This window comes from Lactuca saligna, chromosome 9 (assembly GCF_052625555.1).
Source record: "Lactuca saligna cultivar CGN05327 chromosome 9, ASM5262555v1, whole genome shotgun sequence".
In the NCBI taxonomy this organism is placed as follows: Eukaryota; Viridiplantae; Streptophyta; class Magnoliopsida; order Asterales; family Asteraceae; genus Lactuca; species Lactuca saligna.
In genome coordinates this window covers 98,239,956-98,312,044 of record NC_136425.1, presented here as the reverse complement: position 1 = coordinate 98,312,044, position 72,089 = coordinate 98,239,956, and the positions used below count along the sequence as shown (strand labels likewise).

Here is a 72,089-nt window from a genome sequence, read left to right as displayed (position 1 = left end):
TGCAAATGTTTAGCACGACTACTCTAAGGCTAATTTGAGATCAAGTGGGAAAAATATGTATAAATCATAAAGTGATGAAATATGATGTGAAATGTAGCAGTTAGACACTAAAGACATCAAAATAGCAAAATCTAGTTTTTATGCCTTTATTTGGGGTTTGATTGTGGCTTGTAAGGAAAATGCAAGTGAGGAACTAGTCGGCACGAAGCTAAGTTGTCACCCTACTTATGCCACACCTGCCATGAGTCGATTCATATGTATAACTACTTGCACTCTCTCCCCACGTATATATAAGACAAGATGAAACAACTGAAAATCCCTAAGAGCGATTCTTATTTGTTATGTGCGTTTCGAAAAGAATTGTATTTAAGGTGTGTCAAGTCTTTCAAGTAAAGATGTTCGTAGATGAGAATGAAAAGATAAAAAAAATGCATGAATTTTAATGCCCTAAGCTAAATGTCATGCAAAAATAAAAAGTGAAACAGAAGAAAATAAAATCTTTTTGGAGTTTTATAAAATAAAAAAAAATAATGCAAATTAAGGCTAAAATGTTATGCAACCTAAGCTAAAATGCATGAGCAAGCAAAAAGAAAAGGGAATGCCCCACCACAAGCTTAGAAATAAGCATTGTCCTCAATGCTTGGGGCGAGGCAAAAGTACCTAAACCGGGGGATTGGGAGGAAGATATGGGTATTGAGGGTAAGGGTAAGGGTAAGGTGGGGGCGGATAAGGGTGAGTGGGTGGAGGGTATGGATATGGAGGAGGAAGTGGGACGTTGTGACAACCTGTAAATTCCTATATGTAAAGACAAGCCAATCAATCAAAAGTCAGACTTGTTTCTACTATCTTTTAGCATAGTTAAGGGTCTATTTGAGTGTTCTAAGCCTAGTACATTCAAGGATTGTGTGTAGGGATGTGTTAGCTAAAGTTCATTGAGTTGCAAAAGAACAAGAAACTCCATCACAAGGAGTTTAGGTCTGTAAACTCTTAGCAGTCGTGAACCCCTCCCCTTATGTATAAATTTCCTTCATTTCTTCATAATTCTTCATATCTTCAAGGTTGAAACTCATTTCTCTCTCAAGTATCATGAAGAACACTTCCATTTTTCTTCAATATTGTAAGTGATTCTTCCATTGTTTCTTGATATCCTTCTTGAATTCAACTCTTTTGGGTTAGATCTTCAAATCATCATCCTTTTTGCCAAGAACACCAAGAACAAATACTTGTTTCTTGGGCCGCAAACACCCTAAAGACCTCCAAAGTGTGAGTATACCTTCTATCATCTAGTTATCCATAAGAAACACTTGATTCCTAACCTTGAAACAAACAATAAGTGCATGATCTTCAAGAGTTTACGGTCGTAAACTCTTCCTTTGGCCGTCAACCCTTCATAAGATCATGATTTTGGTCGTGAACCTTCTTAAAGCCAAGCTTGGGTCGTAAAAACTTCAAGCACTCTTGGTCGTAAACAAACTTTGTGTGGCCATGAACTCCTTTTAATCAATCACATGTGATTGTAACACTTCATTGCAAGTGTTTCCTAGTCCTTAAGGTTGTTTCCCTTTATGTTAGTTGTTCTAGAAACTAATTATATACATATATGTATCAATATACGTCAATTAGGACTCGTTTGTGCCTCGAGACTTCATTCATGGAACTTCTCATCCTTACTCGAATCTTCAATTAAATCACCCACATAAGGTGAGTTCAAACCCCTATAATCAATCTTTTAAATGTTTTAAATGCTTTTAAGGGAGGGGGGGTACAAGTTGAACGCAATGATATTGTGTAAATGTTTATCTGTGATAACCATCACATTAAAGGAATTCTTATGCTTTTATAAGTGATCAAATCAATTCAAAAACTCTTTTTAATTTATGTTACTTAGTTGTTTATAAAACTCTATTTTTAAAGTACAATCATAACTTAGTAGACAATCGTGTCTTTTTTACAAATCAAGGATAGTACAAAACAAACATACTAGTAAACTATAATAGGTATAGTTTAGAGGTTTAGAACATGCCATAACTAGAATACGGATGAACATACAATAACAAGAACAGAAGGAACATACGATAACAAGAAAAAGATAACAATAATGTGAAACCACTACTTCACGGCATAACAATATACTTGTTATATCGTGTTTTGTAACCAGAGTCTCCTGGAGGGAGAGCATGAGTTTGTGTATAGATCTATACGGGATTGACACCCCACACCTTGCTGCTAACTACAGTGAGACTTGAAGGTCTACGGGTGACAAATGCCACATCAGTTTTGGTGCTAGTAGGTCGTCGTGTTAAACCACTAGTCAATCAGTATGGTTATGACCACATCACATTTTAACCTTAATTAACAAACTGGTTTTAAGGTAGTTAGTGCTCCAGTTGTTACATTATACAACATTTGTTGAAGATAATAGAGTTGCGTCTTGGGCCCTTTTGTTTTACAACCGGATTGGGCTTGTCAATCCGTGTTCAGCTAGATTAGCCTTCTTTTTCTTAGAAAAACTGTTAGGGTTTCATTATAAATATATGCATGCATGTATGCGTATTGTAACGGTCGTCACTCTCATTGAATATTGTAAACCCTAAAATCATCTACAGTTGACGTTCTTTATCGAGCTCTTCTGAGGATTGTTTATTGAATCATTCAACACCTTTTGATTCATTAGCTTGTTCTTTATTGTTTATTTAGTCATTTATCTACCTGTTTCATAGATCTAATCAATCTTTAAGTTTGTTTTAAACACATCAATTGGTATCAGAGCAGGAGGCTGTGTAATCCATACACTTCTTTTCTGTGAAAAAGCTTCGATTAGGGTTATTCTGCATTCATTGATATTTATTGAGCCGTCATCTCATAATTGACGTATCTCAATATTTATTATCTCTTCCCTAATTCGATATATTACAAGTCTGATCTTTGAATAGGTTATTCGATCAATTATGGACGAGTCACAATCCAATCCCATCAATATTTCAAACAGTATTGGATCAACAACAAAGATTCCCATCCTGTACACCCATGATTATGAAGTCTGGGCGAATCACTTTGAAGATTATGTCATAGGATCTGAGGACAATGGATACCTCATCTAGGAAGCAATTATCTCTGGACCGTTTTCTCATTCAGCAACTTCAAGGATTATTAAAACTCAAAAGGAGTATAATGATCTCCTGAAAGATGTTAAAGATGTAGCGCAAGATGAAAAAGTTAAATTTCAGTGTAATATCAAAGCGCTAAGATTGATTAGATTTGCTCTTCAATCCGATACCTTTAGGCTGGTAAGTTCATGCACAACTGCTAAAGAGATATGGGACAGGCTACGTGAATCGTACTCTACAGATGAAGATCTTGAACACTCCATTCAAACCTTACTCTTGTCTGAGTTTGGTGAGTTCAAGCAAGGAGCAGAAGAAACAGTGACTCAAACGTTTGATCGCTTCAATCATCTTCTTAGCAAGATGATCAAACATGACATCGAAAGGAAGCTTATTGAACAGAAGGTTACTTTTTTAAATGGACTCAGGTCTGAGTGGAGAGCAATTGTGTCCACAGTCAAAGCACACGAGCAATTCAAATCCTATTCTTTGGCCAAACTGGTGGGTATCTTAAAATCTCAGGAAAAGATTGTGCTGCAGGAGAAGACCATGGTTTCAAGTCTGGGTTCATTAGCACTCCTGTCGAAAAGCAAAGCTGTGATAGAGGACGAAGATCTCAACTTGGATGATTATGATCTCACATCTGAAGACTATGCTATGATGGTGTCAAACCCTAAGAGATTCATCAAGAAGAGATTCCCCACCAATAAGAACCGAAACTGGCAAGGAAGCTATAGCACTGAAAAAGTCAAAGACGAACCGAAAGCTGAAGAAGCAAAGAAGGAACAGAAGGCTGAAGGAGATTCTGGAGTGAGCTGCTATTATTGTGGGGGAAAGAACCACTATGCAAAAGATTGCATCCTCAAAAAGATGGCAGAAAAGAACGAAGAAAATGATGAAGAAGCTGTGTTGATGAAAAAGCTTGATGAGTTAAGGAAGAAGAAATCTGCTGCTAACCCTTCCATGAATGCTTTAATTGTGCAGGGCTCGGTAGCTGATGATGAGTTCGGTGGCGTGGAGGTTTGGTCAACCGACTCTGAAGATGATGAAGTGAGGAAGCCTTCACATGGAAAGGCCTATGTAGCGAAAGAAGAGAGCAGTGGAGGAAGATGCTTGATGGTGTCTGACGTTTCTCAGATGAGAGGATACAACACTAATGGTGGGAATGATGACAAAGAACAGCAGAATCTATGCTTTACCGCCAAACCACTCAGCGAGCAGTTCAGCGAACTTGATGAACTGATCAAGAAGGTACAATCAGTTTTTGTCTCATTTAAAGTCCCACAATGCTCATATGAAAAGGAATTAAAAAGTGTTAATTCAAGAATCTCTCATCTAGATAGTAGTTTAACTCAAACTCGGGTCACCAACTCTAACCTAACTGATCAATTAAGCAGGGTGTCTTCGAAGAGTGAGGAACGGCGGATGTGGATCGAACTGAAGGAGTCAGAGTTAATCAAAATAAAAGATGAAAACATTTATTTGCAAAGAGACAATTTGAAGCTTTTGAAACAGCGAAATGTTTTTTGTCTGATTGCCAAACGTCTTTATACTAATATTACTCAACTTCATTTAAATTGTGAAATAGGGCAAAAGATTCATCGCATGATTTTACCCTTTCTTGAGTTTAAGGAAGATGAAATTGATGCTGATGCATTTACTTGTGAGAGTATTATTTCGTCTGAGGATGTTAATCCAACATATTTATATGGACTGGACAAAATTGAATCTTTCATAAAATCCAAGGACCACAAGAATATGCTCAAAAATCTTTTGGATGAAAATGATAAACTGAAGCTTAGAACCGAAACTATACAAAAATTTGACTCACTGAATGTCAACTTAAGCTCGGAAAATAAAATTGATGTTGAAAATGCATCTGAGCTTAATGAGGACGATAACATGATTGAAATCTCTATAGAGGACACAGTTGATTGCTCAGAATTTGTCAAAAATGAACCCGAGAACCACAAAAATCTCATCTCAGAAAATTCTGTGGAATTCGCTCGGTTGTCCCAACAAAAGTCCCCGATTCTTGTAGAGAAGGCAGTTGTATACCAAAAAGTTAGGACCACTCCGAATCAGGTATACAAAGTCACAGGTGTAACCGAACATCAGACTGCTAAACTAACAGCTATTGTGAACGAAGACAATGCTGATGGTTGTGATGAGTTCTTCTGGTCGGCTCCCATTGACAATACTGATGAAACGGTAGGTCTGTCTGAAAGGACTTCATGGAAAAGCAAAGGCAGATACGTTCCAGAACCTTTAAATAAACCTGATTGCTTCAACGTGGCAAGTTCCAGTGGAACAAAAGATGTCCCTCAAGAGAAAGAAATTCCTGCAAAAGAAGTCGCATCTCCAAGCAAAACAACATCGGTTCAGAGTGGTTCAACCAATGAAAATCAAAAACATAAAGCTAACATCCATCATCGACCGAAGCAGATGAGAAATCAAAAACGGGAAAGGAATCAGAGATACATGAAAAATCTCTCCGAAAGAAAACAGTTTTGGCGATCGCAAAATGCCTATTTCTCACATCAAGATAGGAATTTAAAACCAGCGAACAATCCTGATGGATCGACGGAGAGAAACAACAACCGAACGCAGAGTCTCAGTTCTGAGCAGAACAACAACCGAAAGCAGAGGTTCGGTTCTGAGCAGAACAACAACCAAAAGCATAGGTTCGGCTCAGAGCACAACAACAACCGAACGTATAGATTCGGTTCAGAGAATGATTTCAACCAAAAGCATAGGTTCGGTTCGGGAATTAAAAGAGGTCAAAACTCTAAAGTTGGTCCTTCCGTTAATCAAAAGCAAAAGAGTCACCCAGAATCTTCAATCAAGAAGTCATATCGTTCTAAGTCATCTCATTCTAACTCTTCTAACTATTCAAAATCCTCTGTCTCTTCTCGTCCTAGAGTCCACTCTGTTTCTTCTCAAAAATCTCAGTCATCAGCTGATCAAAAAGGGAAACAGAAGGTTTCAAATACTGAATCAAAATCAATTCCAAAACCATTAAATCCAAATAAAATCAAAGTTTTCACCATCAAAAGAAAAGATGATACAACACTAATAAAAAGAACATATGTTGTTGACATCTCTCTTACTATTCCCGCAAACAACTCACAAGGACCCAAAAAGCTCTGGGTTCCTAAATCTGCTTAATTTTTGCAGGTTATCAGTGACGAGCAGTATGACGAAGAATGGTACATTGATAGTGGCTGCTCGCTTCACATGACAGGGAGGGAGGAAGAACTTAGGGAATTCAGATCTCTTTCCAATGGTGGAAATGTCAAATTTGGGAACAATTCCTTCGGAACAATCAAAGGCTACGGGATGATTACAAACGGTGATTTCTCAATTAGGAAAGTTGCATATGTAGAGGGATTACAACACAATCTCATCAGTGTATCTCAGCTTGTTGGAGGTACTGGTCTCAAAGTCTCATTCGATGATGAAGGTTCGGAAATTATTGAGAAGAAGACGAACAAAGTTATTCTCCAATCAGAGCGCAAAGGTGAAATGTTTCCCCTAAATCTCAAACCAATCAAAGGAAACCCAGCCATCAGTCTGTTATCCAAGGCACCATCTGACGAAAGCTGGTTGTGGCACAGAAGACTCTCTCATCTCAACTTCAAAGATATCAACAAACTTGTCACTGGAAGTCATGTGAGGGGTCTCCCATTGCTCAAATATGATAGAGATCATCTGTGTGCTGCATGTGAAATGGGAAAGCAGAGTCGTCAAAATCATCCATCCATAATAAACACTAAAGTCGTTGAACCACTGGAATTACTTCATATTGATTTATGTGGTCCATCTTCTATAGAAAGCATTGGTGGTAGCAAGTATATTCTTGTTATTGTTGATGACTTTTCACGTTTCACATGGGTGTTCTTTCTGAAGCTTAAATCTGAAGCGACTCACAAGCTAAAAGTGTTCATCAAGCAGATTGAAGTACAGCTGAAGAAGGTCGTTCGCAACATCAGAAGTGACAATGGGTTGGAATTCAAAAATAAAGAATTTGAAGAATTCCTGGAAGAAAAAGGGATCAGTCACAACTTCTCAGCTCCCTACACACCTCAACAAAACGGAATTGTCGAAAGATGAAACCGATCCTTATGTGAAGCTGCCCGAACAATGCTATGTTTTGCTTCCTTACCTTTATATTTTTGGGCTGATGCTATTTCTGCTGCTTGTTTTACACAGAACAGGTCATATCTTAACAAACGCTTCACTCTCACTCCTTATGAGATCATCAACAACAGGAAGCCAAATGTGAAGTTTTTCCATGTGTTCGGTTCCAGATGCTTCATTTTCAATTCCAAAGAACACCGCAACAAGTTTGATGTCAAAGCTGACGAAGGGATATTTCTGGGTTATTCTCTTACTTCCAAAGCATACAGAGTGTTAAACAAGAGTTCAAGGAAGATCGAAGAAACTTACTACGTGACTTTTGATGATAGCTATGTTAAGAAGCTAAAGGCCAACGAAGACACAGCTGGAGAAATCTTTCCTCAAATTGGCCAAGTCACAGCCTCGGTCGCTAATCTATTCGAGAAATTCATGGAGCTTTTTGATGAACCAGAGAAGGCCACTCTTTCTGAAGCCAGTGCAGCAGACAACAGGGTAGATAACTTGAAGCAACTTATTGACGATGCTGCAAGAAGAATGAATGAAGAATAATCAAGTTCACAAGACCCTCCCCAACACAATGCAACAGTAGAGGGGGAGGATCCACCTGCATCCCAGCCAAGTTCACAAGTTGAGGGGGAGCCAAGGTCTCAACCTCCAACCGAGAGTGCTTCACCAACCGAGAGTGCTTCACCAACCGAGAGTGTCTCACCAACCGAAAATGCCCCACCAACCATAGGTTCATCAACACCCGAACAATCATCACCTCAAGAAACAACTATAGCTCAAGATTCACAAGACATTCCTGCAAGATCACATGTCAAGGGGGAGCATGCTGATATGTCATACAACTTCGACAGTCTGTCCGAACCAGAAGAAATGATAAATGTTGAATTGGATCCATCCTTTGATCCAAACTTCCCTCCTCTCACCAAATGGACCAGAAATCATCCTATTTCTCAAGTTTTCGGTGATATCTCAGAAACAGTTCTGACTCGATCACAACTCAAGGAAAAACAAGCATCCTTGTACTCAAAAGTCGAATTCTGCATGTTTAACTCATTCGTATCCAAAGTTGAACCAAAGACAGTTAAAACTGCTCTTGATCACTCTGATTGGGTTCAAGCAATGCAAGACGAACTGAATGAATTTGAAAGGAACAAGGTCTGGCATCTTATTCCAACTCCTCCACATGCCTCGGTTGTTGGTCTCAAATGGGTCTTTAAGAACAAACTCGACAAGGAAGGGAATGTTATCAGAAACAAAGCTTGTCTGGTCGTCAAAGGATACTGTCAGGAGGAAGGCATTGACTATGAAGAGACTTTCGCTCCGGTAGCTAGGCTGGAATCAGTGAGAATATTTCTTGCTTATGCTGCTCACAAAAACTTTGAAGTCTTTCAAATGGACGTCAAGTGTGCCTTTCTCAATGGAGATCTCGAAGAGACTGTGTATGTGGAGCAACCTCCTGGATTCGTGAATGAAAAGCATCCTGATCACTGTTACATTTTGGATAAAGCCGTGTATGGTCTGAAACAAGCACCGAGGGCCTGGTATGAAACGTTGACTAAATTTTTAAAGATGTCCAAATTCAAACAAGGTTCGGTTGACCCAACCTTCTTTCGCAAAAAGGAAGGTAACCACCTTATGATAGTTCAAATTTACGTCGATGATATCATCTTTGGCTCCACGAATCCAAGCCTAACAGCTGAATTCAGAAAGTTGATGGAGACTAAATTTGAAATGAGCTCAATGGGTCCCATTAACTTTTTTCTTGGTTTAAATATCAGACAGGGACCTAAAGGTATCTTTATCAACCAGGAAGCTTACACAAAGAATCTCTTAGCAAAATTTGGCATGATGGGAGATTCAAAGGTCAAAGTCCCAATGGCATTCGGCACTAAGCTCACTCCATCCCTGGACAAACCAGTTGTTGATCTTACACTTTATCGTCAAATGATAGGCTCTCTAATGTATCTTACTGCTAGCAGACCTGACATAATGTTTTCTGTTTGTTACTGTGCTCGGTTTCAGGAAAATCCAAGGGAACCTCATATGCTTGCAGTGAAAAACATATTCCGTTATCTCAAGCGAACTACCTCTTTAGGTCTATGGTACCCTTCTAACTCAGGCTTCTTCCTTCAAGCCTACTCAGATGCAGACCTTGGTGGTTGTGGTCTCGACAGGAAAAGCACCACTGGCGGTTGCCAATTCCTCGATGGGAAGTTGGTTAGCTGGCAGTCAAAGAAACAAACCTGTGTGTCTCCGTCTACTGCTGAAGCAGAATACATTGCCGCTGCTTCCTGTACCTCTCAAGTGATTTGGATCCAGAGTCAACTCCGAGACTATGGACTCAATATGAAAAAGATCCCATTATATTGTGACTCTGAAAGTGCAATTAGGATCTGTCATAACCCAGTGCAACATTCCAAGACCAAGCACATCGCACTGAGGTATCACTTCATCAAAGATCACGTGGAAGACGGAAACGTTGAAGTACACTTTGTTAGAACCACTGATCAATTGGCCGATGTCTTTACCAAAGCTCTTCCTGAAACGACTTTCAACAAAATTCTACAAGGCTTGGGTATGATGGTTGGAGAGTCGGTCCCAAATCCTCAAATCTCCATCTAAGAATCAAGAACCGAAAGAGACAGACCGCTCGGTTGCTCTCTGCTCTGGAGATTTAAAGGAACCGAAGCAAACAGACCGATCGGTCTCTCTCTGCTCAGGACATTTAAAGGAACCGAAGCAAACAGACCGCTCGGTCTCTCTCTGCTCTGGAGATTTAAAGGAACCGAAGCAAACAGACCGCTCGGTCTCTCTCTGCTCTAATGATTTACTGAACCGAACTAGACAGACCGCTCGGTTCATCTCTGTTCTGAAATTGTCACCGAAATACACAGATCGCTTGGTCTATCTCTGCTTCATCATTTTTTTATGTTGTACAATTTTATCTTTCTGTTTTATTTATTTTTCAGAAAATCCCAAAATTACAAAAACATTTTATCTTTCTGTTTTTATTTATTTTTCAGAAAAATCCCAAAATTACAAAAACATTTTATCTTTCTGTTTTTATTTATTTTTCAGAAAAATCCCAAAATTACAAAAACATTTTATCTTTCTGTTTTTATTTATTTTTCAGAAAAATCCCAAAATTACAAAAACATTTTATTCTTCTGTTTTGTTCCGTTTTCTTACTTACTTCCACTACTTGCAAGTCCTGGTCGGTGTACGTTTTGCACAGGTGAATACAAGCATCACCTTCTGTAGTGTTTACCCAGGTATGTTTTATCTTTCTCAGACTAGTTAGACGTCCTTAGAAGCATGCTGTTGTATGTTGTCGCAAGCCTCTATGACCTCGAGCACGCCTTAATGATTCGATCAATACCTATCGTCTCTTCCCAATCAGGCTATTCTCTCACACTCGGTCTAGAGCTACCTTACTCTACTCATTTGATACATGAGTTGCTCTGCTTTGTCCCACTTCTTTAGCAGAAGGTACGTTCGGTCTCTTAACCACCTCCTCAAATTCTACATTTACCTTCGATTCCCCAAAGTAACCCTTGATGCTTTCGGTCTTTACCACTGAGGCTTATGGTTACACAACCTCTGTGTTTATGATCTTGGATTCGATTACCACGTTCTAAGTGAAACCCAAAATCCAATACCTGCAATGAATTGACGGTGAGTGATATACTCAAGATATTACTTGGAAATCTCATTTTTTTTTTGTGTGATCTTTTATGAAATCGTCTCCACCTAAGACATTTCTTCCCAAAGAGGTCCAGTTTATTTTTCTTTGAGATTTCTGTCTATCCCATGCTTGTCACGCGATAATTCCCACCTACCTGTTCAACAGATCACATCGGTCTCACAGGTATCTCTGCCAACACTCAGTTTTATGTTAAGACTTGATGTTCGGTTAGAGGTCAGCCACCCTTCAGCCCATGATCAAAAGATGCCTTTCATTGTTTATTAATAGACAACTGATCGTATTTCCCAGGAAACCACATAAGCACTTCAAGTCTCTCTTGGCTTTGAAGGAAGCGATTCTTGCCCGGAATCTTCCGCTTTCTGTCTTCTTAATAGACAACACTCACATCCCAAACACCTTTGATTTATTTCTTTATCTTTCACACTCTTATGCACGAAAATTAATTTTTTCCAACATTCTGATTGCTGTTTGGTATATGGTTTTAAGTTTCAGTTGTAACCAAACAAGGGCACAAGGAATTTCAAACGGTACAAAAATGATTTGGACGCGTGCAATTGATTCGTTTCACACCCACGTGTGCTGACGTATTCCTGGGATACACCATAACTTCCAATCGCGCTTTTTCAGGCGACGTTTTGGTTTCCTCATCATCACGATTTTCTCTCTCCAGTGAACGGTATAAATAAGGGGTGATCGTGTTCTTTGGCATTTACCTCCCACGAATTCTCTCTCTCTGAAAAGTTTCCACTGTTCATCTTCTTCCACAACTCAACAATGGCGACTTCTTCTTCTGCACAAGATCAAACTGCATCTTCATCTTTGCTCTCCATCAAACCTAATCAAAATATGATTATAGAGATGACCCCGTTCTTATATGATTCATACATGCTACACGTGGTGGAATGCCTAAAATATTCCCCATTGCTGTTGGCACTCACGCAGGTGGAAGCCATTCCAATGTCCCTGCTCTCTCAAGTCTACACTACGGTAAACTACGACAAACACAAAGATCGCATCTACTTCACCATCCACGACAAGAAAACCTCTGTGTCCAAAACAAGGTTTTGCTCTCTTCTAGGGCTTGCAGTTGATTCTTCCGTCATCTCACCGGATTTTATCACCACTACTCAACTCTTCTCAATGATGTACGAAATGGGGTATACGGATGTTCTTACTACTATCGCGAAGGTCAAGAAATCTTGTCTTCTGTCTCAGTGGAGCGGATTGCTTACCCTTTTGATCAAGGGTTTAGCGGAGAGGTGTGGTGGTTCTGACACCATGAGTAAAGGGTTTCTCACCATCCTGTATGGTCTTTACAACGGCATCAATCTAGATTATGGCTCCATAATCTGGTCTCAAGTCGTTCAAAGTCTCAACACAACTACACGGTACTCTGAGATATCATGTGGCCGTTTCTGGACGCTTATTACAAAAAAGGCCATGGATTCCCTTGAAATCCCGGTGATGAAGGATGCTCTTATGGCTTCAATTGCCTCTTACCACACCAAGAAGATCATCGTCTCTGATCCAAGTAAGTTTCTCCATTATGGATTGATCCCTGAATCCATGTATAGGTGTGTCACGCCTCACAGCAAAATCATGGCTGACTATAGCACCAAAACACCCTTGCCTCCAAGGGTTCTATCCGATGAACAGAGAGCTACACTAGACGCCCTTGATCAACCTGCCAACCGTGGGAAGAGGGCCAGCAAAAAGGAGAAACCAGAGAAGAAAGAATCTGAACCGAAAAAGGAGAGAAAGCGAAGATCCTCCAAACGCAAATCTGATGCAGAGGAACCTTCTCAGTCCAAATCCAAGAAGGTCAAGAAGATGGCTAAAAGAGCCAAAGGGTCTCCTTCTCCTAGCTCTGCTCCTAATGACCCATCCGACACAGAGGCTGCTGCTCCTCCAACCGAGACAACCATTGCTCAGTCTCCTCAACAACCATCTTCTCCTGCAGGCACTCATCTTCCCTCTCCACCAGCATCTCCTAAAATTACCAAATCACCCACTCCTCCCACTTCCCCTAAAATTCCTACCCCACCCCAATCACCAACACAGGAGGTCCCACTTTCTGTTCCTATAACCATCCCTCCCACTACAACAGAACCAATCATTCCACTCTCTGTTACTCAACCTTCATCCTCTATTCCCACACCAATTATCACTGAATCAGTTACTATCACCTCTTCCCAACCACCAGTAACAGTCAATGTATCTGATACAGGGGCTACTACTATGGTTGAAACCCCTGTCATCAACATTCCCCCATCTCCTTCTCCATCCTCCAACTCCGGTGCTACCTGGGGCGGTGATGATGAAGAGTACGACTCTCTTTATTATAGCCCATACCGGATTCCCACAGACACTGATGCCGATACCCCTGTTACTAGTCAACAGATTCAAGAAATTCACGACAAACTCGATAGTCTGCTGGCTGATAATAAAGCCTACGGGGGTGTCGTGCTGAAAGCCTTCATTGAGTCTGCGATCAAGACGTACACTGACGCTCTGGATCGTTCAACTGATGCCATCGACAACTCAACTGCTTCATGCTCCAAAGCCACAAAGGAAGTTTCTGAGGTTGTTCACACAACTCAGATCTTTCTTGATTCTCTAAAAGCACATGCTGATTCCAGTGCGGCCAAGTTTCAGACGTCCGTCGACTCTTTCTCGGCTACCCTTCAAGGTGAAACCTCCAAGTTTGAGGCTCTGCGTGCTGACCTCAAAACTGAATCCACCTCCTTTCTCAAATCTTTGGATTCACGTTTTGCTTCTCTAGCAGCAGAGAGCACCCTAAAGGAAGATCTTGTCAAGCATCAGGCAACTATCGAACTACAAAAGATACAACTGGCCCAGGCACAACAAGAAATTTCTTTGCTAAAGACTCAGCGGGCAGTTCTTCAAGGTTATGCTGGTGATGTCAAGAATATGTTGACAAATATTCTTGACACTCATGATCCCTTCCTTACCCTTACTATCAGACAGCATCTCCAGGCTAAACTCCTTCCTGCAATTAACATCTTGAGCGAAATGAAGGGTGTCTCGGAGAAGCTTGTTCTTCCGCGACAAGGGGGAGAGGAAGGTGTATCAAAGACAGAACCGAAGGTTAATGTAGCTTCGGGTTCTGGGAAACAGTTCCTTGTTGAGAGCGAGTCAGATACAGATGAAACTATCACTGAAGCTCTTCAACGGAAGAAAAGGGACAAAGAGCTAGATGAAACTCTTAAAATAGCTCGAGAGGCCGAGGCTAGGGAAAGAAAGATCAAGGAGGATGACGATGCTATACAAGCCAAGAAGACTCTGTTCCCAGAATGGGACAGAGACACACTCATCAATCAAGCGATTGAGTTTCCCTCCATATATTGGTTGGAACCGATTGCATCCTTCGAGTCTGAAAATACCAAAGACTCGCAGTTTGACATGCCAATCACGCGAAAAGCTTTTACATTTCATTGCTTTGATGTCACTACTGATGTCCCTCATCCAAACTTGAAGGTTGACAGAGAGTTAATAGATTTCTATCTGAAGTATGGTCAACCGCAGTACTTGACATGGAGTGCTCAGAAGATAATTAAAGTCAAGGTACTGAAACCGACACAGGCTGGGAAATTTGTGAACGTTAATTTCAAAATCAACAGAGGAACAGCCAACACAGAACATCTCATTTCTCTGGCAGATCTTCCCAGCCTGAATCCGCATGATTGGATTCTGCTATACAACATTCTTCTCTCCAATCATAGAGAGTATGAACCGATTCTTAAACATCTCAAAAGAATGTTGGCTTCCTACATCCATGAGCTCACCACTATGGATCAGGAAATAGCAAAGATTATGAACAAGAAACCGACCGTCAAGCCTACTTCCAAGACAGGAAACGTTCATAAAATGAAGGTAGGGCAAATTGATTCTTCCAATCTGACGGTCATGTTCACAAGAGGCGACAAGCACAAGTTTCTGTTTGCTTTGGTAGACAAACATCTGTTTTCAACAGATTGTCTGGAGCATATTATAAATATCATTCACCGATGCAAGCAGAACTCAACAGCAGACAAGAAGAACTTCACTGATATGCTTCGTTGGTATATCACCTTCAGGCATCACATTTTGGCTATAATACCGAGGATTTTTGAGACGGTAAAGAAGCCTTCTGCTGTTAAAAGAGAATGAAGATTTTGTGCCAAAGACGCAAAGGGGGAGATTGTTGAAGATAATAGAGTTGCGTCTTGGGCCCTTTTTTTTTACAACCAGATTGGGCTTTTCAATCCGTGTTCAGCTAGATTAGCCTTCTTTTTCTTAGAAAAATTGTTAGGGTTTCATTATAAATATATGCATGCATGTATGCGTATTGTAACGGTCGTCACTCTCATTGAATATTGTAAACCCTAAAATCCTCTACAGTTGACGTTCTTTTACTATACACTTTCATTTTCCCATTACATTCGTATAGTGATCTTCTCACATAAAAGGTAATGCAAACTATTTTCTAGTAAAGATAGTCTTAAACTTAGGAAAACTTACATCATTACAAAAGACAAACAGAACAGTCGAGTCTTAGTACACTCAAATAGAAGGGGGCCTATAATGCTAACTTTATGATTCCTTGTGACATCCCCAAAATCACGGCCAGAAAAGACCGATTTTGTTTATGCTTTATAAAAATCAGAGTACTTCATTTTATAAAAAGGTTGCGGAATTTGTTCCCAGAAAAACATGGTAAATACGTTATTAAAACATTTTTGAAGAAACGTATTTATTTCATTTTAAAACGTTTGGGATGTCATCGTTAATACAGGAACATAAGCATAAACAGAACTTACAATTATTCACACTAGTGGTCTACATCTCTTTAAATCTCTCAGTGTAATGTCACTTCATATCAACACATGTGATATAAATAAACTGAGTGGGTCAGGTTGGGAAACCTGGTGAGCACATAGGGATTTCAATCCCATAATGTTATACCATATATATAGTTTAAAATTCACAAAATATACAATTTCACCATACATATATATAAACAACTCTTATCCCACCCCGTCGATCCTCGCAACGAGGCTATCCATACTCTCGGACCTAAGATTAGTCGTTTTACCTACTCCATACTCTCGGATCAGAAATGAACGAATTTACCAAATCCATACTCTCGGACTAGGGACGAATGACTAATCCATACTCTCGGATTAAAGATGAATGATTATACCTAATCCATACTCTCGGACTAGGGACAATAGCTAATCCATACTCTCGGATTAACGACGAATGATTATGCCTAATCCATATTCTCGGACTAGGGACAATGACTATGTCTAATCCATACTCCCGGATAAGTGACATATACTAACTTCTATTCTCTGAGTTTTACTCACTTGTACTCGTAAGAATATACTACCCAATATTCCTCATTTTTAATTTAGGTCTACTCTTTATCCTAAATTATCAAATATAATCAGGTATGTTCTTTAACACGAATTTCAAGCAACATCAATTAACTCGCACATAAACATATAATTAATACTTCAATCAATACTTGTATTAAAATCATGTTCATGAAAGGGACTATGCACTCACCTGAGAAGGTGGTGACTCGGTACTCGGACAGCGCTTCGTTTACTTTAAAATAATTTCCTTCGACGAAACCTAGTATTATCACCAATAGATTTTAGTCTATTATTCGCCGAGACTAATTAATAGTCTAGCTATTATTACTATTATATAAGCGTTAAAAAAATACTTACATAACCCATAATAATAGCCCAAGTATTTATTATATGTTCTTAATAACGTTAATATAATTAAATAAAAACTATATTAAAAATAGCATAGGCGTAGCTCACTTACAGCGGGTTTTATAGAAAACCAGGCTTTGCTTGGAGCAGCGTTTCCGAGCCGAAAAGCTCTTCTTCTTGGAGCCGTCGAGCACTCCGGGGCTTCCGCCTCGTGCTAGGGAGGTTCCCTAGGCTTTTCGGGGGATTTCGAGGCTAGAGAGAGGTTCTAGAGAGAGAGTAAAGAGAAGAAAGAATGGGAAAGGTGTGAAGAAAATGAGGGTGGGAGAGGTGGTATTTATAGGGTGAAAATGGCTGAACTTGGTGCCACATGTCACCATCTAGTGGCAAGACTTGGGGAGAAAGCAATGGCCAAGATTGTGCCACATCACCCATTTTCGCACAACACACTTCCGACTTCTAAAATCCGTAACTTTCACATACGACCTCCGTTTTTGACGTTCTTTATATCCACGCGTAGGTAAAAATAATATCTACAACTTTCATTTGGACTCCGTCGGCTAATTCTCGACCGATCTTAAATTTAACAGTACGAGGCGATTAGACTGTTAAATGACCGCGAAGAATTCGTAACTCCTTCATACGGACTCCGTTTTCGTCTGTCTTTTTACCGTTGAGTTCCTATTAATGAGATCTTCAACTCTCATTTATTTCACGTAAGCCAAAAACCGCTCGAACTAAAATTCGAGTTTCGGGCTGTACACTGCTAAGCCGAATCTTAGAAAAATCATAACTTCCTCATACGAAGTCAGATTTGGGCGTTCTTTTTATCGACGCTCTTAGTTTAACATATTCTACGACTTTTGTTTAGATTGCTAAGGCTAAAAAGTCTTCTATCGTAAATTCACTATTTACGTCTTCCGGTGCCGTGCCGATTTTGCCGTAAAACTTCGACGGGCCATAACTTCTTCGTTATAACTCGGATTTCGGCGTTCTTTATATGTACGGAAACCTTGTGACATATTCTAAAACTTGGTTAAGACTATTCATTCTAAATAATCTTTTGTCGAAAAGTCATTTTTGACCCCTATTGCCTCTAAATTGACTAGCCCGGATCTGCGGGCGTTACATTCCTCAGTAGATACATCAGGGATATATATTAATCGGGTCCGGTAGACAGTAGAATGTGTGCTTTCTGCTTCATTTCTTGTTCCTTGTTTGGTTGTGGGCTTAGAGCATATTCATCCAGTTTACTATCTATTAAATCTAGCTATATATATATATATATATATATATATATATATATATATATATATATATATATATATATATCTTATACACACCAAGAAATCATAAGGAGTATCAGGTATGGGTCATGTCATAACATATAAATTCAATATACCATTTTCTAGTAAAAAAACATACTTTTCAGATAGACCATTTAGTAGGCTAAACTAGAAACTTATCAGTAAAAGGGTTTAATTCATTTTATTAAACCAATATAAGTTAAAGAACCTTTAGTGGTTAATTCTATAATACCTTAGTTTATACATCAGGGTTATATATAATTAATATCAGGTAGGCACTTGGATGTGTGTTTTTTGCCTTACTTCTTGTTCCTTGTTTTGTTGTGGGCTTAGGGCAGGTACACCCATTTAACTGTTAGTTCGATATTAGATTATATATAGCTAGTATAAACTAAGTGATCATAGAAGGAACTATTGTGGTTACCATTTTTACTAAAGGAAATATATGATTTTCTTAAAGAATGTTTTCATCAAATATAAAGAGTTATTACAGTTAACTCTGTAAGTACCAAATGAATACGCCAAGGTTATATACAGTGAAGATCTAACAAAGAACGGAATGTGTGACTTCTGCCTCATTCCTTGTTCCCTGTTTGGTTGTGGGCTTAGGGCAGATTCACACAATCGATTGTCTGTTTACTTTAAATTGTATATAGCTTGTATCCATTTAGTACTCATAGAAGGTATTGTAAAGTCAGTTTTACTTTCATTCATCATATCAGAAAATGCAGGATTTTTCCAGAAGGAACAGGAGAACTTTTATAAAAAAACTTACAACTTACTTTTCATCACTTAAATACTTATGAACTCACCAGCTTAAATGCTTATCTACTCTTTCAAAATAACTTGTATTCTCAGGAGAATAGTAGACAGGTGCGCGCACTAGGATTCAGAAGATGGAGCATAGTAGCCTCATGTCTTGTTTTGTTATTTACTTTTGGAGTCTATCTTATGTGAATCACATACTTTGTAAACACTTTCATATTAATGCAATGGTTGTTTGTTACTTTGATTACTATGATGCATATGTTGTGATACTAAACATGATGTCCTCCACCCCCGAACATTTCCTTCGTTCCGGTTTGGGGGTGTGACAGACGTTCTCAAAATGGTTTTTTGATTGGTGTCATCCCCACCTATGGTGCATTTTTTGTGACATGATTTGGTTGGAGACTGTCACACCCCAAAACCACGAACGGCGGAAACGTTCAGGGGTGGAGGACGTCATGTACAGTATCACAACAGTGTAATATAATAAACAAGCAACAACATCATCCATTGCATTATAAGTAAAGTTTTAATACATGTGTGTTCTTCATTGCAATAAGACACCAAAAATATATAATCAAAATAAAAGACGAGACTTGTCTGCTCCGTCTTCTCAAAACCTGGCCTCCGTGCCTGTCTACTGATGACTTGAGAATACAAGTTATTTCGAAAGCGAGTATTAGCTTTAAAGCTGGTGAATTCATAAGTATTTAAGTGTCATTGTCTTGTTTGTGAAAAATATGTTATGAAGGCCATGTAAATCGTTAAATGAAAATGTTGATGTAAGTATGAAAAACCCTAGAAAATCCCTTATTTTCTATCAGTTTGAGATGTAGTCTTCTACCAAGACCCGAATGTTTTGTAAGTAAAATGATAGTTTTTCCTTCTATTGACTAGTACTAAAGTACTTAGTCTACTCATCGTTTATGTGAAAGTATCACAAAATAAAGTAAATAGTAAATGTATACTAAATTAAATATTATCCCGAGGTACTAGGGCTAACACGACGTATGTAACTGTTAACCTGAGGTACTAGGGCTAACACAACATTTATAACCTAATGAACATCCGAAGATTCTCCAATTGTCCTCTGTAGCAGCAGCAGGGTGGAGGAAGGGTTAGTCCCGTAAAGGTACTCCTAGTATAAGTAATAACTGTAGGCATCCGTAGATGTTCATCACCCACTGTTGCTAACAGATGGGTTCCGGAATGGTTAGTCCCGTCCGTATATCCCGAGGTACTAGGGATAGGGGACCATCTAGGTATCCCGAGGTAATAGGGATAGAGTCCTGTCTAGATATCCTGAGGTACTAGGGATATGCAGGAAGATTTACACAAAAGGTACTAATAAATAATCCTCGCAATTCAAGATACAAGTATTCATGTTAATGTACACAATTAAGTGTATCTACGTAAAGGTACTCATGTAATGCGTTCACGTAAGCGTGTTCATGTATCATGTAATTATATGTAAACGTACTCATGTATCATGTAATCAGATGTAAATGTACTCATGTATCAGGTAATGTACTGGTATAGACTCATGAATGAACTGACTCTTGTGTGATTCCTTGTAATAGGAATTATGTTTGATATCTCCAAATTATCCCTATGATAATTTACTGGAAGGTAATTGGTTGCTCAAGTAGGTTTATACACTCTTACTACTCAAGGGTGTAAGAAACTAAATGAAAGTTGTAAACTATAACATCAATACATATATAAGAATATAAGTGCACATGCATAGTTTAGTTCAAGAATGAAAAATGGTTTTGTAAGACATCTTATGGGTTTTGAACAATAATTAACAATGACTTGATGTCATTTTTAATATACATTTCAAAGGTAAAACATTTGATAACAATGTGTTTTTAAGATTTAAAACCATTTCATGCATCACATTTTGTAGTATGTGAAATCTGTTAAATGACAAACACAGTTATAAAATACATATCAATGATTTAATAACATGTTTTTGTTTCTACTTGTATTCCCCCCCCCCCCCCCCCCTTTAAAGCATTTAAAATCATTTAAAACATTGATTAGGGGTATGAACTCACCTATAGTTGGTGATTGGGATGAACGGAACGGTATAGGATTGCTAGGTGTCAAGCGAGGACTTGTACACACACTACGATCCGAATGAACATATAATCACACATGTATGCATTCAATTAGACTTAAATCACTAATTGATAATGTTAAGACATCCTAGACAAAACAAACACTTTATATAAGTGTTTTAAGCCCTAAGGATTGCATCTAACCTATTGTGGGACAAAGCACTTGTGTTTAGGGTTCCAAAGGATCCTATATGTGAGTTTACTCCCCATATACCATCACACATGGAGTCTATGGTTGTAAACTCTTGAGTTTATGGCCGTAAACTCCCAACCAAGGGTGTATGGTGTGTTTTGAAGTCCCAACTGATTCCTAGAGTTATTCCAACTTGGTGGTTAAGTACTCTGAAGGGTTTAAGGTTTAGAATTGCTCCAATTAGGAGTTTACGGCCCTAACGCCATTCCCCTTAGAGTTTACGGCCGTAAACTCTAAGTATTGTGTGTTTTTGATGCTTTCAAGTCTCTTGCACATGTGGTATAGGTTCTAGGCTTTTGTTCCAAGTATATTAAGACATTAGGCACACTTTGGTGTCATTCTTTCATGTTTACGGCCCAAGAGGAAAGCCTTGGCTGTAAACTCACTTTGATAAGTGATCTTGATGTGATTTGGTCCTTAGATTAAGTGGGAACAATTCCATGTAAAGGTCTAGGGCTTTAGGTGTCTTAAAAACACCCTTTTTTCCATTACAATGGAGTTTACGGCCAAAGATTGCTCTTGGGCCGTGAACTCCCATGTGTTTGTGTTTCTTGATTGTTTTCTTGTCCTAAATACATATACCAAGGAGTCTAGGGCAGTAGCATAACACAAGGAACAAGCTAGACTAGGTTTCGTCTTTGTTTCGGGAGTTTACCGCCCAAGAACACCTTGGGGAGTAAACTCCTAGATCTAATGATTTAGCCATCTAAATCATGTTATAAGCACATATAAAGCTTTCTAACATTACTATAAAAGGTTACTAACGTTTTGGTATAAAAACCCGAAGATCTGTGAGAGAGAAAATGGCTTTTCTCTAGTTGGAAATGTGAATAATGAATGAATTTGGTTCAGAATTCTATTTATAGTCCTGAGATATTTTTGGTAGAAAATATTTTTATTCCTGAAATGATCTCTAATAAAATAGAGTGTTGGAATAACAGTGTGGCACAAAACCCTAGTACACCCACTCTCCTGATATTTCCTGAAGTGTAAACCCTGAATTACTCAAACTTATGCGAAAAAAGTATGAAAATTAATTGTGACTGCTATAACTTCTATTGAAGTGATATAGTTTGTACAGAATGGAAATCTCGGGTTGTCACATCATCCCCCCCGTTAGAAGGAATTTCGTCCCGAAATTAGAATTTAAGCAAATAAGAAGTTACAAATAACTAAGCGAGAAGGTGAGGGTATTTCAGTTTCATCTGATCCTCACGTTCCCAAGTGAATTCCGGTCCACACTTTGTGTTCCAGTGCACCTTCACTATCGGGATATGGCTCTGCTTTGATTGCTTGACCTCTCGGTCCATGATCTCTACTGGTTCCTCCACAAAGTTGAGGCTCTCGTTGATCTCGATCTCGTCGAGTGGAATAACAAGAGTCTCGTCGGATAGACACTTTTTCAAGTTCGAGACGTGGAAGGTAGGATGTACTTTACTGAGTTCGTGCGGTAGATTGAGTTTGTAAGCTACAGGGTCGATTCTTGCGAGAATCTTGAAAGGCCCTATGTATCTTGGATTGAGCTTCCCACGCTTTCGAAAGCGTATCAATCCCTTCCAGGGTGAGACCTTCAGTAGGACTCAGTCGCCCACCTGGAACTCCAAAGGTTTCCTACGCTTGTCAGCGTAGCTTTTTTGTCGGTCTCTAGAGGATTTCAATCGTTCACAAATTTGAACGATCTTCTCTGTCGTTTCCCGAATGATCTCCGGACCCGTGAGAGTGCTTTCGGGAACTCGTCCCTTAGCTAACTGGGTATCACCCACTTCAGCCCAGCACAGAGGGGATCTGCACTTTCGGCCATAGAGGGCCTCGAATGGAGCTGCCTTTATGCTCGTGTGATAACTGTTGTTGTAGGAAAATTCGACAAGGGGTAAATGAGTATCCCAAGCTTTTCCAAAGTCAATCACACAGGCACGCAACATATCTTCTAAGGTTTGGATAGTTCTCTCACTTTGCCCGTCGGTCTGTGGATGGTAGGCTGTACTCATGTCCAGCCTAGTTCCTAGGGAATTTTGTAATGATTGCTAGAACCTCGAAGTGAATCTACTATCTCTGTCTGAGATGATAGATAAAGGAACACCATGTAGCCTTACAATCTCCCTAATGTAAGTTCGGATAAATTTCTCCATCTTGTCTGTTTCTTTGATCGGTAGGAAGTGTGCAGACTTGGTCAGTCCATAGTGATCCGCTCCCACTTCCATTCTGGTATCTCCGGTTGTTGTAGAAGACCGGAGGGTTTCTGGTATTCGACCTTGTCCTTTGCGCAAGTAAGGCATTTACTCACGAAGGTAGCAATATTTGCTTTTATGTTAGGCCACCAGTATAGCTTTTTAAGATCCAGATACATCTTATCTGAACCCGGGTAGACGGAATAACGAGTGTTGTGAGCTTCGGTCATGACCAAGTCTCTGAAGCCACCGTGCTTCGGTGTCCAGATCCGATCCATGAGGTATAAGGCTTCGCCACCCTTGGCCTCTAAGTTCTTATCCATCCCTCTAAGGGATTCACCAGCCACATTTTCAGGTTTCAAAGCGTCGAGTTGAGCCTCCTTAATTTGTGTGGACAAGTGTGAATGGATAGTTAGAGTCAAAGATTTCACCCTACGACCAGCATATTCTTTCCAACATAGGGCGTCGGCTACTACATTGGCTTTACCCGGATGATAACGAATTTCACATTCGTAATCGCTGAGTAGCTCGACCCACCGTCGTTGTCTCATGTTGAGCTCTTTCTGTTCGAAAATGTGTTGTAGACTCTTATGGTCTGTAAAGATCGTGCTTTTTGTACCGTACAGGTAATGTCGCCAGATCTTCAGAGTAAACACAACTGCTCCTAGTTCAAGATCGTGGGTTGTGTAGTTAAGCTAATGTATCTTCAGCTGTCTCGAGGCATAGGCGATGACTTTACCTCGCTGCATCAGAACACATTCGAGTCCTTGATTGGATGCATCGCAATAGACAATGAAGTCTTCATCCCTTCGGGAAGGGATAGTATTGGGGCGGTGCACAAGGCTCGTTTGAGCGTTTGGAATGCTCTTTCCTGTTTCTCTTCCCAGTCAAAGGCCACGCCTTTCTGGGTCAGGGTTGTAAGAGGTTTCGCTATGCTGGAGAAGTTCTGAATGAACCTGCGATAGTAGCCAGCCAGACCTAGAAATTGATGAATTTCTGTAGGTGTCTTTGGTGCTGACCAGTTCTCGATGGCCCTAATTTTGGAAGGGTCCACGTGTATTCCCTCTTTGCTAACAACATGGCCCATAAATTCGACTCGTCGAATCCAAAATTCGCACTTGGAGAACTTCGCATAGAGCTTCTCCACTCGCAATGTTTCTAAAATTTTACGGAGATGTTGACTATGCTCCTCCTTACTTCGAGAGTAGATGAGTATGTCATCAATGAACGATGACGAACTGATCCAAGTAAGGACGACACACTCTATTCATCAGATCCATGAATACTGCGGGCGCGTTAGTTAATCCGAATGGAATTACTACAAACTCGTAGTGCCCATAACGAGTTCGGAAGGCTGTCTTGGGAACATCCTCCTCTAACACTCGTAGTTGGTGATATACGGATCGCAGATCTATCTTCGAGATGTAGTTGGCTCCTTGAAGTTGATCAAATAAATCGTCAATGCGGGGCAAGGGATAACAATTTTTTTATGGTAAGTTTGTTGAGTTCTCTATACTCGATGCACATGCGAAACGATCCATCTTTCTTCTTGACGAACAAGACCGATGCTCCCCATGGTGAGAGGCTTGGTCGAATGAATCCCTTCTTGAGAAGTTCGTTAAGTTGACTGGAAAGTTCCTGCATCTCAATCGGTGCCAAACGATAAGGAGATTTGGCTACTGGGGTAGCCCCTGGCACTAAGTCGATTCTGAACTCGACTTGGCGTTGTGGTGGTAAACCAGGAAGTTCTTCTGGGAATCTGTCGGGAAAGTCGCATACTTCTGGGATTTTCTGGATGTCCTTCAGTTCTTGACTTGTATCGACGATGTGTGCTAGGAATGCATGATATTCCTTTCACAAGCACTTCTGGGCTTGAATGCACAAAATGATACGAAGGCTCGTACTAGGTTTGTCGCCGTAGATAATTAAGGTTTCGTTGTTAGGAATGTTAAGATGAACTGCTTTTTCAAAGCACAAGATGTCGGCGCGAAGAAGACGCAACCAATCCATATCGATGAGAACGTCGAAACATTTAATTGTGACTGGCATGAGATCTATCTTGAAAGTATGGCCATCTAAAGTTAAGGTACAACCTACGTATATGCAGTTTGTACTCTCTGTTTTCTGTTAGCCATTTCTGCCATGAATGAATTATCTAATGCACATGGTTTTTGTTTCAGCGGGTGTGCAAATTTGTGACTTACAAAACTTTTCTCGGCTCCACTATCGAAAAGTATGCAAGCATATGAGTTATCGAGGAGGAACATACCAGTAACTATCGTAGGATCAGCTACTGCTTCCATGTGACCTAGGGCCATAACTCTTCCTACTCCTCCAGCCATCCCTGCTTTAGGGCAGTTCCTCTTGTAGTGGCCCACTTCGCCACAACCGTAGCAGGCTTGGCCCATACCGGCATTAGGAACCTGGGCGGCCTGAGCTGTTGGAGTTTGGCAGAAACGGGCTGTGTGCCCCTTCCTGTTGCAGTTGGTGCATTGCATCTCCCTGCAAGGTCCGCGGTGGTGGAAGTTGCATTTGTTGCACTTTGGGAGAGACCCAGCATAAGTTTTTGCTGGTAAGGGGTTCGCAGGGACAATGGGAGTCATTGTGGAAGCATTGATCACCACAAGAAGTTGTTTATTAGAGGATCCTTGTGAAGCCCCTCTTTTCCTCTTATTCCACCCCTTCTTGTTATAGTCGGGGTTGGACTTTTGGGGTACGTGTGTAGGGATTGTTGGGTTCTTGTGTTTCCCGTGGTCTATGAGAGACTATGCCAGCTCCTTGGTGCTATCAAAAGTGACAGGCTTGGAGGCTAACACACTTGACTGGATCTGGGGCGATAGTCCCCAGATATACCTTTCTATCTTCTTGCTCTCGAGAGCAACCATATCAGGGCATAAGTTCGCCAGATCACAGAACCTATTTGTGTAGGTCGTGATGTCGGATCCAACCATTTGAAGACCCCAGAACTCCTGCTCGAGTTTTTGTACTTCGCCACGAGGGCAGTACTCTTTCATTAGCATGTCTTTCAACTTTTCCTAGCTGATGGAATATGCCACCACCAGAGTCAGATAATTAACATGGCTGTTCCACCATGTTAATGCTCTGTCAGAGAAGGTACAAGCTGCGAACTTGACCTTGTTGCCTTCTTGGCATCCGTAGATCTCAAAGACAGATTCCATCTTCTTGATCTACTGCCTTAACACCATAACACCCCCAGTTCCATTGAAGCTGCGGGGATTGTCGTTCGTGAAATCCTTGTAAGTGCATTCCCGAGGGTGTCCATGGCTTTCGCCGTGGTTCGAGGGAGGTGCACCTGTTCCCGATCCACTAGGGACAGGAGTGTTGATTGCTGACACAGCAGCTGCAACTGCTGCTGTGAAAGCTTCCTGGAACATGTTGGCATCAAAGGGGTTAGGTGGTAGAGGAGGTTTAGGTTGTGGTGGTGGTGGAGGTGGTGGTATCGGTGTTTCGTTGTTTGGGTTACGCCTTGTACTTCTGCGGGGCGGCATCTTTAACTATACGTTTTAAAAGATGATGACATGGATAAGTATACATGATTTATGAATGTGTCTCATGGACTAACTCCCCATAGTCCAACAACAGAATGAATAGAATGACTAACTAAAAATAACAGTGGTTGGATAATAATTTCCATAAGATTAGATATCTGTCAATAATACTGGAATTACAGATGTATCAAGTTCGGGAAAATGGCCTAGAAGTAAGCCCTACATCAACCAAGACGGAAAATTTTGACAGAATCAAGACTAGATCAAGACCTAATGGGTCTAAGATTTATACAGATAGGAAATTAGACCAAAGTTTTACATAAACTAGGTTATATCCAAAAGATGAGTCGATGAGATTCTATCGGCGACGAGAGCTGCTTGCATGAGTCCTCGATCCCGACAGTAGACGTTCAATGTCCCTTATATGCCTGTCCGACCTTGCTTGCTAAGCTCGAAGTTCTCTAACTTCATCTCGGGTTTCAGCAAGTTCCCTCTGCAAATTTGCATTGCGGACCAGAGTCCTTTCATGAGCAGACTCTAGTTGGCGAATGTGGATAGTGGTAACACCAGAGTTGGCGTCAACTTCCAAAACTTGATTGATAGTCGCTTGAGCCATTATCGTGTTCCGAGAAATCCTACGCACCATGATTGGTAGGACTCTATCAGTAGAACCTCCTTCAGTGAGGTTGTAGAAACTTCGGTCTCCATTGTAGGTAATGGGCTGACCTTGTTCCTGACTCCATTCAGTCAAGCTAATGGCCCACAAGGGTGTGGGCCCTTGAAACACAGGGCGGGGGTTCAGGTTTGGGTTTTGAGCATTTGGGGGTAGGTTTTTGACTTCTGGCTCTGAGTCAGAACTATCAGAAAAACCCTCAGCATGGTGATCATCTAAAGGGATTTGGTGATCATCTTCTGGTTCTGCCTCTAGCCAACCAGCATTGCCTTGGTTTGGGAAGTACGGATCACCATGGTGAAATCCAACCCTTTTAATCTACGCGAGAAAAGGGATATAAGAAATAGCTAAAATAGACGAACTAACTAAGATAGTTTCAGTAATATCAAATACCCATATGGTATTTCTTTATGGTTGTGTTGGTAAGTTTTTAGACTTGTTGCCACATCACAACCATTCTTGGGCATATGCTAATCACTCCTCGGACTAGCATAGTTGATCAAGCTATGCCATTCCCTAGACTGACCATATATCCCCAGGCTTACTTGTGATATTCAACAATCATAATACTTTTGCTCTTGTCATTGTGACACTGATTTTAGTATGAATGCAGGCACGTATACTTACTTAAATATTTTATTATTTATAAGTATAACTCTTAGACGGACTGTTTTAATCCCATGTATTTATAGTTAGTATATCTTTTATGGGTTGATATACTATATTCACTATAAACAATGCTCTGATACCAATCTGTCACACCCCAAAACCACGAACGGCAGAAACGTTCAGGGGTGGAGGATGTCATGTACAGTATCACAACAGTGTAATATAATAAACAAGCAACAACATCATCCATTGCATTATAAGTAAAGTTTTAATACATGTGTGTTCTTCATTGCAATAACACACCAAAAATATATAATCAAAATAAAAGACGAGACTTGTCTGCTCCGTCTTCTCAAAACCTGGCCTTCGTACCTGTCTACTCATGACCTGAGAATACAAGTTATTTTGAAAGCGAGTATCAGCTTTAAAGATGGTGAATTCATATGTATTTAAGTGTCATTGTCTTGTTTGTGAAAAATCTGTTATGAAGGCCATGTGAATCGTTAAATGAAAATGTTGATGTAAGTATGAAAAACTAGAAAATCCCTTATTTTCTATCAGTTTGAGATGTAGTCTTCTACCAAGACCCGAATGTTCTGTAAGTAAAATGATAGTTTTTCCTTCTATTGACTAGTACTAAAGTACTTAGTCTACGCATCGTTTAAGTGAAAGTATCACAAAATAAAGTAAATAGGAAATGTATACTAAAGTAAATATTATCCCAAGGTACTAGGGCTAACACGACGTATGTAACTGTTAACCTGAGGTACTAGGGCTAACACGACATTTATAACCTAATGAACATCCGAAGATTCTCCAATTTTCCTCTGCAGAAGCAGCAGGGCGGAGGAAGGGTTAGTCCCGTAAAGGTACTCCTAGTATAAGTAATAACTGTAGGCATCCGTAGATGTTCATCACCCACTATTGCTAACAGATGGGTTCCGGAATGGTTAGTCCCATCCGTATATCCCGAACTACTAGGGATAGGGTACCATCTAGGTATCCCGAGGTAATAGGGATAGAGTCCTGTCTAGATATCCCGAGGTACTAGGGATATGCAGGAAGATTTACACAAAAGGTACTAATAAATAATCCTCGCAATTCGAGATACAAGTATTCATGTTAATGTACACAATTAAGTGTATCTACGTAGAGGTACTCATGTAATGCGTTCATGTAAGCGTGTTCGTGTATCATGTAAGTATATGTAAACATACTCATGTATCATGTAATCAAATGTAAATGTACTCATGTATCAGGTAATGTACTGGTATAGACTCATGAATGAACTAACTCTTGTGTGATTCCTTGTAATAGGAATTATGTTTGATATCTCCAAATTATCCCTATGATAATTTACTGGAAGGTAATTGGTTGTTCAAGTAGGTTTATACACTCTTACTACTCAAGGGTGTAAGAAACTAAATGAAAGTTGTAAACTATAACATCAATACATATATACGAATATAAGTGTACATGCATAGTTTAGTTCAAGAATAAAAAATGGTTTTGTAAGACATCTTATGGGTTTTGAACAATAATTAACAATGACTTGATGTCATTTTTAATATACATTTCAAAGGTAAAACATTTGATAACAATGTGTTTTTAAGATTTAAAACCATTTCATGCATCACATTTTGTAGTATGTGAAATCTGTTAAATGACAAACACAGTTATAAAATACATATCAATGATTTAATAACATGTTTTTGTTTCTACTTGTATTCCCCCCCCCCCCCCCCTTTAAAGCATTTAAAATCATTTAAAACATTGATTAGGGGTATGAACTCACCTGTAGTTGGTGATTGGGATGAACGGAACGGTATAGGATTGCTAGGTGTCAAGCGAGGACTTGTACACACACTACGATCCGAATGAACATATAATCACACATGTATGCATTCAATTAGACTTAAATCACTAATTGATAATGTTAAGACATCCTAGACATAACAAACACTTTATATAAGTGTTTTAAGCCTTAAGGATTGCATCTAACCTATTGTGGGACAAATCACTTGTGTTTAGGGTTCCAAAGGATCCTATATGTGAGTTTACTCCCCATATACCATCACACATGGAGTGTATGGTTGTAAACTCTTGAGTTTATGGCCGTAAACTCCCAACCAAGGGTGTATGGTGTGTTTTGAAGTCCCAACTGATTCCTAGAGTTATTCCAACTTGGTGGTTAAGTACTTGGAAAGGTTTAAGGTCTAGAATTGCTCCAATTAGGAGTTTACGGCCCTAACGCCATTCCCCTTAGAGTTTACGGCCGTAAACTCTAAGTATTGTGTGTATTTGATGCTTTCAAGTCTCTTGCACATGTGGTATAGGTTCTAGGCTTTTGTTCCAAGTATATGAAGACATTAGGCACACTTTGGTGCCATTCTTTCATGTTTACGGCCCAAGAGCAAAGCCTTGGCTGTAAACTCACTTTGATAAGTGATCTTGATGTGATTTGGTCCTTAGATTGAGTGGGAACAATTCCGTGTAAAGGTCTAGGGCTTTAGGTGTCTTAAAAACACCCTTTTTCCATTACAATGGAGTTTACGGCCAAAGATTGCTCTTGGGCCGTGAACTCCCATGTGTTTGTGCTTCTTGATTGTTTTCTTGTCCTAAATACATATACCAAGGAGTCTAGGGCAGTAGCATAACACAAGGAACAAGCTAGACTCGGTTTCGGCTTTGTTTCGGGAGTTTACGGCCCAAGAACACCTTGGGGAGTAAACTCCTAGATCTAATGATTTAGCCATCTAAATCATGATATAAGCACATATAAAGCTTTCTAACATTACTATAAAGAGTTACTCACATTTTGGTATAAAAACCCGAAGATCCGTGAGAGAGATAAAATGGCTTTTCTCTAGTTGGAAATGTGAATAATGAATGAATTTGGTTCAGAATTCTATTTATAGTCCTGACATATTTTTGGCAGAAAATATTTTTATTCCTGAAACGATCTCTAATAAAATAGAGTGTTGGAATAACAGTGTTGCAGAAAACCCTAGTACACCCACTCTCGTGATATTTCCTGAAGCGTAAACCCTGAATTACTCAAACTTACGTGAAAAAAGTCTGAAAATTAACTGTGACTGCTATAACTTCTATTGAAGTGATATAGTTTGTACAGAATGGAAATCTCAGGTTGTCACATCATCCCCCCGTTAGAAGGAATTTCGTCCCGAAATTAGAATTTAAGCAAACAAGAAGTTACAAATAACTAAGCGAAAAGGTGAGGGTATTTCAGTTTCATCTGATCCTCACGTTCCCAAGTGAATTCCGGTCCACGCTTTGCGTTCCAGCGCACCTTCACTATCGGGATATGGCTCTGCTTTGTTTGCTTGACCTCTCGGTCCATGATCTCTACTGGTTCCTCCACGAAGTTGAGGCTCTCGTTGATCTCGATCTCGTCGAGTGGAATAACAAGAGTCTCGTCGGATAGACACTTTTTCAAGTTCGAGACGTGGAAGGTAGGATGTACTTTACTGAGTTCGTGCGGTAGATTGAGTTTGTAAGCTACAGGGTCGATTCTCGCGAGAATCTTGAAAGGCCCTATGTATCTTGGATTGAGCTTCCCACGCTTTCGAAAGCATATCAATCCCTTCCAGGGTGAGACCTTCAGTAGGACTCGGTCGCCCACCTGGAACTCCAAAGGTTTCCTACGCTTGTCAGCGTAGCTTTTCTGTCGGTCTCTAGAGGATTTCAATCGTTCACGAATTTGAACGATCTTCTCTGTCGTTTCCCGAATGATCTCCGGACCCGTGAGAGTGCTTTCGGGAACTCGTCCCTTAGCTAACTGGGTATCACCCACTTCAGCCCAGCACAGAGGGGATCTGCACTTTCGGCCATAGAGGGCCTCGAATGGAGCTGCCTTTATGCTCGTGTGATAACTGTTGTTGTAGGAAAATTCGACAAGGGGTAAATGAGTATCCCAAGCTTTTCCAAAGTCAATCACACAGGCACGCAACATATCTTCTAAGGTTTGGATAGTTCTCTCACTTTGCCCGTCGGTCTGTGGATGGTAGGCTGTACTCATGTCCAGCCTAGTTCCTAGGGAATTTTGTAATGACTGCTAGAACCTCGAAGTGAATCTACTATCTCTGTCTGAGATGATAGATAAAGGAACACCGTGTAGCCTTACAATCTCCCTAATGTAAGTTCGGGTAAATTTCTCCATCTTGTCTGTTTCTTTGATCGGTAGGAAGTGTGCAGACTTGGTCAGTCTATCGATGATGACCCATATGGAATCAAGTCCACCCGTCGTCTTGGGCAACTTGGTTATGAAGTCCATAGTGATCCGCTCCCACTTCCATTTTGGTATCTCCGGTTGTTGTAGAAGATAGGAGGGTTTCTGGAATTCGACCTTGACCTTTGCGCAAGTAAGGCATTTACTCACGAAGGTAGCAATATCTGCTTTCATGTTAGGCCACCAGTATAGCTTTTTAAGATCCAGATACATCTTATCTGAACCCGGGTGGACGGAATAACGAGTGTTGTGAGCTTCGGTCATGACCAAGTCTCTGAAGCCACCGTGCTTCGGTGTCCAGATCCGATCCATGAGGTATAAGGCTCCGCCACCCTTGGCTTCTAAGTTCTTATCCATCCCTCTAAGGGATTCACCAGCCACATTTTCAGGTTTCAAAGCGTCGAGCTGAGCCTCCTTAATTTGTGTGGACAAGTGTGAATGGATAGTTAGAGTCAAAGATTTCACCCTACGACCAGCATATTCTTTCCGACTTAGGGAGTCGGCTACTACATTGGCTTTACCCGGATGATAACGAATTTCACATTCGTAATCGCTGAGTAGCTTGACCCACCGTCGTTGTCTCATGTTGAGCTCTTTCTAGTCGAAAATGTGTTGTAGACTCTTATGGTCTGTAAAGATCGTGCTTTTTGTATCGTACAGGTAATGTCGCCAGATCTTCAGAGCAAACACAACAGCTCCTAGTTCAAGATCGTGGGTTGTGTAGTTCACCTCATGTATCTTTAGCTGTCATAGGCGATGACTTTACCTCGCTGCATCAGAACACATTCGAGTCCTTGATTGGATGCATCGCAATAGACAATGAAGTCTTCTATCCCTTCGGGAAGGGATAGTATTGGGGCGGTGCGCAAGGCTCGTTTGAGCGTTTGGAACGCTCTTTCCTGTTTCTCTTCCCAGTCAAAGGCCACGCCTTTCTGGGTCAGGGTTGTAAGAGGTTTCGCTATGCTGGAGAAGTTCTGAATGAACCTGCGATAGTAGCCAGCCAGACCTAGAAATTGACGAATTTCTGTAGGTGTCTTTGGTGCTGACCAGTTCTCGATGGCCTTAATTTTGGAAGGGTCCACGTGTATTCCCTTTTCGCTAACAACATGGCCCAAAAATTTGACTCGTCAAATCCAAAATTCTCACTTGGAGAACTTCGCATAGAGCTTCTCCGCTCGCAATGTTTCTAAAATTTTACGGAGATGTTGACTATGCTCCTCCTTACTTCGAGAGTAGATGAGTATGTCATCAATGAAGACGATGACGAACTGATCCAAGTAAGGACGACACACTCTATTCATCAGATCCATGAATACTGCGGGCGCGTTAGTTAATCCGAATGGCATTACTACAAACTCGTAGTGCCCATAACGAGTTCGGAAGGCTGTCTTGGGAACATCCACCTCTAACACTCGTAGTTGGTGATATCCGGATCACAGATCTATCTTCGAGACGTAGTTGGCTCCTTGAAGTTGATCAAATAAATCGTCAATGCGGGGCAAGGGATAACGATTTTTTTATGGTAAGTTTGTTGAGTTCTCTATAGTCGATACACATGCGAAATGATCCATCTTTCTTCTTGACGAACAAGACCGGTGCTCCCCATGGTGAGAGGCTTGGTCGAATGAATCCCTTCTTGAGAAGTTCGTTAAGTTGACTGCAAAGTTCTTGCGTCTCAGTCGGTGCCAAACGATAAGGAGATTTGGCTACTGGGGTAGCCCCTGGCACTAAGTCGATTCTGAACTCCACTTGGCGTTGTGGTGGTAAACCAGGAAGTTCTTATGGGAATATGTCGGGAAAGTCGCATACTTCTGGGATTTTCTGGATGTCCTTCAGTTCTTGACTTGTATCGACGATGTGTGCTAGGAATGCATGATATTCCTTTCGCAAGCACTTCTGGGCTTGAATGCACAAAATGATACGAAGGCTCGTACTAGGTTTGTCGCCATAGATAATTAAGGTTTTGTTGTTAGGAATGTTAAGACGAACTGCTTTTTCAAAGCACAAGATGTCGGCACGAAGAAGACTCAACCAATCCATACCGATGATAACGTCGAAACATTTAATTGTGACTGGCATGAGATCTATCTTGAAAGTATGGCCATCTAAAGTTAAGGTACAACCTACGTATACGCAGTTTGTACTCTCTGTTTTTCTGTTAGCCATTTCTGCCATGAATGAATTATCTAATGCACATGGTTTTTGTTTCAGCAGGTGTGCAAATTTGTGACTTACAAAACTTTTCTCGGCTCCACTATCGAAAAGTATGCAAGCATACGAGTTATCGAGGAGGAACATACCAGTAACTTTTCCCAGCTGATGGAATACGCCACCACCAGAGTCAGATACTTCACATGGTCGTTCCACCATGTTAATGCTCTGTCAGAGAAGGTACAAGCTGCGACCCGGGTGGCATTTGGGGACACATGAGGTATATAGGGCCGAAAACTCTAGTATGAGTTTACTCTTGAAGAGTAAACTCAATATCCAAGCCTCATGTGTCCCCAAATGCCACCCGGGTCGCTCCAAACACTTGATTTGAGGTGTTTTCGCATCCTAGAGTAAATAATCATATCTAATTAGTGAATTAAAATTTAATGAGATACAAATGTGTATCATTTCACATTTCATAGGAACCACGCGCGTTTTCAAGCCTTGAGCTGACGTTTAGTATCCAAACCGACACATTCCGCGATTTGGTGAGCTCATACCCCTACCTTTTTTTCCGTGTTTTTCAATGTTTTCAGGGTGGAATACAAGCAAAACTATTAATGTTTTCAAAAACCTAATACTGATGTAATTTTATAAATATCTGGCTAACCTTTAAATATCTTTACCCTTATGTATTATGTTGAGCATAAGGAATGTTTTCTCAACTATAACTACGTGAATTTCAGTAAAGGAAACAATCAAACCAATTAAATTATTATGGGAATAATTTGGGATCTTTAGTTCATGTTTTACGAATATAGACTTATATAAAGTTAATAGATAAACTATGTCTGATTCAGTTTATCTCTGTTTAATTTAGATTGTATTTCCAGATCATTTCATTGTATTAAACTGTTTGTATTGTATTATGTTTCTAAATGATTAGTATGCTTGATAACGTTCAAGAACACCATAAATAGTATAATACTAGCTTGTGAGGTTCGTCATCTTTATTAGTAAATCCTCCCCGGAAGTGTAACCAGAGTCTTCTGAAGGGAGAGTGTGGAATTTGTGGATAGATCTATTCAGGACTGACAATCCCACACCTTAACTGCTAGCTACAGTTAGGCGGGCATGCCTGGGGTGACAAATTCTTGGATTTAGGTTCGACGTCTGACAAACATCAAGGAGGTCTCTTTGTTGTATCAGCATGGTTACCCGACTCACAATACGTATTAATATAAGTTTATTCACGGAATTGAATTTCATATCTACCTTCTATCTATAATTCTTATATCTAGTACAGGATAATAATCCTATGGTTTTCAATCTATATTTGGTACGGGACGATAATTCCATGGTTTTGAATCTATAATTAGTACGGGATGATAATCCCATGGTTTTGAATTTATATTTGGTACGGGATGATAATCCCATGGTTTTGAATCTATATTTGGTACGGGATGATAATCCCATGGTTTTGAATCTATAATTAGTACGGGATGATAATCCCATGGTTTTGAATCTCTAATTAGTACTGGATGATAGTCCTATAGCTTTAAATCTACATCTATCTATAGTTTTGTGTATATCAAACTATCTTATATTTGGTACGGGATAGTAATCCCATGATTTTTCAGTGAATAGTTTTATGAGTAAAACTTTACAATGTGGTCTTTAACTAAAACCTTACTTTTGTGAAAATATAGGATTTTCCTGGGATAATAAATATACATAACTAGAATCGTGTAAGCAAACCATTAACTAAACACTACTTTTAAGAAAATATGGGATTTTTTTTATTCGTATCTTTTTCGGAAAACTAAAGGAAACTTAAACATTTTTAGAAAACAAACATCTTATGAACTCACCAGCTTTATGCTGATTTTCAAACTGCTTGTATTCTCAGGTCAGTGTTAGACAGGTACACCGCTATCTTTTGGAGAAGACGGAGCGATCCAAAGACTCGTCCTTTCTTTTGTTCATATGATATATGTATAGAACACTTGTATAACTTTTCTTTCAAACAAATGTAAACAATATTATGTAATGTAATGTTTTGTGTTTACTATTTTACTATGTGCATTTGATTTGATACACAACGTGGAGTCCACCCCGGAAATGTTTCCGCCTTTGGTTTTCGGGGTGTGACAACTGTAAACATTCGTGGATCTTTGCACTTGGGTGGAAGTTTCCTTTGTAAAACCGCGAATGTATTTTCATTCATTAAAATTGTTTCATTCCCCTTCAACTTCCTCTTGTTGGTATAAAGTTCCTTCAAGAATTTTGCATATCTTGGAATTTTTTTGATTGCATCAAGTAAAGAGATGTTTACTTCCACCTTTTAGAAGGTGTCCAAAATTTCTTTATCCTCCATATTCTTCTTTGAAGTTGCAAGTCCGGAGGGGAATGGCGATTGAGTGGCTATTGGTGTCACTAGAGGGGTAGTCTTCTTTCGAACTCCGGTTTGTGTGGCATTCTTGACAATAGGATCCTCAATGGGAGTGATCTCTATTTCTTCCTCATCTTCTATTAACTTCTTCTTTGAACTACTTTCTCCGGTTTGTTTTCCACATCCCAATGTCACCACATTAACATTTGGGTTCTTTTTGGTTTGAGAAGGGAGTTTTCTGTGGGACTCCAACTTGCTTATGGATGTAACTATATCTCCCTTTTTTGCTTCAAGGTTGGAGATACTAGTCCTTGTCTCTTTTTGGAATTGTTGGGTACTAGTGGCTAAGGATTTGACAATCTCTTCAAGTGACATTCCGGGGCCACTTGGTTGGGATAGAGGAGGTTGTTGGTGATGTGGAGGGTGCGGTTTGGGTTGATAGTGTGGTTGTGGATGTTGATAGTAAGATTATTTTGGTGGGTAGGGAGGTCTAACTAATGCATTTTGTGGCAATGGTCTTGGGTTGTAGGTCATGTTGTAATTTGGCTTCCAATTTGAATTATATGCATTTTGGTAACCGGATGGTTTATTGCGGTGATTTTGGAATTCACGTGCTCCGCATCTTCTTCGAGAATGGGACACATATCCGTAGGATGTCTCAATGTTGCACATATTCCACAAACCATCACTTGTGGAGATTGTCCTATGTCTAACTTTTGAACAACGGATGTTAAATCTTTGAGTTAAGACTCAAGATTCGATGTCCCCACTTCATTGACTTTTTGTTGAGTTTCTCTCTTCATATCTTGGCACGGGCCAAAATCTTGTGAATTTTGCGGCTGTGGTGTTGAAGAGTTGTCATGTTTGTTGTGGAGTTTTGCTAAAGACATCTCCACCACTTGAGGTATCAACTAGTCTTCTCTCCATTGGTAATAATCCCTCATGGAAGTGTTGAATGAGGAATTTTTCCAAAATTTGATGTTGTGGACAACTATAGCACAAGTTGTTGAACCTCTCCTAATGTAACATCCGAAAAATACAACCTATTTAAATTTTTCAAAACAACCTGATTTTTCACTAAATTCTTTACAAAAAGGTTTTCAATACAAATCATTTAGAGTATTCCCAGAATCACATTGCTACAAATCATGAGGAGCGGTACGATTGCGCCTTCGCCTTGCCACGGTCTCCTGAAGAACCTGAAAACATTAAACCACAACTGTAAGCCCGAAAGCTTAGTGAGATACCCCCAAAATACCAACCACGTATACGCCCTTCCAGGCTGCGACCTTCCGGTCCAAAACATATTGCCTTCCGGCCCATAACATATAAAACATACATAACATAACAGAACATAGAACAGCCATGCATATCGGGTCTACTGTGTGACTGGTCTGTCGTATCGGGCCTTCAGTCCACCGGATCCATCCTCCAGGTCTAGTCATGTCCTTCGAGTCTACAATGGGGTTGGTCCGCCCGTATCGGGCCTTCAACCCACCTGGTCCACTCTCTGAGTCTACAGTGTGACTGGTCCACCCGCATCGGGCCTTCAGTCGGCCTGGTCCACTCTCCGAGCCTCGGCACGTCTGGTCCGCCCTCGTGGGGCCTATAGCCTATCCGGACCGCTCGCTGGGCCTTCGGAATAACCGGTCCGCCTTGGGTATCTTGGCCTACAGCACAAAGCAGGACCCGCCTCAACCCATCTCCAGTCCAAACAACCATGTGCACGAAACATACAATCATATAATAGTCATAGTCAACAAACCGAGCAAGCAGATCACATAGCATATCATTACCCTAACCGGGTTACCGACCTAACCGGTCACTAGCATAGCATCACTCTATATATCAGGAAACAGAACTTAACAAGGTCTCCTAGCATGTACCATCCTAGCTACCAGGATGCAGACACATCAAACAATAACATAATAACCATATCCGAATCTCAATCCAATAAAGGGCCGGCCTTGGTGCCTTAGAACCTGTTGATATAGTGAGGATAACTCACCTCGAAACTGTCGGCTGAAAGGATAAGATCCCGCCGCTCCGAACTCTGACAGGAACTCCTCCACTGAACATCAAAACATACAAATGAATACCCTTAATTACCAAAATACCCCTAGAAGACAACTGGTCAACCTTAGACAAGTCAAAGTCAACCCCTGACTGACCCTACTCGCCGAGTCAACCCGATGACTCGCCGAGTCCTTATGCTCAGAACTTCCCTCAATCAGCGACCCAACTCGCCGAGTCACCCCAAGACTCGTCGAGTCCAACAACTCTGAGTCCACTCGCACCCAACTCACCGAGTCATCCCTTGACTCGCCGATTCCTCAACTCAACCAGAAATATTGGGACTTCCTCGACAAGACTCGCCGAGTCCAAGAACAGACTCGCCGAGTCAAACGCTATCTTCAACCTACTCGCCGAGTTGTTCTTCCAACTCATCGAGTTCCAGGCCATCTTCAAGCAACTCGTCGAGTCCACCCATGTGACTCGTCGAGTACCACCGGTCTGAATCCATACAGAAGCATCTCAGGCCATGCAATTGATCCAAAACATAGATCCAACCTCCTACAATCCATCCATCACGTAAAGTGGCAAACTTTACGTGAATCTAAAGAGATCTAGGCCTTATTCACCATAGAACCAAGGTTTTAGACATGATAGCTCCATTAACAACACAAGAACAGGGGTTTTAATGCTCTTAAGATCTTCTCCACTCCAGATCTGAGGTAGCAACCTCAGATCCATCCTCCAAACATCAAGATGCCACACAACCAAGCTCCCCACACAACCCCAAAATGAGAAACTAGGAAAACACAGCCCAAGAACGAAAGTATTACCTCTAAAGGATGCCTCAACAGCAATGAAACTCGAATCCAAGCAAAGCCCTTTTAACCAAGCCACTTCTCCTTCAAGATTTCTTCAACCAACACCTCTCCAAGCTCTAATTTGCTCAACAATGGGACTCTCCATGAATTTAGGGTTTCTGGGACTCAAGGGGGGAATAGAGGAGGCTGTGGAGGGGCATAATGCTCTTTATATAGGGCTCAACCCCGAAAATTAGGGTTTTCTCCATACAGCACCTACTCGCCGAGTCCATCTTTGGACTCGCCGAGTAGGCCACTTGATATGCGACCATAGTCGCGACCTGACTCGCCGAGTCTATCCATGGACTCGCCGAGTCACCCTCCGAAACTTACACTTTTAGCCCTTCAACCCTACTCTTGCGATTCTGGGATGTTACAATTCTCCCCCACTTAAATTAGGCTTCGTCCTCGAAGCCTACGGCATCTCATCTTCAAATTACTTCCCACGATGCGCCGCCTGACCTTGACCGAACCCAGTCCCTCAAGGCACAACCATAGAAACCAGAAGCTCACTTTCTCCTTCCATACGGTGCCCCAACCACCTACTCAACCCGGGCACCAGTTGTACCCTCCGATAACCGCACTCAACAACCGAGAATTACCCATGATGCCTTGTTGCTCCAATTCTCATCTTTCACTTGACTCATATGGCTAGAAAACCACGAACCATCGGATCCCCGATCCGAATCCCACTCTATCCATTCCATGACGGCAGAAAGACCCATTCTTCCAGTCCGGAGCAACTCCCCTGAGTTCTCCTCTCGCAATCACACACACATGCTGATCTAGCGCTAGCACCCTCAGGTTTGGAAAACTTGATACACTGATGATATCCTCAAACATCCTTCCAGGATGAACCGCTAATACATACCCAAAACCCTGATCAGAATCTCACTGAGAGTCCAAGACTCTCTCCCTGCATCCCTTCTGAACCCCTCTCCCTGGCTCTACGCCTGCGGAATTCCCTCCGCGCCCTGAGCAGACATCTCAAGTCGAATGAGCTTTTATTCCATTATCGTAACACGCTACTCAAAACCATCGACGGACCACTCCAATGATAACTCTACACTGCCGCTTTCACTTCCGTGAATTCGCACTCCCCTTCAGAATTTCATTCCTCCCTCTTTCCTTACCAAGGAAACCACTCGTCCGCCCTGTCACCATGACAGGCACTATGGTGCTCATCCCACGCTACATTACCTCTTTAAAGCATACCCGACATCCATGCATCACCACTACTCTGACTCTCATCGCAGGGACTCTCAAGCCCATGCACTACCTTCACTGCTCAAGATCACTACCCGGGGCCAGACCTCCCAATGTAATCACACTGCAACATACGCAACCCATAACCTCGAACCGATCCAACAGTACTCGCAGAGTCTTCAGCATGACTGGACCGCCTCCCCAGGCCTTCAGCCAATCTGACTGGACCGTCCTCCGAGCCTTCGGCCTGAGTGGTACGCCTACCGGCCTTCAGTCTATCCGGACCGCTCAACTAGCATTCATCATTCCGAACTATCCCTTCGGGAAATCCTCCCGTGCATACCGTTCTAGCCCTCTAGGGTTTCCGAACTCTATCTCCATCATACATACTCGATCCCGTCCTGCTCCCATGCCTTCCACAATCAATTGCTCTAGGTCTGTATTCCGCCCCGCACGCCTGTTACTCACCCATACGAGCCTGCTCTCGGCTGATAGAAATACCGCTGAATTCCCCAAGCAGCTAAACAACCTCTCAAGCCCAACGATCATCCAGAGAATTTCCAATTCTCCCCCACTTAAGACACTGATAATTAATCACCGGTCGCCATCACCGATCTCCCAAAGCAACCTTGCAGAAAATCAACACTTACACGCAAAATGTTTCTCACCAGCGCTAACAACTTTCATAAAAATCATGTTTCAACACTGAACAACCCGCTCGAAAGGAACCCAATCTTCAAATATCCATTCCTCACACTGCAGAATCTACCCGGTCTTCAAACCAACGCCGCATCCGCCACCAATCCTCACAAAGATAATCAACGATAGCTCGAAGTACTAAACCATAACCATATCGATCCTTCAGGGAACAAAGGATACCAAAATGAAATCTCGATCACAACTCGCCAAACCCTCAAGGAACGACGGATACCACACGAAAACCCGAAACGCAATTTCATAACCGACCAACGAAACTAGCAGATAACAATACTCCACAATAATCATATATAATCAAAAACAACAGAAAGAAACATACCCGCAGCAGCAAGCTGAAAAACACGACCCTAAGTCCTTGGGGGCTCCGCTCCACCCTGACTTCCACCTGTGATCCTCAACATAGCCGGTGTTGGAGCCTGCACTGGTCCTGCAGCAAGCCGTGGATAGTTGACCTTCAAATGTCCAACCTGATGACAATGATAGCATATCCTCAAATCCCGAACCGGCACTGACTGCCGACAATCCCTCGCATAGTGTCCCTCCTTTCCGCACTTGCGGGACGCTTCACCGGACCGACAAACTCCAGCGTGACCCCTTCCACACTTTCCACAGACGTGGCTACCCTGATCTCCCATCCTGGAATCAACGGTCTTAGACCGTTTCGTTGCCAGCTGCGACTGAACCGGAGCTTGCCTCAGCTCACGCATCTGCAACTCAATCTCTAACTCACGCCGCCTGGCGGCCTCCTGCAACTCCAGCAAAGTCTCGCACCTCTGCGCAGACACAAACTGTCTGATGTCCCTCTTTAGCATACTCAGATATCGGGACATCTGAGCCTGCTCCGAAGCGAACTCAGGGCAAAACATCGCCCTCTCAGTAAACATCCTGGTGATTTCCGACACCGATTCCGAATCTTGTTTCAGCTCCAAGAACTCCTGAGCCAACCTCTCCCTATCGACCTGCGAAACATAACGAGTGTTGAACATCTCTCTGAACCGATCCCATGAAATCGCATCCCTCTGCACATCCGAGTACGACCCCGTGGTCAATCTCCACCAATCCTTTGCCCCGAGCCTTAACAGGTTCAGAGCACACCTCACCCTCTGATCCGCAGGGCATGAACACGTGAAGAAACATCCCTCCACATCTGATAACCATCTCATAGCAACGATCAGATCCTGAACTCCATCAAAAGTGGGAGGCTTCGTATTGTCGAAGTCCCGATACTGAAAACCTCTACTAGCTCCTCCCCCTGCCGCTGCTACAGCTGCTGTAGCCGCCGCGGCAGCCGTCTCCGTGAGAGCCGCATAGCGCTCATCAAAATACTCCACCATGGCGGTCTTGATCGACCCAAACAACTCCGACAGCTCAGCCCGAAACAATGCAGCAACCTCATCATGCAGGATCTCACGAATCCTCGCATCCAACTCGTGCGTACTCATCTGACTGACAACCTCGGGCTGTACAGACCCACCCGGAACTCCCTCTCCTGCTCCTGATCCTGACCCGGATCCACTCCCAGCGTGCCCTGAAATCTCCATACTTAAAATAAAACACCAAAATCTCAGACATATTCCACTATCCCAGGAACCAGCTCTCAACCCAACCCTAGAGGTCATGGTTTCCCTAATACGCGTATGAGTCCGTGCTTTCAGTAGTACGGGCCCATACTACCTTCCACACCTACCCATATTTGTATTAAGTACTTCCACAACACTCTAGCGACATACATAACAACACTCTATCCTCACAACCAGAGGAACACTAGAAATCTCTCACAAGGAACCCTAGGCTAGCAGGCATCATAAATCAGGCAACTCATCAAGAAATCCTAAAGATCCCTAGCCTAACTCTAGCATGCTGTTCTATCAAAGCTCAATAAAACAATTGTCATGTATCGTACTTTGGGGTTACTTACTGGCTCCGGCTGATCGTACCTCCGCATCCTCCTTTACTTATTTTGAAAACCATTTTAAATTTTCTTTTGAAACCCTCCTCGATTTGAGACTGGAGTCACACAAGTGTTCCTCCAATTCACTCAAACCAAGGCTCTGATACCAACTTGTAACATCCGAAAAATACAACCAATTTAAATTTTTCAAAACAACCCGATTTTTCATTAAATTGTTTACAAAAAGATTTTCAATACAAATCATTTAGAGTATTCCCAGAATCACATTGCTACAAATCATGAGGAGCGGTACGATCGCACCTTCGCCTTGCCACGGTCTCCTGAAGAACCTGAAAACATTAAACCACAACTGTAAGCCCGAAAGCTTAGTGAGATACCCCCAAAATACCAACCACGTATACGCCCTTCCAGGCTGCGACCTTCCGGTCCAAAACATATTGCCTTCCGGTCCATAACATATAAAACATACATAACATAACAGAACATAGAACAGCCATCCATATCGGGTCTACTGTGTGACTGGTCTGCCGTATCGGGCCTTCAGTCCACCGGATCCATCCTCCAGGTCTAGTCATGTCCTTCGAGTCTACAGTGGGGTTGGTCCGCCCGTATCGGGCCTTCAACCCACCTGGTCCACTCTCTGAGTCTACAGTGTGACTGGTCCGCCCGCATCGGGCCTTCAGTCGGCCTGGTCCACTCTCCGAGCCTCGGCACATCTGGTCCGCCCTCGTGGGGCCTATAGCCTATCCGGACCGCTCGCTGGGCCTTCGGAATAACCGGTCCGCCCTGGGTATCTTGGCCTACAGCACAAAGCAGGACCCGCCTCAACCCATCTCCAGTCCAAACAACCATGTGCACGAAACATACAATCATATAATAGTCATAGTCAACAAACCGAGCAAGCAGATCACATAGCATATCATTACCCTAACCGGGTTACCAACCTAACCGGTCACTAGCATAGCATCACTCTATATATCAGGAAACTGAACTTAACAAGGTCTCCTAGCATGTACCATCCTAGCTACCAGGATGCAAACACATCAAACAATAACATAATAACCATATCCGAATCTCAATCCAATAAAGGGCCGGCCTTGGTGCCTTAGAACCTATTGATATAGTGAGGATAACTCACCTCGAAACTGCCGGCTGAAAGGATAAGATCCCGCTGCTCCGAACTCTGACACGAACTCCTCCACTGAACATCAAAACATACAACTCAATAAATACCCTTAATTACCAAAATACCCCTGGAAGACAACTGGTCAACCTTGGACAAGTCAAAGTCAACCCCTGACTGACCCTACTCGCCGAGTCAACCCGATGACTCGCCGAGTCCTTATGCTCAGGACTTCCCTCAATCAGCGACCCAACTCGCCGAGTCACCCCAAGACTCGTCGAGTCCAACAACTCTAAGTCCACTCGCACCCAACTCACCGAGTCATCCCTTGACTCGCCGATTCCTCGACTCAACCAGAAATATGGGGACTTCCTCGACAAGACTCGCCGAGTCCAAGAACAGACTCGCCGAGTTAAAGGCTATCTTCAACCTACTCGCCGAGTTGTTCTTCCAACTCGTCGAGTTCCAGGCCATCTTCAAGCAACTCGTCGAGTCCACCCATGTGACTCGTCGAGTACCACCGGTCTGAATCCATACAGAAGCATCTCAGGCCATGCAATTGATCCAAAACATAGATCCAACCTCCTACAATCCATCCATCACGTAAAGTGGCAAACTTTACGTGAATCTAAAGAGATCTAGGCCTTATTCACCTTAGAACCAAGGTTTGGGACATGATAGCTCCATTAACAACACAAGAACAGGGGCTTTAATGCTCTTAAGATCTTCTCCACTCCAGATCTGAGGTAGCAACCTCAGATCCATCCTCCAAACATCAAGATGCCACACAACCAAGCTCCCCACACAACCCCAAAATGAGAAACTAGGAAAACACAGCCCAAGAACGAAAGTATTACCTCCAAAGGATGCCTCAACAGCAATGAAACTCGAATCCAAGCAAAGCCCTTTGATCCAAGCCACTTCTCCTTCAAGATTTCTTCAACCAACACCTCTCCAAGCTCTAATTTGCTCAACAATGGGACTCTCCACGAATTTAGGGTTTCTGGGACTCAAGAGGGGAATAGAGGAGGCTGTGGAGGGGCATAATGCTCTTTATATATGGCTCAACCCCGAAAATTAGGGTTTTCTCCATACAGCACCTACTCGCCGAGTCCATCTTTGGACTCGCCGAGTAGGCCACTTGATACGCGACCATAGTCGCGACCTGACTCGCCGAGTCTATCCATGGACTCGCCGAGTCACCCTCCGAAACTTACACTTTTAGCCCTTCAACCCTACTCTTGCGATTCCGGGATGTTACACCTAATAATCATTGAAAGTCTCATTTTGACATTGGCGGATTCCACAAGTCTCATTTCTAAGACGTGAGACTCTTGAAGCGGGATAGAACTTGTCATGAAAAGCTCTTGCCATGTCGGTCCATGAGTTGATTGACCCCGGGGGAAGATAGAATAATCAATCATTTGCTCTATCGGCCAATGAAAAGGGGAATGCCCTTAATTTGATTTGGTCATCGGTTGACCCTTTTGGCCTCATACTAGTGCAAATAATGTGGAATATCTCTAAGTGCTTATGAGGGTCTTCATTCTCTAATCCATGAAAAGTTGGAAGGTGATGGACTAAACTTGACTTCAATTCCGAACCTCCTTCTAAAATGGGGTTATTAATATCGGTTGGACTTTGTGTAACATTGGTTTCCATCATTTTCCTCAATGTTCTTTCGGGAGCTTCCCCGTCGTCCCCCATTGCAATTGGTTCTATGATAGGTGGATTTTATTGCAAGGGTGGTGTTTCGGGAATTTCTTGGCGAGGATCGGGGCTAGAATCGGGTTCCGTATCACTTGATGAAGTGGTTTCAACCTCCGGATCCCCATGAGTATTTGAAGTTTGACAACGTTCTATTCTTTTTTCCTTCGCCAAACAACTCCTAGAGGCATCCCTCCAAACAACCATGTCCAATAGAGAACTTAAAACTAATAATTACATCATTGTATCCATAGTAAAACTATAGCCAACATTCACTAACTTGGATACAAATAATTAGTTTTAAGTTATATTTGATACGTATAGAGTTGCATTAAGACTTAAACAATAACCACTTTCTACAAAAAATAATGTATGTGGGTCAACTACTTCTATGTTTAAGTTTTCATCATTCCCCGCTTTATTTGCTAATTGATTTTATTCCAACTTTCAGATTATATGGAATTACTAACATATAAGTCATGGAAGTGATAATAAATCCATCATGTATTTATATTGACGTTATGTTCAATGAACTTATAAATCATAAATGCATATAACTTACCTTTCTTTCCAAGCCATTATTTCCTTTTATGGAAATCACATTAAGTATGCCCTTTGGTATGGAAAATTTTGCAACAAGGTTTCCTTGAGGCTTACTTGTGTCCGTATTTTAGACCTTATTATAATTATCATTATTACTTAATACGTGCCATTTTTAATTGATATTAAAATGATTTCATGGGATGACATAATAAAACATATCAATATAGCTATTTTTAACACCAAAATAATAGTTCATGAAAACACCTTACTCAATTATCAGTTTCGCTTTGGCTAGACCTGCAATTGAATATAATGGCGTCCTAAAATTATGCTACGCCACATAAATATTGCAATCATCTTTGGGCAGAAATACAATATTTATGCATATTATGCTAAAAGTTCATTGTTTGAATTATTAGCTAATTAGCCTTTGGGTTCCTTGAAAAATAATCCAATCAACTGCTTAATGTGGTGTTTAATTAAATCCAATATCGAAAACTTTGAGTAACTTTTCTTTGGTCCAGTCACTTAAGTCTAACATCAAAGTTACCACTTATCGTTTAATATTAAGATATATTTAACGACGTTTATTTATGAATGCATAGTAAAACACATACATTTCTATGTGAATATGATATGTAATATGTTTAAATCAGATTGTATATGAATGTCATATTGAGATTAAAATTAAAATTACATGTTTTATTGGTCATGTGTATTCAAAGAAAAGAAACCATCATAGGCATTCAAACGAAGGTTTGAAGTCTAATATACGTATGATGATAATAATCCTTGCAACCATTACTTCAAATAACACCAAAATGAAAGAATCCTCGACATATTATAAAACATTATTAAGTGACAATATTGACTTTTGATATTGCTAGGATATTGTAAAGATTAATCATATTATAATCTATTGGGGTGTCTATAATTCAATTTGTTAGAAAATCATTGGACCATTCTATAAATGAACATATATATATTGTTATCATTTAAATCTAAAATATTATGGCAAGCGTATAAGATTGTTGATGGACCGATATTCACTTACCATTTGTAGCTTGAGTTTCCGGTTTGACTCAAGATCCTCAAGATCCCTTCCATCTCTCACATTAGGGTTTATCTCCATCTATAAGTATATGTGATGATGAGCAAATCAGAGAGGACGAAACTAATTCACAAATTCGTTTTTCTTGAGTGCAAAGGGTTCTTAGAGTTGTCTTGAGATCAACTGGAAAACCAAGCTTGTTCTTCAGATCCAAAAGCTTCAATGGAAGCAGGTACACTATCTCCTTCTACTATTTTCTTTTATCCAGATTCGAGTATGAAGGTCCGACCTTGAAAACTTCCGCATACATATATAGACTAAGTTATTAAAATACTTACAATTGGTATCAGAGCCTTCTCGAATTTGATAATAGAAATTTTCTGTTGGTTTAAGATCTCTAACATTATATTTGAAACATACCTGTTCTTCGTTACGTCTAGAACTATTTATTTCATCAGATGCTTGATTCTTCTTTGACTGTTGATGAATAACGAAGGATGTAATATATATTTGTTTTTTTTCTACTGAGATTGCTTCTTGCTCCAAAAGAAAAGTAAAACTTCAAATATTATACGATTATCGATATTAAAGGCACTGTATCTTTACTGTTGGCTTTTACCTTTTGTTAATGACATTGCTTTACAATTGTCCAAACAAATGTTTGACTAATAAGTTTGATAGTGACTATTAAAGTCTGTCATGCCAATGCTATGTATTATGTTTTATATATATAATTTTTGTCTTTTGTGAATGGCTATTGATATTTTTGCTTATGTACATATTAGATAACATTAATAAGTATTATTTGTGTCAATACAACTTTAAATTAACATGCAAATATTTGTGGATTGTAATTTGTCTTGAAGTCCTAAGTTGTTTTGGAGACCACATATACATGCACTTTGTTAAAATAAATAAATGTCTTTAGCCTTTGTGTTTATATTATCTCTCGTTTTGATCTGTACATATAATGCACATATATTCTCTAAGCTTTTATTATTATTTGACTTTGCCGTGTATATGATTTAACAAAGCAGTTTTTTTTTATATGATAATGTTTACTGTTGTCAGCATGTCTGCAATTTAATTACGTTAGTGTGCATGCAATTTAATTAAAGAGCTACATTTTTATTCGATAAGCATTGTTAATGATATTTGAATTTATTATCAGTTTTTTTTTATGAAATTATTTTGCTCGTCAATAAATTCAGTTATGACATTATTTATTTTCTTGGCAAATTTATTGACGCAAAGTGATGTTTTTTTTTTGGTGAAAATTAATTTTTTAAGAATCTAAATATTACGGTTTATGTGTTTATTATTGCGGATATCAATCGATCCAAAGGTAGGTTGATATTTTGCCGAATAAAAACGAATATGATAATGAATATGCGACAATTATTTTTGGTTACATGTCGTTAACAAGTCAATCCAAAGAGGAGTTTGTTAAACGGGATGAATTATTGTCAAATATTATTATTAAATTTTATGGTTTATGTGTTTGTCAATGCGGATATTAATCGACCCAAAGGTATGTTAATATTTGGTCGGATAAACATACATATATATAGTGGTAAATATATGATAATTTTTGGGTTTCATGTAATTAATTAGTCAATCCAAAGAGGGGCTTATTGATTAACATGTTTTATTGTCAATATTTTTACTACTTAAACAAGATATCTCTTAAAAGTTAATATTGTTGTTCATAGACTTGATATTAATGTTGTGTTCAGTGGCGGATCTAGAATAAAAAAATAGGGTATGCACATAATAAACTTTGATTAATAATTAAAAAAAAAAACATTTAATATCACAACAAAATTTTACAAATGTTGTCGTCGATTGCTTATATTTTGGTAGTGAGTAACAATAATTTCATCACTAACTTTTGAAAACACATCTTTCTCTATATAAGTTACTAAACAATCATTTAATAATTGATCACCCATACTCTTGCGTAACTTATTCTTCACAAAAGTCATTACCGAAAATGCTCTTTCTACACTAGTTGTCGCCACCGGGAGGATCAACACCAACTTAATAAGTAAATAGACATGATCAAAAACTTTATCTTTATTAGATCTCACCATCTCCTTAGAGAGTTCTTTAAGATCCTTCAATCCTTGAAATCTGTCGTCTTTTTTCATATCGTAGATGTAGTTATCAAGCTGATCACCTAGACGAACTAATTCAACACTTGAAAACTCACTAGGATAAAGTTTTGCAAGTGCAATAACTTTTTCTTTATCAAAATATTTAAAATCATCAACAGGGCTTAAACTAGCCATATTAACAAGTAATTCCATACTAACCTCGTCAAATCGGTTCTTCAACTCTTGAAGTTGCAAATCAATGATCGCAACAAAGACTTCAACTCGAAAATGATGAAGATTCGTGGTGTGTAATTTGCCACGTTTTTTTCTACCAGTCGGGACATATACATCTTCCATATTAGGAGCTTCGATGCAATTTTTTTCACAAAAGGATATGACTGAACTTAAGAGAGGTTCCCACCCATTATCTCTTACTTGTTGTAGTCGTTTTTTGGTCAATGTCACCAACGCCATAGCATTAACTATGTCTTGATCTTTTCTTTGTAAAGCTTTGTTCAAATCATTTGCCACACCAAAAATAATCTTCATCAAATGTATCATGAATATAAAATCAAAACACTCAAGTGAATAACCAACAACATCCGCTTTTAGCCGGTCATCCGAACTTGAAGATACATCTCCAATCTTATCAAGAACCTTGCATATCACAGGATATAAGGAAATAACATTCACAATCAGTTTATAGTGGGATCCCCAACGAGTATCACCCGGCCTTCCCAAACTTAACTCTTGATTCAATCCTTTGCCACTTTCAAGTTTACCATCATCAAATGCTTGTGCAACCTTTTGAGCTTGAGCTTCTCGCAACATTTCTTTTCTCTTACAAGAAACTCCAATGACATTCAATAAGTTTGTAAGTATCTCAAAGAGCCAACCACAATCTATGCTCTTTTTTGAAACTGCAACTAATGTTAGTTGAAGTTGATGAGCAAAACAATGGACATAGTATGCGGATGTGGTTTCTTTTAAGATTAGGGTTTTAAGGCCATTACTTTCACCCTTCATATTGCTAGCTCCGTCATATCCTTGACCTCGAATTTTAGATGGACTTAATGAATACTCCGCAAGCATAGAATAAATTGCCTTTTTAAGAGATAAAGTTGTGGTATCGACGACATGTACAACACCGAGAAAACTTTCAACTATGTCTCCTTTCTTATCTACATACCGCAAGCACAAAGACATTTGCTCATTATGAGTTACATCAGCCGATTCATCCACCAATATTGCAAAGTAATCTTCACCAAGTTCTCTAATAATGTGTTTAGTTGTTTCTTTTGCACAAGCATGTATGATATCTTTTTGAATGGAAGGGGATGTTACTTGTAAGTTCTTTGGAGCATTTTTCAATACAACTTTATCAACTTCCTCATTATGTTTTGCTAACCATTCAAGAAGTTCGAGAAAGTTTCCTTTATTACTTGATTCTTGACTTTCATCATGACCCCGGGTTGGCAATCCTTGATGTAAAAGATACCTTATACATTGTAACGAAGCAAGCAAACGAGTGTGATAATCTTTTTGGGCTTTTGTAGATTGTTGCTCAAAAGCACTTTGTATCGACTTTTTGGGTTTGGTAAGCATCTCAAATTTTTCTCTAGCTCGATTATGGATACTATTAACAGCTCCCACATGTCTATCGAACCTATTTGGCATATTCCAACTTTTAAAGCCATCCGTAACAAAAGCATCTCCACCTTTTCCATTAAATTCATCCTTGTCCCTAAATAAGTAGCATAGAAAACAAAAAGCCGCCTCTTTTTCAATACTATATTCAAGCCATTGATGTTTTATCAAACCAAGTGGGAATAAAGCAACACATATAGCCTCCAAAATCTGTTTGAAGAAATTGATGACCACGTGGTTGGCAAGGACCTCTTTGTATATATTCTTTCATCACTGCATCGTGGTCGTTGGGATGATAATCAAGGATATTCTTCCTCAAGCCTGGATCATGTGGAAATGTATTTACATCAAATTGACTTTCTCTTTCCCTAGATGGAAATTTGGTGCTACCATGTGTGATATTATCGGGCGTCGACGAAGAATCATCTTGAGTCTTTGTTTTCTTTTGAGCATTACCAAACCAATCTAACGTCCCATGTTTCTTCTTGCGTTTTGATGACTCGTTTTCATCATCATTCATTTTTGTCGTAAGAATATATTTAACCTAAAAAGTTCAAAAAAATTAATTATCTAAAAGCGAAACAGCAAAGGAATTAATTAGTAGGATTTACATATACATTTTTTAGTAGTAATTAAACCTAATTAAAAGATAAAATAAAACTATAAATAAAAAAGCTAAACATCTAAACTGATAAACCATAGTTTACTTTATCATTTTAATTTAATACTATATAGCATTTATAAATATATGTATAGTGTTTCTTGTGCATGCCTAGGGAAATTAGTTTGACATAATTACCTACTGACATGCCACATGCTTTTTAACATAGAAAATATAAATTACCATTCACTCCACTAACAATTACGAATACACATGTACTTTTTATTCTCTATTTATCAATATAATAATATTGACAGCTATATGGTACAATTATCAAGAAGACAAGAAAGTAAATTCACTATATCTTTAGCAGTTAGCACATATTCACAAACACAAAAGTGAACGAGAGAAATTGATTTAAAGCTCACAAAATCCAACAAGAAACTATGAACCACTGAAGGCGATTGCGAGAGTAAAACAGAAACTAACCTGAAGAACAAGAGGCCAAGAACCAGAGACGATGCTAGCAAGATATCAAGACGAACAAATTCGAAGTTTCTCACTTTCTTTTTCTTCTGTCAAACTCTATGGTGACAAGAGAGGCGAAAACGTGTCCAACGGTTAGGGTTTCTTTGGGTTTGATTTTTCAGATTTATTTTCTTACCTTTTAGTTGGTTTTATAAAAATTTTGATTTGTGATAAATATAGAGTTTGTATTTTTCTTGGTTCAAATATTTTGTAGCTTTTATATATTGTTGATAAACCCAACTTGATTAGGATTTCTAACGATTTTATTTTATTTTTTCATTTGGATTTGTTTTTAATAATGACATGTATTTACTAAATCAAAAAAAAAAAAAAAAAAAAAAAAAAAAAAAAAAAAAAATCGGCCAAATATAAGGAAAAAGAATCTTAGGTTGAAATTATAGTTTGGGCATGCATTTAATTTGACAAGGGTATGCATTTATAATAAATATATAAATATAAAAAAAATTTAATGAAAAAAAAAAAAGTAATCCTAGTAATTATTTAAGGGTATCCATTTGCATACCCTTCCAATATGCTACATCCGCCCCTGGTTGTGTTGATACCTTGTGATGTCATAATTTGATTTTATTGATTATAATTATGGTTTAATGAGCATAAAAACTAATTAATATTTTGTTCTGAAATACAGCAAATGCTAATTGTGGTATAATATCTTCCAACTTGAATCACATTCCAGTTCTCAATGGGACTAACTTCAAGGAATGGAAAGAGAACATTATGTTAGTTCTCGGCTGCATGGATCTTGACCTTGCACTTCGGATTAAGCAACCCATCCTTACTGCCACAAGTTCAGTGGAGAATAAAAGGGATGCTGAAAAATAGGATCACTCAAATCGCATGAGTCTAATGATCATTAAGCGCGGCGTTCCAGAAGCCTTTAGAGGTGAAAACAAGCAGTCTATTAATGCTAAAGATTTTCTTGCTGAAATTGAACAACGTTTTGCAAAAAAATGATAAGGCTGAAACAAGTACCTTTTTGAAAAAGTTGATTTCAATGAAGTATAAAGGCAAAGGAAACATAAGGGAGCACATCATGGAGATATCTCATCTTGCTTCAAAACTTAAGGCATTGAAACTAGAAATTTCTGATGATTTTCTAGTTCATTTGGTATTGCTTTCTCTTCCTGCACAATTTAACTAGTTCAAGGTCAGTTACAACTACCAAAGGGACAAATGGACTCTTAATGAGCTCATTTCCTTTTGTGTGCAAGAAGAAGAAAGGATGAAGCAGGAAACAACTGAAAGTGCTCATTTTGCTAGTACTTCTAAAGTTAAGGGCAAAAGAAATAGAAAAGAAGCTGCTAATAAGGGACCAATGCAAAAGAAACAACATTTAGGCAATGATCAAAAGAAAAAGGAATCGGGACCTCCTAAATGCTTCTTTTGTCAAGAGCTTGGTCACTTGAAGCCGGATTATCCAAAATACCACGCTTGGAGAGTTAAGAAAGGTATAATCCGTGCTTTGGTCTATTCTGAGGTTAATTTAGTTTCTGTACCTAGAAATACTTGGTGGATAGATTCTGGTGCTACTACTCACGTAAGTGTTTCTATGCAGGGTTGCCTGAACTACCGAAAACCAAATGATGCTGAAAGATATATCTATGTGGGTGATGGCAAGCAGGTAGAAGTCAAAGCAGTTGGCACATTTCGTTTATTACTAGATACTGGTTTTTATTTGGATTTTCAAGACACTTGCATTGTACCGTCTTTTAGACGCAATTTGGTTTCTGTTTCTAAATTGGATAAATCTAGTTATTATTGTTCTTTTGGAAATGGTGAATTTAGTTTGTCTTTAAATTTAAATGTTATCGGTAGTGTGATAAGTTATATATGTTTGATATTGTTACTTCATATAATGAAACCTTGCACGTGGATTCACGTGGTACTAAGCGAAAATTAAATAATGAAAATTCAGCAACATTATGGCACAAACGCTTAGGCCATGTCTCAAAAATGAGAATTGATAGGCTTGTATCAGATGGAGTGTTAAGTAACCTCAACTTCACAGATTTGAAAATTTGTATTGAATGCATCAAGGGAAAACAGACAAAAACCAAAAGATTAGATGCCACTAGGTCTTCAGATGTCTTAGAATTGATACATAAAGATATTTGTGGACCATTCCCTTCGGCTTCTTGGAATGGTCAACTATATTTTATATCATTCATAGACGATTACTCACATTATGGGTATCTATATCTTATTCATGAAAAATCTCAGTCACTGGAAGTGTTTAAATCTTTTAAACTTGAAGTTGAGAACCAACTTAATAAAAAGATTAAATGTGTTAGATCTGACCGTGGTGGTGAGTACTATGGTAGATATGATGGATCAGGTGAACAACGTCCAGGACCTTTTGCTAAATTCCTAGAGGAATGTGGAATCGTCCCTCAATACACAATGCTAGGTTCGCCAAGCATGAATGGTGTATCTGAAAGACGCAACAGAACTCTTAAGGATATGGTAAGGAGTATGATAAGTCATTCTACTTTACCAGAGTCACTCTGGGGTGAAGCACTTAAGACTGCAGCTTACATTCTTAATAGAGTACCAACTAAAGCAGCTGTTAAAACACCTTATGAGCTTTGGATAGGGAAAAAGCCTTGTTTAACTCATCTTCGTATCTGGGGATGTCCAGCTGAGGCAAGGCCTTATAGGCCGAATGAAAAGAAATTGGACTCCAAAACAGTTAGCAGCTACTTCATTGGCTATTCTGAATGATCCAGGGGTTATAAGTTTTATGATCCTGCAACAAAATCAATTTTTGAAACAGGAACTGCAACGTTTTTTGAGGATGTTGAGTTTGGGGGGAGAAATAAGGTTAGAGACATTGTCTTTGAGGAGGAATCAATCTCGATTCCTACTCTTACTTTTGAAGATACACAAATTAATGTGCCTGTCGGAGAAGAAGTAATTCAGGAACCTCAACAAGACAATGTTAGTCACTCTCCTGTTCATAATGAACAACCTCAACAACCTCAACTTAAGAGATCCACTAGAGAAAGGAGAAGTGCAATCCCTTTGGATTTCCATGTATATCTCCAAGAAAATGAAGAACCAGATGGAATGATTGAAAATGATCCAATCAACTTCTCTCAGGCCATGCAAAGTTCAAATTCTCAAAAGTGGATTGATGTCATGAATGATGAGTATAAGTCCATGCAAGACAATAAAGTTTGGGAACTTGTTCCATTACCTGAATGTACAAAGCCTATTGGTTGCAAATGGATTTTTAAGACCAAAAGGGATTCAAAAGGTAATGTGGAAAGACATAAGGCACGTCTTGTAGCTAAGGGCTATACTCAAAAGGAAGGAATTGATTTTAAAGAGACATTCTCTCCGGTTTCATCAAAAGATTCGTTTAGGTTGATCATGGCACTAGTTGCACATTACAATCTTGAGTTACATCAGATGGACGTTAAGACAGCATTTCTCAATGGTGACATTGATGAAACTATATATATGGTGCAACCAGAAAACTTCGTATCGAAAGACTCAAAGGAAATGGTTTGCAAACTAAATAAATCTATCTATGGACTCAAGCAAGCCTCCCGTCAGTGGTACCACAAGTTTCATCAAATCATTGTCTCATTTGGTTTTGAGGCAAATATAGTAGATGATTGTGTATATCACAAGTTCATTGGGAGTAAATACATCTTTCTGATCTTGTATGTTGATGATATATTACTTGCCACCAATGATTTAGGGGTCTTATATGAGACCAAGAAATTTCTTTCAAAGCATTTTGAGATGAAAGATCTTGGGGACGCCTCATTTGTATTAGGAATCCAAATTCAACGAGACATATCTCATGGAATTCTAGGATTATCACAAAAGAGCTATATTGAAAAGATCCTTGAAAGATTTGGCATGCAAAACTACAAACCAGGAGACACCCCTATTTCTAAAGGAGACAAATTCAGTCTCGATCAATGCCCTAAAAATGACTTTGAATTTAAAGAGATGCAGAAGATTCCTTATGCATCGGTTGTTGGGAGTCTTATGTATGCTCAAGTGTGTACACGTCCCGACATATCTTTCATTGTAGGGATGTTGGGAAGATATCTAAGCAACCCAGGTATAGACCATTGGAAAGCAGCCAAACGGGTTTTGAGGTATCTACAGAGAACAAAAGACTACATGCTCACATATAGGAAATCAGATGTTTTGGAGATCATTGGGTATTCTGATTCTGATTTTGCTGGATGCCAAGACAGTTATCGATCAACATCAGGCTACATTTACTTATTAGCAGGAGGAGCTATTTCATGGAAGAGTGCTAAACAAACTTTAGTAACTTCTTCCACCATGGCGGCAGAATTTGTAGCATGTTTCGAGGCATCAGATCATGCAATATGGTTGCGGAACTTAGTCACAGGGCTGCGTATTATTGGTGTTGAAAGACCACTAAAGTTGTATTGTGACAATAAGTCAGCAGTGTTGTATTCCAACAACAACAGAAGTTCCACAAAGTCAAGGCATATTGACATTAAGTTTCTTATTGTTAAAGAAAGAGTGCAAAATGGAAAAATCGCAATAGAGCACATCGGGACAAACTCCATGATAGCGGATCCGCTCACAAAGGGATTACCTCCCAAGGTCTTTCATGAGCATACTACACACATGGGTGTGATAAATATTGATGATATTTTGTTTTAGTGGGAGTTTTACAATTTATTTTTGGGTGCTTTATTTTGGTTTAAGAACAATTATGTTTTTCTGTACAGATTTAAGAATTTGGTAAATTTCATTATTAGTTGCACTTATTTGAAGTTTGATCTCACTTCAAGTTAAAGAGGAACTCGTCGGAAATCAATTTTGATTTTGTGACCACGCATCATGTTTAATCTATGTCGTTAGTTATACTTATATATGTGACCATTGATGGTTTAGTTACGTAAATTGTAACAAAGACCGCATTGATCCTATACAGTTATGATTAATGGACAAGACTGTTTAACGGTACCAATATCATGATAACATACATTAAAGCGCTAATATGGTTATATGTACATTTATATATTCATGGTCCAGTGGGAGATTGTTAGAAAATCATGGGACCATTCTATAAATGAACATATATATTGTTATCATTTAAATCCAAAATATTATGGAAAGTGTATAAGATTGTTGATGGACCGATATTCACTTACCATTTGTGGCTTGAGTTCCCGGTTTGACTCAAGATCCTCAAGATCCCTTCCATCTCTCACATTAGGGTTTATCTCCATCTATAAATATATGTGATGATGAGCAAATCAGAGAGGACGAAACTAATTCACAAATTCGTTTTTCTTGAGTGCAAAGGGTTCTTAGAGTTGTCTTGAGATCAACTGAAAAACCAAGCTTGTTCTTCAGATCCAAAAGCTTCAATGGAAGCAGGTACACTATCTCCTTCTACTATTTTCTTTTATCCAGATTCGAGTATGAAGGTCCGACCTTGAAAACTTCCGCATACATATATAGACTAAGTTATTAAAATACTTACACAATTAACTCAAAACCACTAATATAAGAAAATATTAACTGTAGCAGAACAAGGTTCGTTTAAATATAGATAAAATCTTAAGCATCCCAAAATATATCTACTCCATTCTGTGAATAAACAAGTTAACAGATAAATCTAAAATGTATGGGAGCTCTAAATTGGATTTACGCTTTTGGAGTAAGAGGAAACCGTTGGTGTGGACAACGTGTAACCCCTACTGCGGATGAGCCTGAGAAGAAAATAGAAACTCTGGCTTTGAAGGACGACAAGTCCTCTTGATCAATTTATAAGTCGTTTTTTTTCATAAAGAAAGATTATTTTCATTTGTTTTCACATATTTTTTTGAGATGGTGATCAAAAGATATCTCCAGTAATCTGTGTTTCTAATTTAGTATGAAATCTCTTAATGAAACTTTCTTTTGTTCTATGTTTCAGAATTGTTTCAGTAAGGCAACGTATTTCCAGCAAACAAAATGAAGGTTGAAATCAGATCATAATAAACTTTAATTCAAACCGCTCTGATACCACATGAAGACTTTTACAGGCATGATCAATATCAGTATACAAAAGTTTCTTAAGGAATTATTAGTACTTACTTGGAAGTGAATGTTTTGAAGAAGATGATGCCATGTTTTGATTCCTTTCTTCCCGTAATGGTGTTTACTGATATTCTGATGGATAGATATTCGTACACATACTCATACTCAAGATGATGGTGTTTATAAGGAGGTATCAAAATGTAAAGAAGACCTTTGAGTATCATGACCTTATGTATTGCTTGTGATAATTTATCATTAATACCTTCCGCCCCGTTCCAGAGTTTATCAAAAAGAAAAGAAAATAAGAGAAAAGAAAGCACGAGACAAAAGAAGAGAAAGGAAAAAGAAAGTTAGGAGAGAAAAGAAGGTAAAGGAAAAGAAAACAAAATTGTTTTTTTGTGTTCCCCAGTTGGAAAGACATGGAAAGAAAATTAATCATTTTCTTTTTTCCTTCCAAATCCTCCTAAATCGGAAGGAAAGATAGGAGGGAAAGTGATTCTTCCAATTCTTTTCACTTCCTTCCTTTAATGAAACTCGGGAACACCAATTTTTCTAATTTAAGTCTAATTTCCACCCATTTCTTTTCCTTTCTCTCGTTAAGTTTAGCTCATGTCATATCCATCATACTATATTAATGTCATTATGGCAAATATTATGATACAAAATATAATTGTACCCAACGCATCAAAACATTACAAAATAGTCTGGTGGCCACATTAAGGGGTCATTTTCTTACATGTCTAACAATATTTAGTCGAAATTGTCGTTTGTAAAATATTTGCCTATATAAGGCTTGTTCAACTTATAAAGTTAAACAGAACGAAAATTCGTGAAAAAAGTTTACTCTCAAATTTATCTGTTGAAGTTTGTAACTTCTGAATAGCATATTATAATTACCACCCAAGAATCCAATGCATACCATCAAGATCATCTCTTATGCTATATAGAATTTTATTTGAAACATTGATTTCATCGTTAGGTTTTTTTTTAATAATATTATTATTTCTTGATCATTTTCATTTTTTAAATGATCTAAAGGGTTTTCATTGCATACTTCTTCTGGTTGTTTTTTAGTAATTGCTTTTGCTAATGCTAGTAATATTCATAATTGAAAACCAACCTCTTGTTTTATTATTTTTATAAAATCTTAATGTTTGATCATAGCAGTTTTTATAACAAGTTTTATGGGGTTGTTAAGACTTATATGATCGTTTGTTTGTATAAATGATTGATATAATTTAAAAAAATTATTCCTTTTTAATAAATCTATTCCTGAATCATGTTGATATATTGTTGAAGTTTTAAATTGTGTTTTTTCGATTATTATGAACCATTTGAAGAATTCACAAAGCACCAATAATGGAACAATAACTCGTTTGATAATGTATGACATCCAGGGGAAGAGATAAAGAGCAAGCCGCTATAATCCGTCTACTACATTCCGTTAAAAATGTAATAATTATTGTGATAATGTATCGATACATTTGGTTTTTTCGTACCAGAGGCGGTGGAGCTCCTTAATAGAGTCCATCAGGTCATGCATTCTAATATCATATCTCCTAGATCCACAAATATTGTTTTCAAAAGAATTGGTTTTGTCATCCAGAAAGGGCTAACGGCATAGCTTGTTGCCCGTTTGCCTTCAATCGATATGTATTGAACTGACAATTAGTTAATTTAGATTTTTAAAAAAAAAATTAAGATAGATCCTTTAAAAATTTTAAGATGGGTCGTAAATTATTATTTTTTATAACTTCTATTAAAAAAATTCATTTTAAGCGGGTCAAATGACCTAAGTTGTGTAGATATAAAAAATAAGTAGTAAACATCATGCATTTTCTTGTCCACAACACATTATTGTAAAGATACATAGTTTGACAAAGTAAAATTCAGTTTAAGATACAGTTGTAATGCATAAAAAACGAGTCATTGTATGTGGAACCGATTTCTATATTTGGTATATGTAGTTACAAAAAAACGAATGAATTGAAGATCTCAAATGACAATTAGAGGAAGTGAACATGTTGACCAAGATCTCAACAATGATATGCATAATCGTTCTTTTATTATATACAAGAACAATTTGTTACTAATAAAAGTAAGTGTTCTTCTTGTGTGTAGAAGTGCCCGTATCTTTGCATAACATTGACCTGACTTCAATGATGGATCTTGGTGGTTCAATGTCTTTCTCTTCAAGTGCATTTCCAAGTAGTTTTTGCATTTGTGATGCAAACGTATCATCCAAAATCTATAAAAAATAAATAAATAAATAAATAAAAATAAAATAAAAAAATCATATAACGTATCTATATAATTATTAATAACTAAAAAGAAGAATAAAAATCTACTTACAGATACAGCAACTCTTGAGCCTTTGTACAATGATCTGTTTTCTTTCCTGTTCTCAAGGAAACTCAAAACATCCTGCAGCAACATCAACACAGTTACACAAGACGTTATCCGACAAAATTTCTAGGGCTTTTTATCAATGATAATCATGAAAATGACATTTATGTCTTTTGGACAGACGAGAGAAAAACCCTATCTCATCCTTTTTTTGGTGGGCCAAAAAAGTTGTAATCTTTGTACCATCTTGCAACTTTTTTGGTGGGACAAAAAAGTTACAATTTTTGTCCCATCTTGTTGCACCTTTTTAGCTGAGCCTAAAAAGGTGCAATTTTTTTGTCTCCTCTTGTTGTGCCTTTTGGGCGAGACAAAAAAATTCCAGTATCGAAGTGAGGCCTAGCTAGGAGATTTTAAGAATAGTAAATGAGAGGTTTACCTGTCCCATGCGGTCCCAATATCCGCGACAAATGGCAATGAAAACATGAGACTGAAAGATGGAATGGAGATGATTCACGGTGTTTGTAAGTTGCTCTGTTAGCGGTTGCATTCTGCTTCGGATCTCGGATTCTGCCAAACTTTCTTTTGAATCTTGCAGAATTTTCTTTAGTTTTGTACTATTTTGTAGCCTTGTCTACATCATATAAAAATGATTTTTTTTTTTTTTTTAAATTCCGATAATAAAAACTATTGTTGTTAGAAAATGCATAAAAGTAAGAATTAGGCACACTCACATTCTCAACAAGTTTCTCAACAACTGCTTGAAGATAATTGCGGAATTTGGATCTAAGCATGACTGTGACTTCACTTAAACGTTCTCCGGGTGCTGTATTTCCCTCATTGGGAATACAACACGAACCCCATGACTTTAATTGAACTTCAATCTTAGGACGCAAAACATCCAACATTCTCTTCATTGAGTTTAAGAAAATCCCAAGCTGAATCAAGAAATCAACCCAAACATTATTAGATTTTTTTTGTTTTTTTTTAAAAACATGTCCACAAAAAGATATACATTTAGACTAGAAAAATGAACGAATTGGACTGGGACTGTAACTGATGTCAATAGGATAAAAGTTGGAGTAAATTACTGAAATCCTCCCTATGGTTTGGTCAAAATTGCACGTTTGGTCCCTAACATTTTTTTTGCACTCGGATCGTCCCTGTGGTTTGATTTTGTTGCGTTTTTCGTCCCTGTGGTTTGATTTTGTTGCATTTTTCGTCCCTTACATACATAAAGTTAGGGACCAAACATGCATTTTTTACCAAACCATAGGGACGAAAAACGCAACAAAATCAAACCACAGGGACGATCCGAGTTCAAAAAAAACGTTAGGGACCAAACGTGCAATTTTGACCAAACCACAGGGACGATTTCAGTAATTTACTCTAAAAGTTGCAATTCTTTGTCCCACACAAAAAGACCTAATCATCTTCATTATAAAAAATAGCCATAGGGTAAAATTTAAATTATAGAAAAAAGAAAAATAGAGACAAGACAAACCTCAGGAGGCACAATATAAGGATTTGTGGTTCGTTTGGCAAGCTTTTGGACATATTTTAAGCCAAATTTCTTTGGTGTCAAGTTCTCTTTCAAAGGTGCTACAACATCCGCATATTGTTTGTCCAAAGCCTCAATAACTGCCTTTTCAATGTCTGCAATCGCCTATTTACCAAAAACCAAATTAAAATTATTATAAATTCGGATTACCACCTTTTTTTCAATTGGTTTTTATCGAAAATCGCCAATTAAGGAATCATAATAGAATTAATGACTTACATTCTCCAAAGCAAATGTATACTCAGGCCATCTGCATATAATGACCTCATAATCATTTAAAGTTTCTTTAAGGCGCTCATACATTTCATCCACAAATGGTGTTGTTGAATGTTGAGTCCTCACTCCAGAACATTTTACCTATATTTTCAATCATCCGATTAAATCTTTATATAATTTAAGAAATACGTTCAATTCTTTATTTATAATTATACCTTGTCAAGTTTACATGTCTCAAGCAACGATAATCGCTTATCTTGAATCCAAATGATGATGTAAAGATGAAAAAGCTCTTTTGCATCAACTCCGCCTTTCACAGGACTGAAAAAGAATTAAATATTAAGTTGTGGAAAGTTGGAAACAACTAGAAATATTATAAAAATAAAAATAAAAAATTACTTGATATTCCAGCTGGCAAGATCCTTTTGGAAATCGGCAGTTGCAATTACAAGGTCTGTAACAGGACGAGAAGGACCTGTGGGAGGACATGCCACAAGGAAGGATCTCAATCTGCTGCAAAGTTCAGCACTGTATATTGCAGATGATAGATTTGGTAGGTCGATGAAACTGCATAATTTTCAAACATTGTTAGCATAAATTAGTTGAAAAGTTAAACATTGATGCATAGATTGATAAAAAAAAAAGTGAACCATTGTTGTGTAGATAGGTAAATAGTGAACCATTGTTGCATAAATTGGTCAAAAAAAAAAAGCAAACCATTGTTGAATAGATTGACAAAAAAAAAAATGAGCCATTGTTGCATAGATAGGTAAAAAAGTGAAACATTGTTACATAAATTGGTAAAAAGGTGAAATATTGTTGCATAGATTGGTAAAAAAGTAAAACATTGATGCATAGATTGGTAAAAAAATGAACCATTGTTGCATAGATAGGTAAAAAAAAATGAAACATTGTTACATAAATTGGTAAAAAGGTGAAACATTGTTGCATAGATTGGTAAAAAAAGTAAATCATTGATGCATATAGTGTAGTAGCAAGTCAAAAAGTATTTTTTTTAGTAGATAGGTATAAAATAAATGCTTTTTTTTTTTAATGTTGCAACACCACTTCAATGAAACTTTGTTAATTTGTTAACTTTCAACTCCAAAAAGTTTTTTTTTTTAGTAGATAGGTAAAAAGCTGAAACATTGTTGCATATAGTGTAATAGCAAGTCAAAAAGTTTTTTTTTTTTAGTAGATAGGTATAAAATAAATGCTTTTTTTTTAATGTTGCAACACCACTTCAATGAAACTTTGTTAATTTGTTAACTTTCAACTCCAAAAAGTTTTTTTTTTTTAGTAGATAGGTAAAAAGGTGAAACATTGTTGCATATAGTGTAATAGCAAGTCAAAAAGTTTTTTTTTTTTTAGTAGATAGGTATAAAATAAATGCTTTTTTTTTTTATGTTGCAACACCACTTCATTGAAACTTTGTTAATTTGTTATGTAGGATTATAAAAACACAATGCATCTATGTAACAATGCAAGACAAATATAATAACAAAAAAAAAAATTTTACCTTGGAAGAACATTGCTATTATGAATCTCAATATCTGTAAATATCTCATTCCTGATATTTAAACAAAGAGATTTCATTTTCTGATAAGCTGTAGAAACAGCAACAGGATCCATCATCAAATTTCCTTCACCATTGCCACTAAGATATTCATCCGTATCACTCAAATGCCTTCTTGATCTTTTCTTTGCAGCTGCCTAATAATAATAATATAATAACAATATATTATTTAAACCATAGACACATGTATTCTATAAACAAAAGATATGTCATCCATGATAACACTTAATGAGAATATAAAGAAAGAAACCTGGAAGTAGCTGTATAATTTATTTTGTGCCTCAGGAGACAATATATCATGAAGAAGTTTATATAATTTCACAGAAGGTTCCAGAACAGGTGCAGCAACTCCAGTAGCAGGTTTAAAAACATCCATCATGCCAGATGGAGACAACTCATCTAAAGACTTGTAGTTCTCAAACACAACTGCAAAAATCTCTTCAATTTGCTCTTCAATCTCACCCAATATTCTATTCTGCAAATTGAAAAACAGATATGAAGTAATAATTTTGTGAAATCTTATATCATAACATGTGACTTTTGTAATTTCTTTTACCTCTTGATGACTGAGGGTGGTTTTGGTATTCCCCTTCATTATAACAGGCAACAACAAGTCGTATACTAATGAGAGACAATCATTTGTTGGAGTAGCAACATCCATTATATAAGATAAGTATCTGAAAAGTCAAGTGGTTAGAAAGGGTAAAATGGTAATTTATCAGAGTACATTTCAGTAATCAGTACCTTAGCTTTGTGTAAGCATCTGAAACTCCATAATATGCTGCAAACTCAGTGAGTAACCACTTCCATGGATCATGGAACAAAAGGTTTCTTTGTTGAAAGTTTTGCTCTTTCATGGCAACCTCCATTGCAAGATCATATGCCATTGTTTCAGCAATGGAACCACACTGTTATACAAAAAGATTGTTTGGTCAAAGTCAAAGTCAAACTGTTTTGAATTTTAAAGAATCACAAAGTAAGTCAAGAAAACTTTAAAGAATCACACAATTTCTGATTTCTTTAAAGTTCTTATTCTTCAAGTTAAATCTACATATCCGCACATTGTAATCATTGCAAAATATTAATAATATGGGAAATTCACCTTCATGCTGTTGTCATCTAAACTTGTTGTGTAATTTATGTAGAGTTGAATTTTTCCAACAAGTTCATGCTCTGGTTCTCGGTATATAGACCACCATCTTAGTTTGTCATTCTGCATTAAAAAGTATCAGCTTCAGACTAAAAGGGTAAAATGGTAATTTTTTTATAAAAAAAAAAAAAAAAAAAAAAAAGTCACCTGATCTTCAGAAATAGTGGCGACTTGAGCTAGAACACGACCATAATGGTTACCCTTGGAATCTTGGACTTCAACAATCAAGTCATCCCCAAGGCTATCTGGTAAACTGTGATTTCATGATTCATTAATAATTTCACAAAACCATGTAATAATAAGAAATAATATAATGAGATTTTGGATTTAAAAAAAAAAAAAAAAAAACGTACAATATATGGGTTTCACCAGATCCAGGTTGCATTCGAATGGTATCCCCTTCTGCTGAACTTTTAAGTCTTAGAAGACATGAGTATGACTCTGTTTAATATCATGAGTATTATATATCATTAGCTACTACTAATTTCTCCTTAAAACAATCCAAAATGTCGATTGACATTCCTAAAACATAAAATATTTCTATAGATGAATGAATGAATAAAACATAACCTTAGAAGGATTTTAGGTGTAATTTTATTAAAAATAAAAAAAAAATGAGAGATTGTTAAACATAAGTTAGTTTATTTAATTCAGTCTTGCATGATTCACCATATAAACTTAATTCTTATTCTTTTTCCCATTATATACATTGTAAACATAAGTTGGTGTTTCTTTTTTACTTAATGCAAAAAGAACAACTTAGTAGAAAAAGTCGGGAAGACAAAGCTTTCCTCACTAAGTCTTAAGTTTTTACAATTTTACCCCTCATTTATCTAGACACATTTGAACAAAAACCATTGTCTAACTCTAATCCAACATATTTAGTAGTTACTTATGAAAAACAATTACATAGAAAGTTCACAAACCTTTCATTAAGTCTTATGTTTTTACAATTTTACCCCTCATTTATCTAGACACATTTGAACAAAAACCATTGTCTAACTCTAATCCAACATATTTCAACACGTAGAAAATTCACAAACCTTTCATTAAGCCTTATGTTTTTACAATTTATCTAGACACATTTGAACTAAAACCATTGTCTAACTCTAATCATATTTCGACACAAGTAGTTATTTATAGAAAACAATTACATAGAAAGTTCACAAACCTTGTACTTCATAGCTCGATGAACTGCTTCTTAGAGTTGAGACCCCAATTTTAAGAAGGCCTGAAACTTGTTTGATGTATTGAGTGCTTGCTTGCATGTATGCCAAACTATGGCGAGAAAATGAACCATTTTTAGGGACACGAGGAGAAAAATGAATACTTCTAACTGACTTCCATCCAGAAGACACTTTCATTTGTAAATTGGCAAAATGGCGTTTTACAGTTTCCATTTTCACTTTTGGTGGTTTTATTGATGAAAAGTTGCATCCCGTAGGTGGATCCAATGTCATTTTCACCTTACGTACTACACCATTCAATAACAGTGTCAGTGTCAGGATTGTACTATTAATTTAAGAAAGAAACACACAAAGAAAGATATGCCCTCCATCACATGACATGATGTTGGTGGGATAGGGACTTTGATGGTGTTTGGGATTTCATCTAAAAACAACTTATTGACTTGTTGACTTTTTGAAAAGTCAATAAGTCAAAAAAAAGTGTTTGGGAATATGAGAAGGACTTTTAAAATAACTTCTCATTAACCCTTCAAAAAGGAGATTTTAATAAGTTAGGATTTCTAACTTTTCCAAACTCCTCACAGCTTTTTGGGTTGTAAAAGACAAATAAATACCCCTTAAAAAACAACTTATTGACTTATTGACTTTTTCCACCACAAAAACTAATCCAAACACTTTTTTTAAAAACTCATTTTCTCATCACCGTAAGTCATTTTGCCTAAAAGTCCTTTTGAAGTTCAAAATGAAATCCACCCTCTTTGTCTTTGCAAAAGTCGGAAATACCCTCCTCATCCTCATTATTGAATATAGCCCTAGAAAGCTTGTCCAGTGTCCAATCATGCATGTCATGTGGTGTCCCCATGTAACAAATGCAACGATAGCAAATAATAATGTTTTACAAGAGCTCAATACCTTGCACCTTCATCTTGCCAACCATTTTCTTTGGTTTTTGGGAAGGCCCTTTGTTATCAATTTCAGATGATTGCTTAACAAGCAATTCTTCCTCCGATTGTAGCAACATTTGTTGCAAACTGTTATTCAAGATTAATGTTAGAGTACAAAAACAAGCATAAAACATTCATAATGCTTTCAATGTTGTAAATCATTATTGTAAAGGGTATTTAAATGTACTTTACTCGTAACAACATGGGCGATGTACTCTACTTTTTATAATAGCATACTTACATTTTGCTACAAATACACGAATTTGTACTTTATTTGTTACATATTGCTATTATTGGTTAAGAAATGTTCCTACTATACGCAAAAATAAATTACATTTTACAAGTTTAGGAGTTATATACAACTATTGACAACAAGAGTAAAGTATGTTGATATTTCATGCAATTTTCCCTAATGAAAATGCAATATCCATTTCAATTGTATCCAATGAAAGTTGATATTTCAAAAGTCACTCTCAATGTTGGTATTACTCATATCCATAAATATCCAAAATGCAAAGTGTTACACTTTTTAAGTATATCGTATTTGATTATTTGCTAAATTGTAGAATCAAATATTTTTTAATATGTTAACAAAAAATACTCATAAATAGGATATAAAATTATAACAAAAACTAAACTCACCCAAAGGTGCTTCGTAGTAGAGCACATTCATTTTCCAAAAATATGGGGGCTTCCATGCAACCCTTTGCCCAAGCATGTAGACACAGTCGAACACATGCATCATATGCAATCACAGCATGCCAAGGCCCCAAGGAACTAAATTTAATAAAAATTAAATAAGTTTGTAAATTTTATTAATAAAATTAATAAAAATAGTATAATATTTAACGTACCTTGCGTGAAACGTTGGAAGACGTGTAGGAAAAGAACCAGAACCGGTTTTGACACCAACATTCCTATTGCAAAGAAAGTAAAAGATATTAAGATATAAATAAACATAAAAAAAGAGGTAATGTTATATCAACTTTTTATGATATGTGTAATATAATATATAGTTTTAAATTTACTCTTTTAGTTATAAATTATATAATGATAAATAATGAGTTTTTTTTTTTATTTACATTAGAACCCATATAAGGTCATGATAAAAAAATATATTTTCTAGTTATTTTTGGAAGATATAAGTACAATTTAATTAACATCATGAAATTACAAAAATAAAGATATACGTCATTTCATATATGTCATTGAAATGACATAAATAAAAATGGGCAATATTGTAAATAAAAATGGAATGAAAAGAAAATAATATCATAGCTAAGAAAAGAAAATTAATGAAATTAAAGGAATCACATTCTTTCAAGAATTATCCATTCCATTTCATCAGACAAAATAAATAGCTTTTTTTTTAAGGAAAATCACATAATGATGAATTATAAATAGCTTTTTTCTGAAGGAAAATCACATAATGATGAATTATAGTTTACAAATTTTGAGGAAGTGGAAACAAACCTAGATGGGTTTGAGGTCTCCTGTTTATGACTCGTTTTCAAATCTACAACAGGAGTATTCTTCTCTACAGTTGACTTAGGTACAAAGTCAACCGAGTCAGCTGTAGATGGAGTATAATTAGCTTTAGAAACTGGAGAATGCTCCTTCTCTTGTTTGATTTCCCCAAATGAACCTGAAAATGGAGGTGCACTTGGAAAATCTTCCTTGGATGCTTGTCGATTCTCAATATTTTTACCATTTGACTCCTGTAATAGTTGACTCTAAAAAGTCAAACACCAAGTCATAGCAAAGTAAACTCCTTTTTCACCAAAATTAGATAAGAGAAATAAGAGAATTGATCGATTCCTTATGAATTGGAGTGAAATGGAATTCAATTGCATTCCATTCCGGACTTTGATTGCAAAAATTAATACATAATTGAATTCTGTTGGAAAGGAATTCAATTTTCCTTCAATAAACTCAAGGAATTCAACTCCAATCCTCCCTCATTTGTACAAAATGACGGAAATACCCTTTCTAAACTGTATTAGTAGATGGTAATTTAAATATTTTTGCAAGTTTTAAATGAATTTGTTAACAGAAATCGATAAAGGACAATTCCGTCAATAGTCGTTACTTACATTCCAAATCCTTTGACATGTTTAGAAACCAAACAAAATATATTCAAAGGAATGGAATTGAATTCCATTCCATTTCCAATTTCTTTAATAGATTCCAATTCTTTCAAACACACAAAAACTTTAACTAGATGAAAAAGAAGCTAGAATTGTACCTTTCTTGAAGAAGTATCTCCATTAACATGTGATGAAACATAAGACGAATAACCATCCGAAACATACGAATCTTTATGTGGCAAATTTTCCATACTTGCCCCTACTTGTGTACTTGAAAACTCTGAGCTTCTAGAATCATCTGACTCATCCTCCGTATAAACACTGCTTCTCACATTATACCTATCACCTCCCCTCATCAACAATCTATCTGACACCTTCCTCATTTCAATCGAAGAGCTCACATCACTAGAGTACACATGATACCGTGGTCCCCGTTTCACAGGATCATGATCACGGTGCCTATTGCTACTACCAGAAGGAACTCCATCATCATGAGGGGAGGAATCTACTGAGTATCTTCCACCGTATACCTCTCCTTCTGAATCACTTGACATGTCTTCAGAAGTGGAATTAGTGTCATCTCTTGGCAAGACTTGAGATATTGGAACAACCCCATTTTTGAATTTTGAAGGTTGAGGCAATCCGAACCCTCGAGAGTTGTTTCTAGAAGTGATTGGATCGAATCTTGTTCGTTGATTTGATGTGGAGGGAGGGGTTTCTTTTTTTGGATTGTTGGATCCCTGTATTTGAAAGGATTTGAATTTGAAATCACCATTTATGAGCAATAGTTGCATATAGAATACCAATAAAGTTTATTCAAATCATTAAGTGAAGAATATGATTTTTAAATATTGGAATCCAAGAAACTAAAAATAGAGAATGACAATATACAAGAGGGAAATGTAAGTGTTGATAAGTATTCTATAATAATAGTTGAGAGCACAAACTCACCATTTATAAATAGTTATGAAAATGGAAAACCAGCAAAATTTATTCAAATCCTGAAGTGATAATGTTTTGAATTTTTGAATCCAAAGAAACAAATTTTAAAAATGCCCAGGTGCAAATTGAGAACGAACGAATCAGAAATTTGAGATTTCGTGAGTTTACAGATAAATTTTCTATAATTATAGTTCAGAGCAGAATATCACCATTTATGAACAATAGTGCAGGTGAAAGATCGAGAAATTCATTCAAATTCTCAAGTGAATGATGAATTTTTTGGAATCCAAAATATAACAAATTTGAATTTTTGAATCCAAGAAAAAGAAAAAAGCAAAACAAATCCCCGTATATACAAATTGAGAACAAACAAGCAAAATTTAATGAGAATTTAGTGATTTTGTCGAGGAAAATGTAAGATTTTAACTGAAAAGCCCTAGATTAAAAGATTAATAAAAGCCCAGATACAAATTGTAGATAACCAACGATAATATCGAATACGAAGTATTAAAATAGTAATTAACATCAATAAGCAAAGCGTAATCTCAACAATTTACTTGACGAAATCGATGTGACTCCATAAAACCCCAAATAATATTATTTAAAAATGCAATGTAGAGATGTTGATAACCAACCTCTTTGACCCATCTAAGAGCATTTGTATCTAGCCCTTCTGTAAACATCATGTGCTCTTTTTGAGCGAAATCACATCCAGCCACCCCAACTACAAAGAAAATTGAAAAGGACGAACATCAAGATCTGAATCTTAGAAACCCAGAAAGGTAAAGTAATTACAGTTACAAGTAAAACTACTAGTTTAGAGCTGAGTCATACTATAATATGTTGAAGGAGTAGTGTTTCAATGGACTCTTTTGCTGCTCAAATCAAGTGTTTTGATTCTTTGAATGTGTAGCAGAAGGACGTAAAGATGGAAAGAGACGTTGGGGAAAAAATTTGAAAGAGAGAGAGAAAGTAATCAGATTGATTGAAGATAAAAAGGGACAAAATGGGCATTAAAATTTTCAAGAAATAAGAAGATGCTCGTGATGACTCATAAATCAGGATTTTTGGTTTTTTGCTGTGCTGCTTTGCAGAAAGAAAAAGGGCAAAAGGCCATTATTTTATTAAATTTGATTTTATGGAGTGGGGTTTCAAAATGGTATTTTATTTAACATGTTTTGATTTATATAATAAAGTAGTTAATATA

The 72,089-nt window shown here is 38.2% G+C and overlaps 1 protein-coding gene and 1 long non-coding RNA gene across 2 annotated transcripts; one reads left to right on the top strand and one right to left on the bottom strand.

Moving 5' to 3' along the window:
• Positions 1 to 48,100: 48,100 nt before the first annotated feature.
• LOC145017796 (uncharacterized) lies at positions 48,101 to 54,592 on the top strand. The gene is made up of 3 exons (XR_013666667.1): positions 48,101 to 48,188; positions 53,478 to 54,297; positions 54,405 to 54,592. It is a non-coding gene; the product is annotated as an uncharacterized LOC145017796 (long non-coding RNA).
• A 6,251-nt stretch (positions 54,593 to 60,843) lies between these two features.
• LOC145015186 (uncharacterized) lies at positions 60,844 to 71,884 on the bottom strand. Its single transcript, XM_078973636.1, has 23 exons — positions 71,717 to 71,884; positions 71,518 to 71,606; positions 70,099 to 70,680; positions 69,327 to 69,586; positions 68,708 to 68,770; positions 68,496 to 68,630; positions 67,822 to 67,940; positions 66,894 to 67,196; positions 66,076 to 66,163; positions 65,870 to 65,975; positions 65,675 to 65,785; positions 65,317 to 65,480; positions 65,129 to 65,249; positions 64,823 to 65,047; positions 64,516 to 64,709; positions 63,396 to 63,563; positions 63,212 to 63,317; positions 63,000 to 63,137; positions 62,724 to 62,885; positions 61,954 to 62,157; positions 61,659 to 61,853; positions 61,229 to 61,300; positions 60,844 to 61,124 (listed from the first exon to the last, which is right to left on the bottom strand). The coding sequence occupies exons 2-23, from the start codon at positions 71,566 to 71,568 to the stop codon at positions 60,966 to 60,968; spliced, it is 3,726 nt and encodes a 1,241-aa protein (XP_078829762.1). The 5' UTR covers positions 71,569 to 71,606; positions 71,717 to 71,884; the 3' UTR covers positions 60,844 to 60,965.
• Between the last annotated feature and the right edge of the window lie 205 nt (positions 71,885 to 72,089).

What these genes read in the sequence shown, in the direction of transcription:
- LOC145015186 (XM_078973636.1), bottom strand. Translation starts at nt 71,568, where the DNA reads ATGATGTTTACAGAAGGGCTAGATACAAATGCTCTTAGATGGGTCAAA. An exon ending in CTACTACGAAGCACCTTTGG is followed by an intron (nt 67,941 to 68,495) that starts GTGAGTTTAGTT and finishes CTTGAATAACAG; the next exon opens with TTTGCAACAAATGTTGCTAC. An exon ending in ATACATTTGCTTTGGAGAAT is followed by an intron (nt 62,886 to 62,999) that starts GTAAGTCATTAA and finishes TTTGGTAAATAG; the next exon opens with GCGATTGCAGACATTGAAAA.